Source organism: Sinohyriopsis cumingii, chromosome 2 (genome assembly GCF_028554795.1).
Source record: "Sinohyriopsis cumingii isolate HCF-2022 chromosome 2, ASM2855479v2, whole genome shotgun sequence".
Lineage (NCBI taxonomy): Eukaryota > Metazoa > Mollusca > Bivalvia > Unionida > Unionidae > Sinohyriopsis > Sinohyriopsis cumingii.
The window spans coordinates 120,620,595-120,692,683 of record NC_142962.1 but is presented as its reverse complement, the minus strand read 5'-3'; the positions used below and the strand labels follow the sequence as shown (position 1 = coordinate 120,692,683).

The window sequence follows — 72,089 nt, the reverse complement described above, 5'->3', positions numbered from 1 at the left end:
CTTAAAAACTATTTAGTCTTAATGAAAATTTTCATCAAATTGTAAACAAAATTCAGTTGTAGAATCTTGTAATGTCAGAATCAGGATTGTGTCTGAAACTCAGACCCAAATAAACATGTTTTCAAAAACGGATATTGTTCATGTAGGCCCAGACTCCTACTCTGAGTTATGGAAAACGGTCAGTCACAATAAAAATCAAATGCAAGAAGAAGAAGAAAAAAACAAGATGTATGGGGCGATGTAGGGGTGTTGCAAAACCAATTTTGATAACTAAATTAATTAGATAATCCATTCGGTAAAAAAGAATAAAACAATAAAGCTCATGATCCTTGTTGATCCATTGGTTTAACTATACAGATTGACCTATGAACGAGTATCTCCCCTTTAACGTGTCAATACGACATACATAATGACACAAAAGAAGACATCGATTCTTTTATGGGTTCTTCCCAATTTTAAACAAAATCATGGTTATTCAACGCACATGACCGAAACAACATTAATTGATCTAACAGTAGAAGCGTCTTAATCTACGATGTCTGCAGTGTGGCACTTTATAGTGGTGTCTAGCACTGGGGCATCATGCCGCAAACATGTAACATCACGTTAAATTCCAGTCACATAATCCTGACACCAGGTCAACCAGTCCTGGCACTAACCTCTTAATGCTGAGCGCCAAACGAGGCAGCTGCAAGTACCATTTTTAATAGTATTTGGTATTACTCGGTCTGGTTCAACCCCGCGACTTCCCGCATCTTAGGCGGACGCTTTATCCACTTAGGCCACCGGAAATGCTACTACTACTACTATTACTAATAATAATAACTACAACTATTATTGTCGTCGACCTCTTCTTCCTCCTACTTAATTATAGTGTAAGGAATAAGCATGATGTGTTGCAAGAATAATCTAAGCCAACACATGATTCTTGTAGAAACGTGAGTGATGCATATTTTCAATGCATTTACTACTCTTGCTTGGAATGATAAATTACGCAAATAGATTATCATTTCAAACCTTAATCAACAAATATGCAGTTTATACTTACTAGATTATTACGTATGGGAATAAAATATGTTTAAACTGTTACGTGTTTAGGCTTGAATAAACAGTAACACAGAAAGAGTGAAAACAACAAGATTTTTAAAATTTAACAAATAATTTATTTTCCTGGAAAATACTGTAAAATTAAAAAAGGAGAAGAACGTAGGATTTCAAGAATCAAATCCAAAAATAATCTAAGAATAATCCACGAATTAATTTGCAAAAGTCATAGTAATAAATATTCTAATAATTTCAAGTTCGAACCTTGATGGTAAATCCAAGATGGATGACTATGACGTATGCTGTAGCCAGTACTGTGCTTATACACAGTTCTTTGAAGAAATACAAATAATGGCACTCCGGTGATGGAAATCCAGATTAAATTTGTATGCAATATCATTCCAAAATTTCTGTGTGAGCACCCCTCAAAATATTTCCAGAGAATAAAGAATTAATCCTTTTGAAATCCAAATGATCTGAAGATAATTAACTCAAAATCTGGCAACAACAAAGAAAACAACTTGATATCAAGTGTAAAAGCCCGAAAACTGAGAAATCTCTCTCTACACATCTCTGTTAAAACTAACAAATGTGTAGTTATGGAAGAACCAGAATTGCGAAATCAAAAGGGGGGTCACGTGATCATGTTTATATCACGTACACAGAATATGGCGTTGATTAGACCAATAATTTTCTCTAAAAATAAAAAAATAAAAAAAGTTGTTTACATCCTAAACCATGTAGGCCCATCATGACCTCGGAAACAACCAATCATTTTAAAATAAAATAGAACTTTGTTTACTAATTTTGAATCAAGGTCAGAATTTAGATCAACAACTGGTGTTTATAAACTAACAGTCAAGGTCAAACAATTTTCTGAAAAAGTAGCATCTCTAGTGAATAAATTTACATTATAATATAATAAAATATTTAAAACTGACTAACAAATAAATTAAAAATAAACATGAATTAAATCAGATATACGTAACAAAACCATGATAACTTTCGTTTTTGATTTCCTTTTTCTCTTACTGTGTATCTTTGGCTGAAACGTTAAGGGCTATTTCGGCCTGAAGCGGTTATAATACAGAAATGTGTGTGTGTGTGTGTGTGTGTGTGATTTTGGATTTTTAACGTAGCTTTATTTAAAAAAACCAGTCATATCGCTACCATGTCTGCAGTGTGACAGCTTATAGTGATGTCTAGCGTTGGGGCATCATGCTGCAGACATGTAGCATGATGTCCCACCCAGTCACATTATCCTGACACCAGGCCGACCAATCTTAACACTAACATCTTAATGCTGAGCGCCATGCGAGGCAGCTGTTAGAAGGCAGTTGTTAGTACCCTTTTTATAAGTCTTTGTTATGACTCGGCCGGTGATCGAACCCACGACCTCCCGCATCCGAGGCGGAGGCTCTTACCACTAGACCACCGGAACGATTCATATAGAAGTACAGACAGACAAGAGTAACATTTTTTAAGTTAAAATCTGAAGCAAGATTCAGAATCATTATCCTTTTTCACCATCTTGGTATCGATAATAAAAACCATGATACCGAATCACATGAATCATACTAGCCTGGGTGACTGGATGTCAACTGTATGCATGCACTTCGATATTTTGATTGAGACGTTAATTGTTCGAACCATTTCGACTGGAACCAGTGGCGTCACTCGGGTTGGTGTCACCCAGTGCGGTAGCTCATGGTGTCACCCCCATGGTCCTCCTTCCGTAACAGACCATACAGAATCTTTAGTAATGTCATTTTGGTGTCACCCCCTCTGATGGTGTCACCCGGTGCAGTCCGCACCCCCCGCATCCCCCTAGCGACGCCACTGCTGTGCCTGCTAGTCATGTATTTAACTATGATCGGTTATCCGCTTATGAAATCCGACTAGACCGAGCAGTGTGTGCTCTGTAAAATTTGCAGTTTTTCATTTTGGTGTCACCCCTCTGAGATGGTGTCACCCGGTGTGGTCCGCACCCCCCTCCCCCCAGCGACGCCACTGACTGGAACTCTAGATGCGGAGAAGTTAAATCTAATGTTGTGCCAGTGTCATTCTTTTTCTACAGTAAGAACACGAGGAGAACAATGAAACCGTATCCCATTTCATACTATGGTAGACGCAACGATAACCCAAAAGGTTCAAAGTCATCTTGTGGATTATCTAACTGATAAGAGCGGCCTTTGTGTTGCATGTGGCAAACAAATGGCCTTCGATAACTATCAACCGATCACTAATTACTGTTGAACCCACTCGGCTGTAAAATATGTACATTGCTAACAAGATAGACAAATAATTGTATAGTTCCTCTCGTACTGTTGGCTTTCTCAGATCTCTCTAAGGTGAAATATTATCATATTTAAAAAAATAATTGCGATATTTCGACCAAGTTCGTCAACTTTTTCCACAGGTACTCGTGGGTAATGTTAGTAAGAGTTGGATCAGACTAGGTCTGCGTAGTTAAAAGGATATGTGAAGATATATGCTCTTATTAAGTTAATTTCATTAATGTAACTTTCTACTTCAGATAACTGAACAAGTTCCATCATTGTATCGATATTGGCCTTGATTGCATCTCTCTCTCTCTCTCTCTCTCTCTCTCTCTCTCTCACACACACACACACACACACACACACACACACACACACTACTGCTTTGTGGGACGCATGTAAACGGTTGATTTGTGTACTACTACTTCATGGTTTGTATTAACCATTGTTTACTTGAAAAAGATTGCGTAAACCATATACATGGGTATCCATCCACAGTCATTCATTTTAAATTAAACAACTGATCCTATTGCTATTTATTTTCCTATCACATATTATTTCCTCGAATAATAATTTTGCATACTTGTTTTCTTTACTTACCTTTAATATACACCAACATTTAACAATATTTTTCAATCATTTTTATTAACTTTTTCAATGGTATTAATTTTATCCAAATCCCAAATCTCAGATTCGTACAAGATAATAAGTAACACAGTACAATCAAACATTTTCAGTTGACACTGATTTGGTAAAAGATACAGCTTTTGATACCGTTTGCTTCATTGCTTTGATATTTTTCAGTTTTGTTCAGAAAACCTCCAAGACAAATTTCCGATTTGAATACTGAATGAAAATGATCTGCTAATTATACCCTACTTAAAAAAATCAGCCCACACATTTTCCGATCCTCGAATCGCCTCGATTCGGAAACCATACGGTTGCAAAGACAACGCCCAACGCATTAATCTTGCATTGGCGACCTTTGTTTTGTTCAAGTATAAAAGCGGCTGATGGTCCGTTTGTAAGGTAAATTCCCTCCCGAAAAGGTACATATGGAATTTTCATATCCCCCATGCTAAGGCAAGGCACTGCTTCTCAATCACGGAGTAGTTTTGCTCCCTAGAGAGCAATTTCCTTCTTGGATGAGCAATGGGCAATCTCATCCCCTCTTGCTCCTGTAGCAAAACAGCCCCAAGACTCGTATCGGATGCACCAGGCCTCAGCACAAAGCTTTGCTTAGTTCTGGCAGCTTTAAGATTGGTGCACTTACCAGTTTATGTTTTAAAGTCTAAATGCTTTTTCCTGACACACACCCCAGGGAACTTTATTCGGTTGCCCTTTTCTAGTCAAGTCTGTTAATGGGCTGGCAATAACCGAAAAATTGGGGACACGTTTCCTGTAAAACCCAATCGAACCAAGGAAAGATCTTACTTGTTTTTTAGTTTCTGGTCTAGGCGCATCTCTGATTGCTCCTATTTTATCTGGGTGAAGTTTCAACTGGTCTAGTGCACTTACGAGATGTCCCAAACATTCTAGGCTAAAATACCCTATACTACATTTGGTGGGCTTAGCTGTAAGATTTTCAGCGTGAAGTCTATCGAACAGATCCCGTAATACATTAAAGTGTTCACCCCATGTATATGCATAAACAAAGATATCATCTACGAAACTGTCGACGTTTTCCATACCGTTTAACAGTTTGCGCATGAGACGAACGCACGACGCACCGGCGTTGACTAAACCGAAAGGCATAACTTTAAATTGATAAAGACCTTTGGGAGTCGCGAATGCCGTTAACTCGCGAGCATTATCAGCGATTGGTATCTGCCAATATCCATTGGTAAGGTCTAATTTGGAAATGTATTTCTGACCTGCCAACTTTGAAAATAAACTTTCCTTGCCTGACACTGGTTCTTCGTCGAACACGGTGATTTTGTCCAAATGCCGAAAGTCAATGCAAAAACGGTTCGTCCCGTCTTTCTTTCTGACTAACACAACGGGGGACGAGTACGGGGAACTGGAAGGTTCGATCAATTCCTGGTCAAACATTTTCCCCACTTCTTCGTTGATTGTCTCCCGCGCTTTAAAGGGTATTGGATATCCTTTAATTCTGATCGGCTCAGAGGTATTCAACTTGATCTCGTGTTGAATCAATCCAGTTCGGCCCGGTTTGTCCGTAAACACGTCAGGATATTGGGACAAAACCTCCAAGATCTGTGTACGCTGACCCTCGGATAAATCCGGGCATACGTTGATCTGGTCAATACCTTCTTTGCCTACGTCAATGGGGTATTCAGGGGGCATTTCTGTACTGGAGACGAATTCCGATTCGTCACGCGACCTATTCTCTATTACCTCTACACATACTACATTTAAGACCCCTTTATCAATTGTTTGCCTAGGTCTTTCTACGTAGAGTTCAAGCATATTGGCGTGAAATATCTTGGACTTACCCTCCACGTCAATGATATAGTCCATTTCGCCTTTCACCTGTTTGACTTCGTATGGCCTTTTCCATTGGACTAGCAGCTTGTTTTTATTCGTTGGGAGAAGCACCACACTTGATTGCCTACATCAAACTTTTTACTCCGCGTTCCTCGGTTGTACTACTTCGCGTACTTACGACTAGATTTCGTGAGTTAGTCTTGCGCCATTCAACATGTACTCTCTAATCTTTCGCGCAAATCTACTTCGTATTGGTAAGTGACCATAACTTCTTCATCCGCGACCTCGTCTAACCATATTTGGCGTAGAATACGCATGGGACCACGAACTGTCCTACTGTACAATAGTTCAGACGGGGAGAAGCCTTAGCTTTCACGAAGAACCTCACGATACGCGAACCGAATTGCATTCAGATACCTATCCCAATCCTTAAGTCTTTCCGCACACATCCGTCGCAACATTTACTCCAACGTCCCGTTGAATTTCTCGACCAACCCATTGCAGATAGGGTGGTAGGGTGTTGTGCACAATTGTTTAAGGGACAACAGCATATTAATTTCAGCCATGATATCTGAGGTGAATTGCGCTCCACAATCCGTAAGAACCTCTTCGGGCACTCCGACCCTGCTGAACATGTCTACGAGCGCTTCGGCTACACGTTCGGTTTCAATCGATGTCGAAGCTATGGCTTCGGGTATCTAATAGCGTAATCTACCAGCTTCAAGATTTATCGGTTTTTCCGATCTGTATGTGGAAAATAGGTCCTACAATGTCAATGGCCACTATTTAAAACGGAGTATCTATCAAGGGCATCTGACCTAATGGTACTCTAGCTACCCTGCCATTATAGACAGTCTTCTGGCAAGCATCTCACGAGCGACAAAACCGCGTTACGTCTCTATTGACACCATACGAATAAAATTCTCTTTATACCCTATCTGTTGTTTTCTTCATACCTAAATGACCCGCCATACTCGACTCGTACGCGACCTTGAGTACATTCGACATGAATTTCTGGGGGACCACTAGTAGAGTATTCCCTCTACATTAAACCTTTTCGAGTAAGGAGTTTACAGGAACCCCCGTTCTTACACTTCCTCACGATATCCGATAATGATTTCTCTGCGGTTGAACGTAGAGACGCGTCACGTTCTTGCTCATTCTGAAATTCTTCGAGTGAGATATCAGCAATGGCTTCCGGTACTTTTAATTTACGTAAAGGTTTGTTATCTTCCTTTATCTGAGCCCTGGTTTGCACTCCTTCGATGATCGGGAATCTGAAGTCAGACATGGTTGGGACCCTAGATCCTTGTACATTGCCAATCGTAAGTTCATAGATCGGGTTGGCTCTGCACAAAGCTTCCACGGTTCCGGTCAAGAAAGGTGTTTCGATAACTATCCTTGCGACAGAAACGTGGTCGATTGTTTGTTCTAGTAGTATACACGGTGATTTAAACCCAAGCAATCGTTATCCGTTTCACGACTACAGTAGTGAACCCTGTTTCTCGTAAAACAGTCACTTCTTGTCCGTTGACAGTGCCATTTGCTGTCGGTGCCCGTGCCTCAGAGAAAATACACGTGCCGATCGATTGGATCGCATCGCGACCGATCTCTGCACGCAACACTGGCTCGTACACCGCTTCCCGCTTAGCTTGCTGAGAAACATCGAGTTTACTATCTACTGACCGTCTGCCTTCAATGGCTACCGCGACTTTCTGGACTGGTCCCTTCCGCTTAGGACAATATGGGGAGACATGACCACACTCCTAGCAAGTGAAACATTGTTTGTCCTTATGCCTTCCCTGGTTATCCTTACCAGGTTTTCCCGGTTCCATGGGTTCTGGTCCTTGACCTGATTCCCACCTTTGTTGTCTCGCAAGATGACGTTCTGTGATCCTCCCCGAGCTTCAGCGAATAAATCCGCCTGTGTGGCCATGTCATATATATTCGTGAAGGACTTTTCCCTCAAGAACAAACATAACCCCTTGCCACAAGTTGTCAGTAGTTGGTCTCGAAGCAAGAAATCGATAAGACCCTCAAATATCTTAACGACTTTACCACATTCCACCCATCGCTGCAAGTAATTATAGGTCCTACTGACGAACTGGGTGAATGTCTCGCCTCACTCGGGTATGCTATACTTAAACTTCTTGCGAAACCCTTGCTTGGTTAGCTCGTATTTCTTCAGAAGTAGATCTTTCAACGCAAGGTAATTCAGCGAATCGGCCGCGGATAAACGCGAATACACGTCTAACGCTTTACCTTTTAACAACGCGCTAAGATGAAGCGACCAATCTTCTTTCTTCCATTTTTGTACCGTGGCGTACCTTTCGAACCTGTTCAGATAACTATCCATGTTATCTTTATCGTCTTCAAATGGGGGTAATTTTGGACCTCTCAGTTTAACATCATGATCCCCCTCCATTTTAGTTTGTAATGGCTCAGAATTTCTTTGATACTCCCTCTCCCTATTTCTATCTTCCATCTCTAAACCTTCTAACCCTTACTTGTTTTTTCCCTTTCTATCTTCCGATCTTCTGCTTCTTTAAGCAGTTCTATCTTATCCCTCTCTGCTTGTTTTTCTAACTCTATCTTCTCCCTCTCGGCCTGTTTCCCTAATTAAATCTTCCCCTTTTCTAATTCTATCTTCTCCCTCTCTGCTTCACTTTCCCATTCTATCCTTTCCTTTTGGGCCTGTTTTTCTAATTCTATCTTCTCCCTCCCGGCCTGCTTTTCTAATTCTATCAACTCCTTCTTGGATTCCCTTTCTATCTCTAGTTTGTCCCTTTCTATTTCCCTCTCCTTTAACCTTTGGTCCCTTTCCATTGCCTGTTATTCACGAACGAAATTTATAAGGGACTCCCCCTCATAGACAAACTGTTTACCCAGTTCTACAAGTTCTTTCATTGATGATATTTCAAAAGTTTGGCGTGACCAACTTAAAGTGCAGTATTATCCAAAATGTGTAATTACGATTTCAACAAACCGTACTTTCCTACTCGAAAGGCAACAAAAACATGAAATGTATACCAAAAAATAAAGTAATGTTATGTGTCTACTTGAGTGACCATAGAATGGCCAGACATACATACAGCCAGAGAGAAATATAATAAGGCGAAATAAATAAGACCCATGCCGTAAATTAAATTTTACGATTTATTAAAAGAATAAACGGATTTCATGCAATTCAATTTATAGTCTTTATTAGATAATACGTATCCAGATTATTTCAAAATTAACCACGAAACTTTCACATGTTGGAAGACATTATGAAGACAGGTGTAAACAAAAGCAAACTGTTGAATGGCAAGGATGATCGTTTTAATGAAAGCGGATCATGGAGTAATTGCTAAATTTGTTTTTTAATAATAATAATAATAATAATAATAATAATAATAATACTGGGATTAGACGATGTCGGCAGTGTATATCTAAATAGTACAGAATCTGTTCGCATGCAGCAATACATCACACATTTTACAACATTGTCAAACGGATAGCACCAGATTCAGGACGAAAGAAAAAAATAAGGCCAAAATATATAAAGTAGACCCCAAGCAAGTTTACAAATAAAGACCAATAACATTGTTTAGCTGTAAATAAAGAAATTTTACTTATATCCTTATATCCTCGTACATTGTTCCTAAATATATATAACTGTGCTTGTTGTGTGTAAGATGTTTGAACTTCAATATCGGTTTTGTAACCGAATTAATTGTGTGTGTGTGTCTATATATATATATATATATATATATATATATATATATATATATATATATATATATATATATATATATATATATATATATATATATATATATATATATAATTTATGCCTACTATTATCAAGCATTCTTCTATAGAAATCCAGGGTTATAACTTTCCATTCTGTTTGGTGTATATTTATAATTCTCTATAATTATATATACCTTGATTTCTTTCATAGGAATCCGGAATGACTGTAAATACATGAGAATTAATTACTAGGTCGTCATGCGAGTGTGCCTGCTACACACGAGTGCATATAACACCGCCTGAGTAACATCATTTTCTGGTGATGTGTGCTTAGTCCTGAGGGAGTATGTTCTAGTGGGTGCAGGCAAGGCGATGGGTGCCGTTTACCCGCGGTCGTGGGTTCGAATCTCCGTAGAGTATGAATTAAAAATTCTCTAACCTGTATGACAGTATTATTTGTGTTAAAATATTAATTCTGCCTACTATTAAAATATTAATTCTGCCTACTATTATCAAGCATTCTTGTATAGAAATCCAGGGATAGCACTTTCCGTTCTGTCTGGTGTATATTTCTCTCTCTCTCTCTCTCTCTCTCTCTCTCTCTCTCTCTCTATATATATATATATATATATATATATATATATATATATATATATATATATATATATATATATATATATATATATATATGAACCGCAGCTGCGCTAAATCCGAATCAGTACGCAGGGCGATATTTTGCTTTGGTGTTGAAGATCTAACAATGGTAAGCAAAAAGCCCCGGTAATGAGGCTTGAATAATTAAAGGTCAACTGTTAAACGAAAACGTGATTGAAACTATATAGCAAACATTACATTGTAGCAGATGAAAGGAAGGAAGGACAGTACAAAAGCAAATTTTAAAACTCTAGCTTATCTCAACAAGAAGGTCAAACTATACTCTAAAATAAACATATCAGGGATCCAGTTTAATACACATACAAAATAAGCGTTTGCTAACGTAAATTGCGTTTGAATTCACCCATTGTATAATGATAATGGAGACTACTTTATAATAATGTATAATGCATCTTAAAAACGTTTTTGGGTTGACAAAGAAGCTCTCTAGGTAATAAATTCATTTTATGAGATTTAGTTATAATTGTGCACACATATTAATAATATATCTGTAATTTTGTGTAAACTAGATCTGAATGATAGTTTTTCCTCCAGGACCTATTTCACAAGTATATCGATTTTGACTTTTTTCTTTCTTTACATGTATATTAATTTTGGCAACACGTATGAGTTCCAAGCTGAACTTTAGAACCATGCTGAAGGTCAAAAAGGTAAAGTACAATGTGATGCATTAGTAGAAAATCTGATTAAAAGCCAATAACGAAATCACATTTTTTTTTTTTAAAATGTATGTACTTTTTTACTGGTATATTTTGCTGTTTCATAATTTCCTCTGATTCTTGTCTGAATACAATTGCAAATATTAAATCGCAAACTACTCCTCTCTTTAATTCGGGAAGATTGGGCTTTGTAAAACACATTATATTTTGGAAATAAATCTACAGACGCGTAAGACAAGAGAATAAATTAACGTTCAGAAAGAGCTGAGATGTTCTAGTGCAGCATAGCAACATTGAAATGGTTTTAACTGTAGTATTTTTATCTTTTCAAATGATGCTGGTATTGTGTTTCAAAATTCATATAAAGTTTTCTGTTGTGTTGGACTTGTTTAGCTTTTGTTGCCATTTGCTAAAATTAAAATCAAAACCAACCAAAACAACAACAACAAACTTAAGCCAAAATGAATAGATTTTCAGTATAGTTATATCTGGAAACATTCATAAGACTATGAAATCAAGAGTTGATTTTGTTTTAAATGTATAAAATAATTTTTTTATATTTAATATTTTTGTACTATTCTATTTATGCATTATTAATACGCAGCCGGAATCTTTCAATTTAAATGTACGAACATACTCATTTTTCAGCTGAATAAAACTAAAAAAATAGCTTGTTTCATTTACATATAAAGTAGACTTTATGCAGATTTGAAGGTTTATTCAAAGGCCGTGATTTTTCAAATAGGTTGGAAAAAATTCCTTTCTAAACTTCTCTTTTTTAAGGTATATCATTTCAAATGTACCTTTAAAAGGCATTCTTTATAATTGTCAGAATACATACATTTAAAATTAAAATAGCTTATTTATACTAAATTTTTAAGGCTCTTTGAGAAAAAATGGTGCACTTAGAGGGGGAAAAAAGCCTGGGAAATAATATTGTTTCTGTTAGCACAAAAGGTAGCCCGTGTTTTATTTACCTTCAATCTTTAACCCAGTTGCCATCTTCTGTCCCTCCCTCTGTGTCTTCTGTTTCTCTGACACAATATTAAACATGAATAATTTACACTGACACATACTGTAGTGAGTTGACTCAGTTCCCAGGTTCTCTGTCAGATCGATGAGCCAGGAGGCTACGCATAGTACATGTTCAATACACAACCCACTATCGATCAAGGAACAATACCTATTAACGTCACGCCCGCTTATTCCCTATATGTTTTTAACACACATATCTAATAATTTTACATGCAGTAGACAGGGTTGGTATATCAACATGGCAGTGGTAAGTGATTTTTTTTTCCATCTACATCTATGTATTTTTATTACGTATATATGCGATCTTTTTTTAAATAAAACATACAAATAAATTACACTTCTTGCATTAAAGATTGCATTTTAGTCATTGATTTGGATCGAAGAGATTTGAAAAGGGATAATTGGGGATGGTGTGGGAAATATTTTGATGCATCTAGCATTAGATAATTTACACAAAGAAATCTTAGATAGACAAACAGACAGACAGACAGATAGATAGATAGATAGATAGATGCATGGAATAGAGTCTATCTCAATGGTTCCACATATTATTTAGTGCAATAACGTAAGGTAAAAGTCTAAACAGAAGAGAAAAAAATAAAATAAAATGACATTGGGTTATAGTCAAAGATAACACCGTCTGTGGAATTTCAGAAATAATATCAGATCCTAAAAGATTAGTCCAGATGTTTCTCTTTGTCGTATTTCCTCATTAGGCTAGCTTATGTTTGAATCGCTCTAAATTAATATTTACTTCAGTTTGTACGAACGTTTTATGCATATGTCTTGTTTTGGCCTTGCTGTCGTATGTATGATGCCCTCCATTCTGAAGTGTAAACTTCTTTCAGTTTCAGGTACATATACTTTTTCCAGTTCAAACAATACCAAGCAAACGTTGTCTATCAAATGAAATATGTTGCCTAATTTTACGATTTCAGCCTGTTTTCAAACTTTTTACAATGTCTGAATAAATTATTGAATCATAGAACCTGAAATCATTAGGTTCACACTTAAAACCACCAACCTTTTCCATCCTTGACAGCTGGATTTCACTATGTCCTCATGGTTCTTACTGTGTTTATAAGATGTAACCAAAGCGCATGTTTTAAAAACTTCAGTAAAGTTTTGTTGCGAATCACACACGTCTGACTAGCATCCTTTGAATGTCTACTGACACGAACAAGAAACGGTATTATACGTTTCTTTAATTGTAAAACATTCTGTCTTAACCTGATGTCAGTATAACGGCGTGCCTAAATAGTCTAGTGCGCCGGCCTAGTGACAGTTGATGTTGTTACTGTAGGGTTTAACGCAATTTTTTCAGCACAAGATAGGCTCATGGTGGCCAGTATTAACACACATACACACACACACACACTTATGCATGTGACAAAAATGTAGTCAGTGTGACGGAATGTACGAATGACACTCCATGTTCAATTCATTTAAAACATCTTTGCATCCCAGTAAATAAATATCATCACAAAGATGACGACGTGATGAAATATGCCATTTGCACATTAGTTACATTACTGAAAATAATGAACTCACGTTATCTCGCGAAATCTCAAAATTCCAAACGAGGTGCTCCGTGCATGGAGAAGAACATTACCTATCATTGCTGTTAATGTTAAAATCAGACAGACTTCAGTTTTAGCCCTGTTGCATAGTAACTTGTATACCGAAATGAAAAACTGGGATGAGAAAAGAAGCATAAACAAATGATAGTTTCTGATTTTCTTAAGTTAGTCAATCCGTAAAATCATAAACTTTAACAAATATTTTGGTAATTTATGTTTCTACTATAAATTCTTAATTACAAATTTTCCTAAATGTAAAAAATGTCATTTCGCAATGCGAAATGGAAATCTCGGCATGGCATAGGAAATAGAATATCGGCATACGTAATGAATTATAAGAATACGAAATGGAATATCTGCATAGGAAATGGAATCTCAGCAGATCAAACAAAAACGGAAACACAGCTGTGTACCAACTGAGGTCGAAAGACTGAACATAGTATTTGGCAAGTCAGGCCTGGCTTTGGAGCAAATGATTGTTGTTGTTGTTGTGGGGTTTAACGCCATTTTTCAGCACATGATAGGCTATACATGGCGGCCAGTATTAATGGTGGAGGAAGAACCCGGGAAAACCCCGGAAAGAACCACCGACCCACGAGAAGCTACTGGCAAGCTTTCTCACATACCCACATTGGCTGAATCCGAGACTCGAACCGCCGCAGACAGAGGTGAGATGGCAGTGATCCGTAACGAAGAGCGCTTTAGACCACTCGGCCACTCGGGGCACAAATGAAGATGGATGATTATTTTATATTAAATGACAATAGTTAAGTGTACTTTGAAGCTAAGTGTCTTGTTTCGAGATCATGAATGTCTGTTGAAGAATAGTTTCATTATTGAAGGTTAGTGTAGATGAATAATTTCTTGTGGATTGTGTCAGATCGTTCCATCAGTCAATAAGTTTTTGGTATATATGATTTTTTTAACAAAGAGTTTCTGCATTGATATTGAATGATACTGTTCGAGTTTCTCCGATTATAAGGCACCTTGTCTCGCGATCGAGGTGGGAGTAAATAAATTATACAACCTAGAGACCGGTTCTTGATAATTTTAGAAACAAATGCAGAGATTTCTTTAATGTTTCGTCTTTTTATCAGATTAGGCCATCCAGTTTCAAAATAAAGTGCTTCTCTTTAAGCAAATGTTTGAAGTCCAGAAATTATTAGTTTGATTAAAAGTAACAATGAACAATTCAGTTAAATTGGAAACATCACTATTTCACTCAAAATTTTTTTCAACGCCAATCTCTACTCCCTTGTCAATATAGAAAATACACACATCAGTGAAAGCATCCAGTGATCACAATGGCAACTCTTCAGACACGCATCTTGCGAAATGAGTTTTTTTTTTTTTTTTAAAGGCACACAATTGTATTGTAATATGTATTATATCAATTTAGCGAGGAAGATAGAGCAGTATAAATACGGCTAGTTACATCTCGACCCATTGTCCCAGCTGCATTGACAAAAAGAAAAGCAAATGATTGTTTTTATTTTTTATTAAATGATATCCTATTCTAGCGTTTAATTATAAGTTTCCGCTTTTCATTCAATACTTACTTTACTAATATAATCTCATAACCTTTTTAAGTAGCATCATCTTAATAAGATACTGTTACAAGCTTCATTATTTTTTAAGATTTCTCATTTATACATTATACGGTATTTAATCTTCATTTTGTACAACATACTGTATTTAAACTTCCTCGTTTTGTACAACATATTGTATTTAAACTTCACCATTTTTGACAATATAATGTACTTAAGCTTCCTCGTTTTGTACAACATACTGAATTTATGCTTCATTGTTTTTGTACTACATACTTTATTCAAGAGTCAACATTCTGTATAACATATCGTATTAAAACTTCATAATTTATACAAAATACTGTATTTAAGCTTCATCATTAGTACATACTGCATTTAAACTTCATCATTGGTACCACATACTGCATTTCCGTGTCATTATTTGTACAAGATATTGTATTTAAGTGTCATCATTTGTACAAGATGTTGTATTTATGTGTCATCATTTGTACAAGTTATTGTATCTAAGTGTCATCATTTTTGTACATCTTGTATCTAAGTGTCATCATTTTTGTGTACAATATACTGTATCTAAGTGCCATCATTTTTTGTACAACATACTGTATCTAAGTGTCATCATTTCTGTGTACAATATACTGTATCTACGTGTCATCATTTTTTGTACAACATAATGTATCTAAGTGTCATCTTTTTTGTACAACATACTGTATCTAAGTGTCATTTTTTGTACAACATACTGTATCAAAGTGTCATTTTTTGTACAACATACTGTATCAAAGTGTCATATTTATAATATATTGTATCTAAGTGTCATTTTTTGTACAATACATTGTATCTAAGTGTCATCATTTTTTGTACAACATACTGTATCTAAGTGTCGTCATTTTTATACAACATACTGTATCAAAGTGTCATTTTTTGTACAACATACTGTATCTAAGTGTTATAATTGTACAATATACTGTATCAAAGTGTCATCATTTGTACAAGATACTATACTAAGAAAGCAATTATTATAAGGAACATTTATGACTGCTTAGAAAAGTCGTTAAAACACGAATCACACTAATGTAGAATCATTGAAATTAATAAGATGAGGATGCTGACTAATTTAAAATCAGATTAAATAGCATAACACGTACATGCTATATTTGCTTTCACAGTCAGTTTTTTTAAGAATTAGTTCCGTGCTCGGATGAATGGACGAATGATCCTGTAGATGGAAATTTTATAATTCACGTTTTTTTTTATATCATGTGTTATGAAATATTTCTACACAAAATAATTATATTAACTGCTAAAATCAATTAGGATGCAAATAAAAAGATGGCATAAAGGTATGAAGGACAATATTATAATTAAATCCAAACCGTTGCAGTTTTATACAGCTGACAATCGGTAGCGAATATCTATAGAAATGCAGTATATTCAAGTAGGATTGCTGATTACGTCAATTGCCATTGTTAGGATATTTGTATTAGACGCACCTTTGAAGTCCCCTGAGTTTCACATATTAGTTGGGAGGTGACTATTGTTCCAGACATTAGCGTGTACAGTGATTATATTTCCCCAAATTTGTGTGAGGTGATTATAGTTGCAAACTGAGTGTACTTTGTTTTTGTCACCAATAAAGTTTAAAATTTATGTTGGAGACATATACTCTTGCGTGGCCGTATCTGTTGCTCCTTTGTCTCTGGAACATTTGACAAATTTAACAGTTTGAGAGGACAACTGTCAAACTTAAATTTACTACCACGTTGTAACTGTCTTTACTAACCAGAATCAGATTTAGGAATGCAGCTTATAATTTGGAATTTCTTTGCAATTAGTGATTTAAATAAATCAAGTCTTCTACATTTTTTTAATGGTAGATATGGCTAAATTAATATAAATCTAAAACTGAAATTCCTGAACTTCATAACTGTGGTAGATAATAATAATAATAATAATGAGGACTTTGTATAACGCCTAATATTTAGAAGCTCTAAGCGCTTTACAACATTAGACAACACCTATAAGATAAGAAATATAATGATATTATTACAAAAACAAACAACATGAAGTTAGAAAAACATTAAAAAAATAAAAAACATGCTGAGAATATTTCAGGTAGGAAACATTATTAGGTCTTTAAGTTTGTTCTTGCAGTCGAAATAAGTGAGTTTTTAGAGCCCTCTTGAATGTGATCACTGTGTCTTTGTGTCAAAGTTCAGTGGGCAATTCATTCCACGTTGCTGGGCCTTGGTATGCAAAAGAACGCTGTCCATATGACTTTGTTTTCGTAGTGGGAATAATGAGTATACGATTGTCAGAAGAGGAGCGTAAATATCTTGCTGGTGTGTACACATGGGTGAGGTCAGATAGGTATGTTGGACTAGAGTCCGACAGTGAAATGTAGCACAGAGAATAAATTTTGTGTTTGATGCTGGATCGAATGGATAGCCAGTGTAGGGTACAGAGCAGCGGGGGGGGGGGGGAGGCGGGGTGTGTGTGCTCTGATCGTGGTACTCTAAGTATGATCCGAGCAGCTGTGTTTTGAACTTTTTGAAGTTTCTGGAGTAGATATTGAGATGAACCAGACATAACTGAGTTACAATAGTCCAGTCTTGAAAGTACTAATGAACACACAAGTGTTTTAGTGGCATTAACTGAAAGATATTTGCGAATTGAGCTGATGCGTCTCAGCTCAAGATATGCAGCCTTGCATATGTTCATGACATGTTGGTGCAATGTGAGAGTACTGTCCAGAGTAACACCTAGGTTTGGTACTGATTGTGTGAATTTAATGTTGGTGTTGCTGTTATTTATTGTTTTAGGTAAAGGATGTGAATGAGAAAGTCTTTGTGTTGTGATCAGAATGGCCTCAGTTTTATCATCATTCATCTGCAGATTGTTCCATGTCATCCATGATTTCACATCAGAGATGCACCTCTCTACACCTTGGATGGTAGCATCAACTTCAATTGGGTGGCTAGATTTGCATATTTGGGTGTCATCAGCGTACAGTTGGTGAGACACTGGATGATGATCTATGACACTTGAGAGCGACTGAGTGTACAGAATGAAGAGAACAGGTCCAAGAACAGACCCCTGTGGAACACCACAACATAGATCAACTGGGCTGGAGTGTATTCCATTTGCAGATACAATTTGTGTCCTGTTGACCAAGTAGGACTTGAACCACAGTAAGGCTGCATCATGAATGCCAAATACATGCTGGAGACGGTGAAGTAATATATCATGGTCTATTGTGCAAAATGCTGCAGACAAATCAAGGAGGGTGAGGACTGTAATATTTCAACTATCCAACGCAGAGAGAATGTCATTAATTACGTTTAGAAGAGTAGTTTCAGCACTGTGGCAAGGGCGATATGCAGATTGTACATTGCTAAAAAGACTGTTTGAATTTAGATGAGATTCAAGCTGGGATAGAACAACCTTTTCTAAGATTTTTGAAATGAATATGAGATTAGAAACTGGGCAGTAGTTCTTTAAATCGTTATGGTCTATTGTTGGTTTCTTCAGCAGAGGCTTTACAATGGCAGTTTTGAAAAATGATGGGAATTCTCCAGATGAGAGAGAGGTATTAATAACATCAGTTAGTGAAAGCAATACTGGATCTAAGGATGAAGCAGCAGTGATGTTGGAATTGGATCAAGTTAACATGACTTTGGTGCACTCTTCATCACGATTGTACGTACGAAATCCATAGAGACAGGTTCGAATGCTGCAAATGGTTGCCGCTGAAATTCTGTATCCCAAATGTATGGTGACGACGAGTCAATTGAAATTGTGGTGTCAAGCTTATCTCTAATGGTTTGTACTTTGTCACGAAAGAAATTTGCAAACATGTCCGGAAAGTCGACTGGAGAGAAGGTAGTTGGAAGTGGTGTACATTTGTTCCTTGACATTAGCTTGTTAGTAATCTCCAAGAGCTCTTTGCAGCTTGAACTTTCCATGATCTTAGTAGTGTGGTGGGCTGATTTCGCTGCATGGACTATATTTGCGACATTGTGATCATTACTGTAATTGATTGATTCATTCATTTTTGTTTCTTTTTCGTTCTTTCTTTATGAAGCTGATTGGTCCCATAATTTTCAACTTTATGTAGGACTAATCTTTACGACTGAGGTTATAAATTACTTGGAAAAATTACATTCATAAAATATGTTATTCTTCTAGCGCTGGACTAGCACATGTAAATGGGGTGCTCTTAGACAAAACAAATCGAGTGGCAAAAACAAAAGCAATGGAAAATCTGAGACATACGTCGATACGGTTGTCTGAACGCCAAGAGCCAACAACTGGGATATCAGGAGTATATGAGTTCAATATTAGTCGGTTAAATGTTAGTAATTTGATTCATTATATATCACGTTGATGTGGCTAATTCAAAGTTTTTAATTATTTGTACCATTTATTTTATTAAGCATTGTCGGTTAGTCATTCCGTCACGTATGCGACTGCAATTTTATATACAAATTCAGATGCCATAACTATAAGCATTTTTTCAACCATTTTTCATTAACTTTTCTGTATGTATTAGCATAATTAAAACTATTTTCCTAGGGATCAGTGTCACCATAAAATACTTTAATGTTATAGGATCTCGAATGCGAATGGGTCGGTCGTAATTCTCTCTGTTCTGGCGATAGTTCAATTTGGCACACTTATCAAGCGGTTTACTCAGGTGGCTGATTCAGGCACGCGTCAAAGACAAAGGACAGGTGAATGCCTATCGATAAAGTCACAGAGGTCATTGATTGTGATTCATCATTATATCGATTGATATTGAAGACTTTATGCAGCATCACCGAGCCATGATTCTTGATCTTTTTTTGTGAAGTGTCCCCCACCTTTATGCGATCAAGTGTTGATTTGGGGTGATCCGACCAAATATACCGCCAGCATAAATGAACAGCATATTTATGGAATTTAATCAATACAAAACACGATTTCGAACACTACATACAGGTTCCAAGATCTGCCACATTTCATTTCTAAACAAACATGGATTTTTCTAGGTAACATTTAGTGTTTAATCGACGTAGAAATGGATGAGATGTTGACTTGTTTACGGATTTTTCAGGGCATGAACGTCGACGTATGAAAACGTGTCTTTTTAACCAGTCCGACTTTACAAACATGTCAATCCAATTCTTAAACTCGTGTGAAAAACATCGATCTCCGACTGCTTAAAGGAACTAAAAAAACATTAACCCTAAATACTACTCGCCTCATTAGCTACTTACACCTTTTGCTAAAGTGCTGAAATATGTAGTACATATATTGGGGCACCTACTTTATAAATTCAGAACGTAAAATGAATCTATGGTCAGACTGAAAGAACACTCCTTAACTAAGTATCTTCCGATATCCCTATTTGGATTTTTATGTTTATTTATTTTAATTTTTAATTTTGTTGGTGTTAATTTATTTCCAATATTTAATTATCTTTTTCGTTTTTTATATTCGTTTTCTCTTAAAATTGCTAGAAACAATATACATTTTTTCTTCACACAATATGACTTCAAGCGGCGATAGAAATGTTTGAAGTTTCAGACCTATATACCATTTCACGGTTATTATCTCCCTTTGAAAACATGAGAGGGCGTTTCGGTACAACTGACTTCCGGATATTTCAATGAATAAAGATGGCAGATGTAGATCAAGAAAATGTGACAGAACGCTCACATTCCGCAAGCAAGATCGATATCTCACTATCTGAAAAAAGAATGCTATCAATATTTGATCAATAGTTTTTACATCCTTTTTTTTTCTCACTAACTTGCGCTGTTCCCAGCTTTCAAGTAAATGATTTCTGCCTATTTCAAAACTTCATTATCTTTCCATTGCTACCTCTTGCTCTAGTTTGTATTATTTGATTGTGCGTAAGTGTATCGCTGCGTAAAAAGATTGTTATTGCAATTTATCTCGCTTAAAGAATAATGAAAAATGTTAAAAATTTTTTTACAGCTTTAATCATTGCAATTACTGGAGGTTGAACAACAACGAGAAAAAAATCTAACTTCTCAAGGTTCTTTTATTATTGATTTAGATTGTTGCATTTCTATTAATGTTCATTATATTTTTCATGAAATAGCTTGAGTTATATCTTGGAAGGATATACTAAAAAATGCACAAATGTCACCCACGCTTGAACAGACAGGCGCACGTACGAGTCTCCTTGATGAATATTTTTTTTTAAATCCTTGAACGACTGGAATTTTTTGGAATATACAATTTGGAGAAATATTGATGTTAGACACTATGCGTGTATAGGACATTTGTGGCTCTCACCTATCTGCCTGTATGTCTGTCTATCTGTCTCATTTCATCTGGTGCATGGATATGTATATCCTAGAATGAATGTGTGTTCGCATTCGTATATTACATAAACATACTTCTGGTTAAAAACGAGTATATAACGGTGCTAAGATAGAAAGAGTGACTGATAGATGAGGACAACAAATATGAATATTAGTGAGTATCTATTTATTATTGACTTGAAGAGCGTGTTCTTACAAACAGTTTTTTTTTCAAAAGTCATACTGTCTGCAATTTTACATCCAATCACGTGGATCAATATTGATTTAAAAGTCGAACCAAAGTAATAGGACGGAATCTGTGAAATAATTTAATCTTTTACACTTACATACATTGATGCAAAGAAAGTTAAACATAATTAAACTAATATTAAGAAGGCTGTTCCAGATGAATTTGCTGGTGGCCATCATAAATGTTGTCAATGACCCCAGCAAATATGAAAGTTATTACAACATAAGCAAAGAACAATCATGCTGAAAGTTATTGCATGCACCGTCCAATACTTTATGTTTCAAGTTTTGAGAAAACCAGTAAGGAATGTAAATAATTAAATATTAGACTAAATGAATGCATGACTATATTTGACTGGATATAGCAAGAAAAAAGTATGTATGTGAGGAAATACTTCTTTGATTGTTTAAAGATAGGAGAACCCCTCTCTTCCCATCAAAAAGAAAATCGAAGCAAAAAAAAGTAATTGGGCATGTTAATTAATCTGAATATTGTATGATATTTACACCCAAATATGAATGAATATTCCATCTGAATTAATTATACTCCGTCATCTTTATGGTATCTAATGTAATTATTGCTTTGTCAAGTTCCTCTGAATACATTAATATACTGTGTTCCATTTTTAAAAAAAACAACAAACTTTTCTGGTTTAAAATATTCAGCATTACAGATCAGCTGACGCATCGAGCTCGTGTTATAATTTTCTTATCGAACTCGTGCTATAACTTTCTTATATCGTGTTATAAACGAACTATTAACCTCGAGAAAATAAATGAGAGAGAAGGATGTATCAACGTATGAAAAATGCAAATTGTTCAGATGGTTTCAAAGTTATTTAGCTGAAAATGTGCAATAAATGTTTAAAATCGGAGAACAAATAGAAATGTTCCTACAAATGTATCTGAAAATATGGATAATGAGTCTATATTATATGGTATAATATAAATGAGGACAATTATTATTATTATTATTTTATATCATTTAAGTATCGACAGTAAATGTTGTTTAATTATCCGATATAATGTAAGTATGGACACCGAATCTAATTATCTGATGTCATGTCTATAATTATTCTCCTAGTATGAACAAAAGATGCTCGACATATATAATTTATTCATTGGTTTAACCACAATGATCTGTAGTACAGCTAAGATTCCTTTCTATGTTGACTTTATGTTTCACTAACCAAGTGTAAAACGGTGATAAATTATGAATTATTATATGCTTATCTTTCCTCCGTTAATTTTACATTGTCAGAATCGTTCAGTATTTTACGATATTGCACTCGCACTCAACATACTATTGAACTCACGTGTAGCCAATAGCTGTTGTTGTTGTTGTTGTTGTTGTAGGTTTTAACGCCATTTTTCAACACGCGGTAGGCTATGCATGGCGGCCAGTATTAATGGTGGAGGAAGAACCTGGGAAAACCCTGGAAAGAACCACCGACCCACGAGAAGCTACTGGCAAGCTTTCTCAGTACCCACATTGGCTGAATCCGAGACTCGAACCCACGCAGACAGAGGTGAGATGGCAATGATCCGTAACGGAGAGCGCTTTCGACCACTCGGGCACTCGGGGCCCCTGTACCCAATAGTGCATTAGTAAATACTTTGTAAACAAATCATGTACACGCTCGTAGTAGACGCTTTACGTTTTGGTTGATTAAATGTGTTTCTGAATGAACTAAACGAGATGCTTCGTGGATTGTCACATGCCAGCTGATTTGGCACAGTCGCGTTACCTTTTTTGATACAATGTTCCGGATTTAAGCTAGCCATAGACACCAGACAGGGTCCTTACAAATCACATGCAAGTGACAAGGAATAAACTGTCTTCTTTAGCTGGTAATAAGAATGACAAAAATATACTTACAGTTGTATATCCTGAACTTGTTCAAAATGTACTTTCTTAGTTCTGCAAATCCGAATTACATGAGCCATGTCATGGGTTCTCAAGCTTAAGTACACATTTCGAAACTTTACTGTAATTTCGGCTATATTCCAAGTGCAATTGCATCCTCCTCACTGCACTCAAAATGAAATAAACATTAAATTCCATAGCGTCTTTTTGATACTTGCAATTAAAAGACTTCATATTTTTCCCACATTATGATTTGAAACATTCAATGACAGAACAGAAACACTTGCACACGTCAACACGCTGCTCCCTCGCTGCTTAAATCCGATGTATTTCTTGTAGAATAGACACAGAAGTAGTTAAGGGGGATCTTATAGCGTCAATGGGAATTAGCATTACATACCCCCTTGGGAACATATAGCGTCAAGGGAAATTTAACATGGAGAAAAATCGTGGGAACATATAGCGTCAAGGGAAATTAACATGGAGAAAAATCGTGGGACTGTTGAGCGTCAAGGGGATTTGAACATGGGAATAGGGGACTGTATAGCGTCAAAGGAATTTAAACAGGGTGGGACTGTATAGCGTCAAGGGAAATGGAACATGGGATTTTTTTTTTTTTTTTTTAAAAAATAAAAAAGGGGTAGGCAATTCAAAGACTATCTCTTTTCGAGAAATATGGCTGGCCCTGAAAAGGGCCTTTGGTTTATGTTAATATGCCCTTAACATAAAGGGCATTTGCGACATCTTCTTGTCCTCAAACTTCGTCTTACAGCAGGGCCATACATCAGAGTCCTCTTGAGGCAACCTTGTCTCTCTATATAGACTCTTCTTATCCACAGGCTGCTGCTGGTCCTGTGGACAACGGTCCACTTGGATCGGACATACATGAGCATGTCCGTCCTGAACATCATTGTTGACACAAGGGTTGAAGATTCAACGTCTGTCCACATGTTGAGGCTCCGACAATAGGTGAATCAATGCAGTGAACTGCGCTTATTTATAGGGACAGAAAGGATTGAAACGGATTGAGTTCATTCACCAATCCTAACACGCGTTACAGAATTCAGTCAGCCCGCATCCAATCCGAAGAGAGCAGTCTGTGACGTCACGTAGTCTATATAGATTCGCTAGCGCTTGTGTGCAGTCAATCTATGCGACAGTGATTCAACATGACGGAAACTCAGAAAACGATCCAATGGGGTGCACCAGCAGGGGAGACCGCCCAAGGGAACCCGGACTTACTTTCAGAAGAGGTGAATTGGGATTTTGTCGATTTTCTCTCCTCGCAAGAATTTGTTCCTGAACCTTCGTTACCTTCTTCATTACCGCAAGTGGAGAATTTTAGACAGAGACAGAAAGAAGAATTGGAGAAATTTATACAACGACAAAAGGAAGCGGAACAGGCTTTTCTCCTACAGCAACAGCAACAAGAAGAAGAGGTAAGAAAAAAACAACAGCAAGAAGAAGTAGCAGCAAAGAAACAAGAGGGTGAAAATCAAACGGTCACGGTACTGTTGGACATTTTAGCGGAGTTAAGAAGTCTGAAACAAATGTATCAGACTTCTTTATCACGACCGAAGAGAATACGACCTTCCCGAGCTAAACACGTCAACCCTGTGACTAAGCCTACCGTACCACCCTTAGTGATTTCAACCCAATCATTATCATCATCATCAACATTACGCAGTCCAGAAGTAGGCCTTGGCCGTGGCAAAGGCATAAGGCAGTTAAAGTTGATTGCTTAAACTCACCCCTACATCATAAAGAAAAAAGGCCCTTTTCAGGGCCACCCACATATCTCGAAAAGAAATACAATTTCAATTTGCCAATAACTCAAAAAAAAAAAAATAACCCACCCATTTTACCCTATAGTACGTGTCTTTGTATGAGTGCGTGAGTGTAGCTTCTTATTTTAAAATCAAAACTCAAAGACTCTTACCTTATATCATTCATTTATTCTTTTCTCCATTTTTTACAATCCAATTCACAATTCACATCATAAGACTTTAATTTAAAGTTCATTGACTTCTTCTTTTTCCTTGTTTAGTCTCTCTGTTTTTTGAATTTCTTCACTGTCACACTCTTTTCCTCTTCTTCCTCCTCACTTTCTTCCCTTCTTCTTTTCTTCTCCTGTTTCTTTTTCTTCACCTGTCTGCTTTCTTCCTCTGAAGAATTCCTCTCTTCTTCTGAAGAATCCCTCTCTTCTTCTGAAGAATCCTTCTTTTCTTCTGACTCCTCTTGTTTCTTTTTTGGGCAATCTGGAGACCAATGTCCTTTTTCTTTACACTAATAACAGGTATCTTGACTTTTGTCTTTTTTAGTCCCTGTTTTTGTTCTTTTTTGACGGTCTGGACACTCTGAAGACCAATGCCCTTTCTTCTGACAGATATAGCAAGTATCTTGACTTTTATCTCTAAAGGAAGGAGAGTAGTCCGTAGGCTGGTCTGAAGAGAATTTTCTAATGACCCCTCGCAAAGCTCTGACGAAACGTTCCATCTGGTTAGTCTCTTCCATCGTTGTGCTCGGCTTGAGAGTGAAATGAATAGTGAAAGGACAAGACACACACCCTTTTATATACGCTGGTATGCTATGACTATAAAGTAGCTCATGGTGTTTTGAACTTGAGTCATTTGACTTTTTGCTTTCAAGATGAAACGATCTAATTCATTCGAAAAGAAAGAAGAAGAAAGAAGTAAGAGGCAGAAACGTGATCTATCGCCTCGTACCAGGGCTGAAATCTTGGCACAAATTCATGCCAGTGATTTTGAAGAGGACATGAGTGAACCAGAATCAGAACCCTCTAAACCAAGTTCACCACCCTTAGTTAACCCTGAAAAGTACTATTCCATTCGAGAGACGGAAAAGCGCTCCTCTAGAAAATTTAGAACTACGGCTTACAAATACACAGTGAAGTTTAAAGATTTCAAGGCTGAAGTGCCGTTAGAGAAAGCAGAAGTGTTTATCACCGGAGTGTGGGATTCTTTGCTCACTTCACTCAAGCAACAATGTCAACCCAAAGAAGACGATCGCTTGAGACTTTCCATACAACACGACGGTTTGAAATCCCCTGTTTGGATCGAGTTTAGCACCCCGGCAGAATTGACCGCTTCCAAAGTCATGGACAAGATTCAACACGTGCAACAATCTAATGACCAGTTTGACATCACCGATGGAAAAGCCACATTGGACATGACCCACGTCTCTCCTCCTCAAGGGACCGGACGCAAAAAGATGTTATTGGTGAACGACCTTCGCAGCATTAAGCGTAGCCTTGTCCAAATTCACAACCCTCATGACCAGATGTGTTTAGCCCGTGCCATCGTGGTGGGACGAACCTATGCCAACAAGAACGACACGGTAGAATGGAAAAGAACCTGGAAAACTATTCAACAATCCGACCGAGCCAAACAACGAAACGAAGCAGAACTCCTGTTGCAACAAGCTGGCCTGTCCAAAGACACACCCTGTGGCATTCCTGAGATGCAAAAATTGCAAGATGCCCTAGCTCCACGATACACCTTGAAAGTGCACCCTCAAGAAGTGCGAGGGCCTATGTTGTTTCGAGGGCAAGATTTTAAGGACGGAAAATACATTCATGTTTATCATCACGATGACCATTTCGATACCATTACCAGTATCACTGGATTCCTGGGATACGGTTATTACTGTGAGAAATGTGACCATGGTTATAATAATCGAGAGCAACACAAGCATTGTGGATGGAAATGCTCAGGATGTTTGGCCTCTCAACCCTGTCTGAGCGAAGAACCAGTGCCTTGTTCAACTTGTCTGCGTACGTTTGTCAGCCCTACCTGTTACCAACAACATCTGAAAACGCAAGGTTCACAGAAGAAATGTGCTTGTCAACTCCTGAGATTGTGCCCTACGTGTGAACAAGTCATACGTACCAATAATACCAAGGCACACGTATGTTCAGGAAAGAAAAAATGTCACATTTGTCACCACATCGTGGACTTGGAACACGAATGTTACGTGCAAAAATACCAACCCCCACCAGAGAAAGAGGACGGTCACAAGAAGAAAGGCAATTTCATCTTTTTCGATTTCGAATGCATGCAAGAGACTGGCATTCACATTCCTAATTTCTGCGTGGCTCATCGAGCGTGCGAGAAGTGCATTCAAGAACCTATCTTCAGTCATTGCCCTCACTGCAGCAAGATTCCTGGAGGGCGTGAAAAAATATTTCGGGGACCAAAGACGCTAGACGATTTTGCCCAATGGGTCTTAGACCCCGTCGACAAGACGTGGAGCCAAGAGGACATCGAACTTTACGGAGATTGTCATCGCCATGCCACGGTGATGGCTCACAATTTCTCCGGATACGATGGACAGTTTCTTTTGAGGTACTATGCGGAACAAGGCACCGAACGTCCTAAAGTGACTTTGAACGGAGCCAAAATCATTTTCATGCAAGTGGGACAAGTACAGTTTAAAGATTCGATGAGCTATTTGGCCATGCCTTTGAGTCGAATGCCTAAAACGTTTGGAATGACAGAAATGGCTAAAGGGTACTTTCCACACTTTTTCAATACGGAAGCCAATCAACACGCCGTTCTACCCCATTTGCCCGAGGCTCACTATTACGACCCCGACAACATGCGTACCGAACAACGAGAAGCTTTCTACGCTTGGTACCAGGCTCACGCTTTGGACCCTTTCGACTTTCAGGAAGAAATGTTAAAGTATTGTCGTTCCGACGTGGACATTTTACGGCGTTGCTGTGGAAAATTTCGAGAATTGTTCATGGAACACGGAGGGGTCGATCCTTTGAAAGAAGCTTGCACCATTGCCAAAGCGTGTTCCTTAGTGTATCGACAACGATTCATGCCTGAAAACACCGTGGCTGTCATCAGTCCTCAAACGACCCACTTTGTCAAGCGTCAATACTCGGTCAAAGCCCTACGCTGGTTACATTACTTGTGCGACAAGGAAGACAAGTGGATTCAGCATGCTCGCAACGGAGGGGGTGAAAAGACCATCGGAACGTATTCGGTCGATGGCTGGGACTTAGAAAACCCCAAGATCGTGTACGAGTTTAACGGTTGCTTATTTCACGGATGTCCCGTTTGTTACCCTGACCGTGGCACTAAAAATCAGTTTTTACAACGAACCATGGAAGACTTGTACCAGGACACTTGTCAGCGACGCCTAAAGTTAGAACAGCAAGGATACCAAGTGGTGGAAATGTGGGAACACGAGTACGATCACCGTATGAAAACCGATCCCGAGTTTAAACGCCTCGTGGAAAGTTACCAGTTCATGGACCCGCTGAACCCGAGGGATAGTTTGTACGGAGGAAGGACCAATGCCACCTGTTTGCTGTACCAAGCCGACGAAGAGAAAGGAGAAGAAATCAAATACTTGGACGTGTGTTCGCTGTATCCCTACGTGTGCAAATATTGTCGCTTTCCCGTAGGGCACCCGCAATTGCTGACGGAACACATCGACCTGAAAAACATTCGACAATACGAAGGCTTGATCAAGTGTAAAGTTTTGCCTCCCACGAACCTATACCATCCCGTCTTACCTCACCATTGTCAAGGCAAACTGATGTTTCCCTTGTGCCGTACTTGTGCCGAAACGTGCAACCAAGACTAACCTTGTCAGCACAGCCAGGAAGAACGGGCCTTGATGGGAACCTGGGTCAGCGTAGAATTGTTCAAAGCTCTGGACATGGGATACCAGCTGTTAGAAGTGTACGAAATTTGCCACTTTCCCAAGACACAACAATACCGCAAGGGTGACCCTACTCAGAAAGGCATTTTCGCCGACTACGTGGATGCCTTTTTGAAACTGAAACAAGAAGCCAGCGGCTATCCTTCCTGGTGTCACACTCCCGAAGACCAAATACAATTCAAAGAGAAATACTACGAACAAGAAGGCATCACTTTAGACCACATCGAGAAAAACGAAGGCAGGCGATCGTTTGCCAAAGTGATGTTAAATTGCTTGTGGGGTAAAATGGCACAACGACCGTGTTTACCCAAGACGGAATATTTGACAGAACCTTCCCGCTACTTCCAGATGATTCACGACAAAACCAAATTCATGAAACACGTGGACGTCGTTCGCGAGGATTTGATCTTAGTCAATTACGAAGAAGATCTGGACTTTGTACAAGACGACCCCTTTGGAAATGTCATCATTGCGGCTTACGTGACAGCCCATGCTCGCTTAAAATTGTACGAAGCTTTAGAACTGTTAGAAGAACGCGTCCTGTACTTTGACACGGACAGTTGCATTTACATCCATCACCCGATTCAACATCACCCTGACATCGAAGGAGACCGTTTAGGAGCCTGGACAGACGAGCATCCCGACGACAAGATTCTAAGTTTCGTCAGTGGCGGTCCCAAAAATTACGGCTACGAATACCGGGACAAACAAGGAGAAGTGCACACGACGTGCAAAGTGAAAGGACTGACTCTGAATCATCGTACCAGTCGAGTGGTCAACTTTGGGGTATTGAAAGAAGCCTTGCAATCGGAAGAGGATGGAAACTTTAAAGTGACCACCTATCAACCGAACAAGATTGTACGTTTACCCACTCACCACATCGTCAGTCGACCCTTGGAAAAAGTCTATCAAATCGTGTACCAGAAGCGAGTGCGACTTCCCAATCACTTTACGTTACCGTACGGTCACGTCGGTATTGGTCTGTATATAAAAAGGAACCCTAGACAAGATCGATAGTTCATTGTGACTACCAAGACCGAGCAAACAAGATGAATACTTTGAAAGAGACATCGTTCCAGTTTGGGGATTGTAAAAAAGTTGTATCTTCCTCTAGTGTGACTAATATTGGATGGATAAGACCCAGGCATTGCGACGGAAAATGTCCGGAAGGAAACTGCGATTGTCCATGTGGTTACCATTGTAATTGCGTAACGGAGTTTGCAGACGAGTGCGATTGTGAGCCTTGCGATGGGACCGATGCTGTACCTTGTGACCTGAGCGATGCCGTAAAGCATCATGGGAACTTTGTTCTCACTGCCCCTGTCATGGAAAGTGATGCTGTGCGTGTCAAACCTGTGGGATGCGAAAGCGATGCTGCTCGTCCTCTTGGACATTTTACTGGGTTTCGTTTTAAAGGGGAATGTCGACCTTCACGTTTACCTCCCTACGGATGTCATCCAGCCCTGAGCAAACTCCTGCCCATTTCACTCAACCCTCATCGAAACGAACCTGTGAAAAACGAATATTCGTTTCCTGTGCGTTTGTCGGAATACTGCGACTTTGAAAATCGTCTTCAATCGTTCAAAGGAAAATGGCCTAAGTATCTGGGAGGACCGACCCCTGAAGAATTAGCCAGAGCCGGATTTTTCTACTTGGGCGAAGGAGATAAAGTCAAGTGCTTCAGTTGCAGTGTGTCACTTCACCACTGGGAACCGCAAGATTCGGCCTACGTAGAACATGCTCGATGGTCACCGAATTGTCATTACTTACCTTTAGTGGGACCGAGACATTGAAGTAACTTCTTACCATAATAATCTGTTCATGGATACTTTACAAGAGAACATTCGTGCTTTGCCTGTGGAGTTGAGAGAACGCATTTACCGAGAGCTGGTCAAAATACAAGTGAAACGTAAAGAACAATTGCATCCGATACGTCACCGGTGTTTGAACCACTGGTACCTGAAGGCTATACAAGGACTGATTCAATTGAAAGTGTTCCATCGGACAGACATTGATCAACGATCCTCTAGTTTTCAAAAGGATTGGTTTGTTATGGACGATTCTACCTACATCATTGTAAACGTACTGCATCGAATTCCAGAGGAAGAGTTAACGAATTACCAACATCTTGAACGCAATGTCAACTTAGTGAAAGAGGAAACTTCTGAACGAATTGTAATGTGTAGATTAGTGACTCAACGATTTAAATTCGACACTGAAGTGAAACCATGTTTGTGCAAAGAGTACATTTATTGTGTCAGACCAAAGAGGATTTAGTATGACCTATTCATGGATACTTTACAAGAGAACATTCGTGCTTTGCCTGTGGAGTTGAGAGAACGCATTTACCGAGAGCTGGTCAAAATACAAGTGAAACGTAAAGAACAATTGCATCCGTTACGTCACCAGATCTTTAACCACTGGTACCTGAAGGGTATAAGAGAACTGATTCGTCAGAAATTGTTTCAGTGGTCAGACCTTGTTCAATACTTCCAGGCCCCCGATGATTCACGTGTTGATCATTTTGGTTACTTCGAGATTCACCTAGAGCAACCCATTGAGGAAGACGAGGTAAAGGATTACCAACATATTTTACGTGGAATCTACTTAGCGGAAGAGGAAACTTCTAATCGAACTCTGACGTTTCGGTTACAGTATGCAAGACTTACATTACCCACTGGAAAACGAAGATCACTGGCTAGAAAGTACGTGTATTCTTTTCGAAACAAAGAGACTATAAAAACAGGCAGCTATGCCACGACTTATGTCACATGTCATCCAACAGATTCCGTGGAAGGAACTCAATGACCATATTCAAACCGTGGATCATTACCATCGATTATTGCAAGAACTGTATCCATTCAATTTGGGACGACAAGTGGTGTGTGTCTTAGTGACTTGTTTTCTGGGATTTCGTTTACCAGCCGATTCTTTGTGGACTCTTTACGATCAGTACTTACCACCTCCATGGCCTTAAATGGTCACGAAAAACTCCTTTTGCTCAAAGCCTTGCGTTTTCATCTGGATACTTCTCGACCTCAACAGGAAAAAAAGATTCGTCAACTTTTAGCTACCCAAGACGTGTATGACGATGTGTGTGTAGCTTGTGACTTACATCCCCATTGGACAGATGTCCGTGCCTGGAAAGAATGGGATTTTGAGGCTTGGACCCAAGAAGTGGCCCAGTATGCACGAGAGTTGTTCAAGGAAAAAAGTTACTTTTCAACCCGTGTTAGTGACGGTGCCAGAAGAACCCGTCACCCAAGACAGGACTGTCGTGGACAGACCTGAAAGACCTTTTCGGGAGGACACTTGTGTGACTTTACCCCCTGTTGAACTAGTTAGAACATTACCCAAAACATGTGATTGTTGTACAGACACTTGTGTTTATTCCACGTTCATCGTTATCATGTGCCTCTTATTCTTGTACTTAAGCCTTTGGCTTTTATGTATTTTTGTCTTTCGTATTCATGTTTGATAAAAAACATTCAATAAACGTGTTCTGAAAAAGTATATAAACTCTTGTCTTGTTTGTTTTCGTGTCACAAGTGACATTTCTGACACCATGGCTACCTCTACTGTCTCTGCTCCCTCTTCCTCTACTGTCAAAGTCATCGACGAACACTTAGATCGTGCCAGTTGGGAGGCTTTGTATCTTCGCCATCCCTTTAACATGCTCATTGCTGGACCTAGCGGTTCAGGCAAAACCGAATTCGTCAAACGTTTGATCGAGCATAAACATCATTTGATCGATCGGCCCCTCAACGGATCGTGTGGTGTTACAAAGAGTGGCAATCGGCGTACAGCCTCTTGCGAGAAAGTCAAGGCGATTCCATCGTGTTTGTGGAAGGCATTCCTAAAGAAGACGACGGCATCGTCTCTGACTCCCGTCTAACCCATTTGGTCATTTTCGACGACATGTTAGGAGAAGACGAAGAAGAAATTAAATTGTGGTTCACGCGCAAAGGGCATCACCGTAATGCCAGTGTCGTTTACATCATCCAAAATTTGTTTCAACAAAGTAAAGCCCATCGTACCATCAGTCTCAATGCGCATTACGTGGTCTTGTTTAAAAGCCCTCGAGATAAATCGCAAGTGCAAGTCTTAGCCAAACAGTTAGGAACGCCTTGGCTGACTCAGGCGTACGACGATGCCACTCAAACGCCACACGCCTATTTACTCGTCGATTTGAAACCTACGACTCCTGAGGATTTGCGATTTCGTACCCACTTGTTTCACCACTGGTGCCAAGACGGAGGGCCTGTCCTGTACACGTCTCCGTCCTCGACTTCATTTCACTCCCCATCAAAAAATCTATAAAAACCTCAGACCCTTTTTCGTCTGTCTCACTCTCAGTGCGAACATGACGTCCCTTCAGTCGCATCTTCCCGTCAAATTGATTCGTGCCTTGTATGGCATCAGTCGAGAAAAAGATCCACAAACACGAGCTCGTGTCTTAGAAGCTAGTCTCAAAGAAGTCTTACGATGGTTCACGGTGACGGCACGTCAATTACTCCAAGGAATCATTTAGATTCCTCATCAAACCCAACGCTTTTTCGATCGAAACAAAGTCGCTTTGGTCCAACTGGCCGATCCCCGCATCGACACTCAAACCAAAAAACAAATCATTTTGAAACCTGGAGGGAGCGGTACTCTAGGAGGGGTCATCATTCGCTCACTCTTAAGATGGGATCCTAATGCCCCCAAAGTTATCCCCAAGACAAAAGTCCAACGAAGCCCCAAGAAGAAAAAGAAAAAGACCAGGTCCCCAAGAAGAATAACTTCTCCAGTGGCGGGACCCTCCTCTTACCAGACACCACCCCGAAAAAAGAAAAGAAGCCCCCAGAAAAAGAAACAGAGAAAAAGTCCCCAGAAAAAGAAAAGTCCACAGAAGAAAACTAGTCGCAAGAGAGGCACTTCGGCCAGGACGCAACCTTACACTCGCAAACCACGACCTGCCACAGCAGTGACTGCGTCTCCGGCATCCTCACGTTCATCCACTTCTCCGTTGATGACACCCAGAACTGAAGAGTACTTGGAGACGTTGATCACACCAAGAACATCTCCGTTGATGACCCCCAAAAGAACTTCCCCAGTGGCAGGACCCTCCAATTTAGTGGCAGTGGCTGCTGCTCACAAAGTACCTTCTCCCAAAATCAAAGTCCAAGAAAGATCGGGCATGTTACAAAGTTTACTGGATTTGTCCAAGCAAGAACTGGCTCGATTTAGTCCGTTGCGTACCCCTGCACGACGTGTCATGCCTGTCCTCAAACTGATAAAACGTAAAGACAATCAGTGGCGACGCGTTCCAGTATAAAAAAGGCCTGTGACCAAGTAGGGTATCAGTGTTCTTTTGGTGCTCCTAAAGACTCAAAGATGTCACCCTCCAGAAAACCCCAAGGAAAGAAAAGGAAAGGACTGCCACCACGTTTAGCCAAACATGGGGACCTGTTATCTGTCCTGTCCAAAGCTTCTTCACCCCTACGAAAAAAACTCATTCAAACGGCCTCCAAAGAGGTCATCGATACCGTGTGCGAATGTTGTTTGAACGTTTTGAAAGGCACGATCCCTTTGTCCAAACACCAGAAACAATGCTTAGGCAAACATCGTCACGTTCTTCGCCAAATGGTTCAAAAGAAAATTCCCATTCGTCAAAAAAAGAAGATGTTGGTTCAACGTGGAGGTATTTTACCTCTCTTGTTAGGCCCCATACTGAAAGGAGTCTTGGGAACCATGTTGGGAGGACTGGTGGGAGCAAGATAAAAAGGCCTTCGGAAGTCCCAAGATCTCAGAATTCACCCCTGACAACCCCATGGAAGGACGAAAACTAGCTTTAGTGCCTTACAAACGATGGATGGAATACCATCGGTGGCAAGAACAACGCACCCCGCATTTACCTCCCAATCCCAATTTGAGCGAGATGTCCCAGTTACAACACGAATTCCAGTCCTTGATGGATCGCCAAGATTTGTCCGAAACAGAAAAATCGCAAAAGTACGGTCAACTCTTGCAACGATTGCAACTCTTTCACCAGAAAGCTTTAGACGAAACAGCTCTACCCACTCTGAAAGATTTTAAGACCTTGATGAAAAGTCCAGCACCATCACCAGTACCAGTACCAGTACCACCAGTACCCGTGACCAAGACAGAAAAAGGAAAAGAAGAAGAAGAAGAAGGATTTCAAACTCCACCAGAAAAAGTACGCAAGTTAACAACACCACCTACCTCCAGAATTGGATGGATTAAAAAGATGATGGCCACCCCTTCTTCCTCACAAGAGAAAAAGAAAGTGAAGACAGAAGTGAAACAAGAACCGATATCCCCCGCTCAGACATCCTCCTCATCTTCGACACCTATTGCTGGCCGCACACGCAAAGCATTGCAATCCAAGAAAATACCCCAAGAGAAAAAGAGTAGCCTCTTCCAAGAGTGGGTGCCTTATTAACACACCAATTCACACAAAAAAATGGAAAAAGTCTTAGCCAGCATTTACTACGATCCCTCCCATCCTGCAGGTTACGCAGGAGTTCAAAAATTGTATCGTGCTGCCAAAACGCGACTGAAAAGTCTCCGTTTACCTCAAGTGCAACGATGGTTACAAGAACAAGCTACCTACACTTTACACAAACCCATTCGACGCAAGTTTGCCAGAAGTCGCACCCGAGTGGAAGGCATCGATCATCAATGGCAAGCCGATTTAGCCGATGTCTCTCATTTGGCCAGCTACAATCGTGGCTACAAATATTTGTTTTGTGTCATCGACGTCTTTTCCAAATTTGCCTGGGTCGTGCCCTTGACTTCCAAATCCAGCAGCGAGTTAGTGCGAGCCCTGCAACGGGTGTTGAAACAAAGCGGCCGTCGCCCTCTTCGATGGCAAACGGACAAAGGCACCGAATTTCTGAACCAAGCTTTCCAAAAAGAATTAAAGAAACGTGACATTCATTTTTTTACCACCGAAAATCCCGAAACCAAAGCCAGCATCGTGGAACGTTTTCAACGCACTTTGAAAGAACGCATGTGGAAATATTTTACGCATCACCACACTCTGAAGTACATCGACATCTTACCGCACCTGGTGCAAGCGTACAACCAATCTTACCATCGAAGCATCGGACGTGCCCCGCAAGACGTGACTCCCGACAACGAAGTGCTGGTGTTCGAGCGCCTGTTCGGTACGTCCCCGACGAGGGCTGTCCCCAAGAAAAGTGGAGAGTTGGCCGTAGGAGATTGGGTGCGCATTGGCAAAACCAAACGCACTTTCGACAAAGGTTACTTACCTAACTGGACGACCGAACTGTTTCGCGTCACTGGACGAGTGCATGGCCGTCATCCTGCCGTCTATAAATTGGAAGACATGAACGGAGAAGTACTCAAAGGAACGTTTTATTTGCCCGAGTTACAACGTGTCACCAAAAAAGAAGACGACGTGTACGACATCGAAAGCATTCTCGAACGCAGAACCCGTAAAGTGGGCAAACGACGTGTCAAAGAAGTCAAAGTACGTTGGAAAGGATATCCACCCAGTTTCGATTCTTGGATCGACGCTTCGCAAGTCATCGACTATAAAAAGAAGAAGTGACCATCATGCCCTTTCACACAGCAGACGCAGCTACGTCGACCAGTCCTTCTTCCCCTAGTTCTTCTGTGCAAGATTTACAAAAACAACCCTTGTGGGTGTGGTGTGGAGAACGTGTGCCTAAAACGCAAATCGTCTTTTTCTGCCAAATCTTCGTGGTGTATTGTGTCATCGGGGCAGCCATCGCCAATTTGAGTTTGCAACAAGGAGACAAACAATTGTGGACCATTTTATTGAGCAGTTGCATCGGTTACCTGCTTCCCAATCCCTCCCTGAAATTCTCCTCGAACGGGAACGTTGTGTCCAGTGCCAGTGTCAGTCACCACTCCAATAACAACCACAACCAGAACCCCATTTTGGGCGGAGACACGCCTCTGACGTCCAGTAATATCCCCTCGGACAGCCACAGAACTCTGGAATTATGAGTCACCAAAACCAATTTTACTTAACCTTACCCAGTGACAGTTCCATGGAGGTGTTTCCCAACAACACGTTGTGCTGTTACACGGCCAAATTACCTCAAGCCATCCCCTTAGATCACGAAGCCCATTGGGAAGTGGCTTTAGTAGAAATGATTCACCCGACCCAAGTCCACAATGTCATTGCCCAGCAAAATAAATTCGATGTGGAAGTTCATGACGAGCCATTGCAAGAGTACTTGGATAAGAATGTCAAATATGACAATAAAAGCTATGATGAGAAAACTAAAACGTGGACCTACCACTTCTTCATTTCCCCAGGCTATTATTTCAGTGGTCATCATTTGGTCAGCGCCATAGCCTCCAGGTTTAATGGCGTGTTTGGGAAAGCTTTTGACATTGTCAAGAACAAAAGTGTCACCCTGGAGTACCACAAAGTAGCTCGTCGCTTCTTGATGAAATTTGAGCGAAGTAAAATCGTGTCCATTAAATTTTGTCCTGAATTGTTTGACATGTTGGGCGGTAACACGGAGATGAGGAAGAGCTTAGAACAAAAACAAAAACCCGAATTACCCATCATTTACGACAACGTGACTTTTGGCCAGTATTTTAATAGCCCGGTAGAACTGAACCAAGGACTGAATTTGATCTTTGTGTATTCCGATGTGGTGGAATACAACGTGGTGGGACACACCTCCGTGCCGTTACTGCGTGTCATTCCTTTCAAAGTGGATTCTGCCACGAACGCTGACGAGGAAGGTGGAAACACTTACCACGTCCACCGCGAATTTGTCCATCCTCACTATTTGCCGGTCAGCAAGTCGTATTTGGACACGGTCAACATTACTATAAAAGGAGATTTGGGACAAAATATTCCATTCACCAAAGGAAAAGTCACGGTGAAACTCCATTTTCGAAAACGGTTCTCTCACGACTCGTAAGCAAGTCATGTATCCAGTGTACCAAGGGGTGGCTCGACAGCGAGGACACGGTTTAGGAGACATGTTAAAATCGGCCTTTCGTTCGGTGGCCCCGGTGTTAAAACCGATGGTGACACGAGGATTGCACGCCTTGAAAGATGCGGCACTGACGCAAGGCAAAGAATTTCTCCAAAATGTCATCATCGACAAACAGAACCCTAAAGAAGCCTTCATGAGGGCTGGCAAAAATGTCTTGCTGCAAACGGGTAAAGACATTTTAGGCCAACGAGACACACCTATAAATGCCCTGCACGCTACCGAGTCAGGCATTCAGCAAGGACAAGGCAGAAAGAGACGACGAAGAAGAAAACACCCTTTCACCAGACTTCAAGCGAGAAAGGCCAAGAAAAGAAGAACCGTTCGAGACTTAGACGTTTTCGATTATTGAAACACAAAACAAAATGAGGCACCGAGAGTCTTGCGCTTGTTCCAAGACGGAACTGGATCTGTTTGCCATGCCCCCCACCATGATGACCATGCAAGAATCTCAGTGGGTGGAATTTAATCCCGTCTCCTCACTGATCGATTCCGCTCCCATCGAGTTTGAAATCAAAGGACAGCCCGAAGATTACATCGATCTGAATAGCAGTTACTTGTACTTGAAAGTCCAAGTTCTAGATAAGGATGGTGCTGGAGTAGAAGACACTGAGAATATAGCTCCCGTCAACAATTTCATGCATTCCTTGTTCAGCTCAGTGGACTTGTACTTGAATAACAAACTAGTCAGCAGCAGCATGGATACATACCCTTACCGCGCCTACCTGGAAAATCTCTTGACGTACGGAATAGATGCCAAGGATACTCATCTCAATGCCTGTGTGCTGTGGGAACCTGACGAAGCGGGCAAGTTCGACACATTAGATGGAAGCAATTCCGGCTTTCAGTCAAGAGAAGAGAAAATCTTAGACAAGAGGAGTTTAGAACTGATGGATCGTTTGCATTTGGACATGTGGTTGCAAGAGAAATATTTGCTGAACGGGGTGAATGTTCGCTTGAGACTGAATCGCAACAGTACCGCTTTCCATTTGTTGGCTGATTCTGATAAGACTGGCATTCCTAAAAGCAAAATTTTAGAGGCCAAACTCTACGTACGACGCGTAGAAGTGTTGCCCAAAGTGGGTAACGACATCAGTCAAACGTTGAGCAGAACGACTGCCAAGTATCCCATCCGACGTGTGGAAGTGAAAACGTTCACCATTTCTGCTGGACTACAATCCATAACCGAAGATCATCTGTTCCAAGGACAGTTACCCAAACGTTTGATCCTTGGTATGGTCACGAATTCAGCCTTCAACGGAGCCTTCAATCAAAATCCTTTCAACTTTAAACACTTTTTTGTGAAGAAAGTCGAAGTCAGTCGTGATGGCAAGACCTTGTGTACCCGACCTTTCGAACCTGACTTTAGTGACAAGAACAAAAATTACTTGAGATCGTACTTGTCCCTGTACGAAGCCACCGGTCAGTTAGGAACCAACACCAGTCACGGCATTGAGTATGACGATTATGCAGGAGGCTATGCTTTGTGGGCTTTCGATTTCACTCCAGACCAAGGCAGCGACGAAGGACATTTCCACCCTATAAAATCTGGCCAGATTCGTGTGGAACTTCAGTTTGCAAAGCCACTGGACCAGACAGTGAACGTCATCCTGTATGCAGAATTCGATAATACCATAGAAATCAACAGTTTGAGAGAAGTCATTCTAGATTATTAGAAAGCCATGGAAGACTGTTATCCCTCTTTACCTAGTGGAGAAACTTTGGAGATGGAATGTAAGGAGACCGTGGAAGGAGAAGAATCTCAAGACAAAGACGAAGAAGTTTTGATGAAGTCGAGATGGCCAGAACAAGAAGCCCATTTAGTCTCCTGTTTTGCCAAACACTTGGTCGACAAAATGACGGAATTGATCAAGAAAAATTGCTATGGATGTCAAAACGATCATCCCAGTCAAATTCAACACGATAAATGCCTGATGTTAAGTCAAGAAGAAAAATTGGACGAGTATCTGGACGAAGCTTGGAGTCTCATCTCGAACAAAGACGTGTTGCACCAGTGGTATAAAGACTTGCGTGAACATTCTTGTCCAGCATTAACCACTCAAGAGATCCATCGTATCGAAGCTCTCCTGAATCAGAGTGAGGAAACAGAACGAATAACCGTTTATTCGTCAGACATTTTCAAGCAAAAAGTCAGGATCGAATTGACGACTTATTATTACCTGTGAAGAAGAAAACAAACACAAAACAATGGATACCTGGGAACTTTATTACCTTTTGAACCACAGTTCGTATACGTCTTCTTGGAATCCCGTCGTCTGTGCTAAAGATGAACTCCCTCATCGCAAACCTAAAGACCATCAAGCTTACGTGATCAACACGGACGACAGTCATCTCCCAGGAACCCACTGGGTAGCCGTCTACTTTCCTCAAGAAGGCTGTGTGGAATATTTCGATTCGTACGGATTGCCCCCTTTGGAAGACGATATCATCGACTTTATGAGAAGAAATGCTCAAACCACCCGATTCAATAACGTGAAATTACAAGGCACAGATTCCTTGGTGTGTGGACAATATTGTGTGTATTTTCTGCATCATCGCAGCCTGGGCTATTCCTTAGAACATTTAGTGACTCATTTCGATCCTCGTTCTTCTGCTAGAAATGATGTGAAAGTAGATCGATGGTTTTGTGACCATTATGCTTATCTTTTGTCTCAAGCTAGGAAACGTAGTGTCAATCAATGGCCTAATGATTTCCAACAGTGGAAATCACAATTTCATTCACAACGTTGTCAGCCCTGTTTAAAGTAGATTGTATTTGAAGAAAAAAATTGTTTGATGTTATAGTGTTATATTATTGTTAAAAATGTTGTTGTTTAGTGTTAAGTGATTTTTGAATAAAAAATGTTGTGTTTTGAAAAAATGCCTTTGTCTTTTGTTTAGCTATAAGAATGTTGAATTGATGCTCTTTCATTTCTTACTATCCCTCTCATGACAATCACTGAACGTTGCGAATCGAAAATCGTGTGGGGATGTTTTCCTTCACGTCCGCGCTTTCACTATAATAACCGGGGTTGTTTCCAGTCTAACCATCCATTGTCGACTCATCCTCCTAAGAAGATGTGCTCCAAACTAGCTAAGCTCAACGAAGCCTACGTGAATTTGCATAGGGTCAGACACAGTCTGATACCGAAGCCAGAAGAAATAGAGAATGTGAGAATGTTAAAAATCACTGAAGACCTAATAGAAGAGCTCTTCAGAGAAGAAGTGAACAGGGAAAAAGAAGAATGGACAGAGAAGTACAGACTTCAAAAACAGCAGCAACAGCAACAACAAGAACAGCAGCAGCAGCAGCAGCAGCAACCTGAACCTGACAGAGGCTTTGTCGATTGCCGTATCGACACCAAAGAGTTCTTCTTCTCTTTCCGAAGAAGCAGACCTATTGCCAGAAAGTCTATCCTCAGAGGACATCGCATTCTTAGAAACTAAAAAAGAATGCCATACCAAAAAAAATTAACAGCCCTTTTCAGGGCTATCCCAATACTCTAGAAAAGAAGTAATGATCCATTTGCCAATGTGTGTAGGTAGAGTAGTGTGAAAATAAACACTAACTCTTTCTTAAAAATTTTGAGGGTATGTGTTGGTGTGTTTGTGTTTGTAAGTGATAAAGTAGGTTGGTGTGGATAGTAGATTAAAATGATGTTTGTTTGTTTTTTGGGCTGCTTGAGGTGTATATTTGGGGTTAGATTGGATTGCTTTGAGTATGTGGATAGTCTATTGAAGTGATGGGTAGCATAAAAAAGTGAGCGAGTGTTTCTTTTAGGTCCGCGCGTTGTTGTTGTTTTTTTTGGTCATGATCTAGGTAAGATGAATTTTATGTTTTTAGGGGGATGTTTTCCTTCACGTCCGCGCTTTCAGTATAAATTGAAACTCGTTCGGCAGTCCAGCTACCCTTGTTGATTGATCAACACCAAAAAATGAACACGAGACTTGAGAAACTGTTAGAGCTTCATGTGCATCTGGAATATGCCAGGCGCATATTAAATGAACTGGCCGCGGAAGCCATTGTCGAGGAGGGAAGAATAAGAGAGGAGGAAAGAAGAAACAAAGAAGAGGAGGAGAGAAGATATAAAGAGGAAAGAAGAAAGAAAGAAGAAGAGGAGGAGGAAAAGGAGAGAAGAAAAAATTTCAAAATCCCAGAGAGCGAAAATTGGGATTCTGAAGCGACATATCCTGCCTCTGCTCTCTCCCCCCAAAAGGTAAAAAGTAACTGGGGGATAAGATGCGTATGTGGCGCCAGGCCTGGAAGGTGCCACCATTAACCAGGTGCCCATGAAGTTCCAAACAAAAGAGCCCTTTTCAGGGCTACCCAATACTCTAGAAAAGAAATAACTATCGATTTGCCAATGTGTGTAGGTAGAGTAGTGTGAATATAAACACTAACTCTTTATTAATAGTGGAAGTGTATGTGTTAGTAAGAGCTCAGGTATGTTTGTGTGAATAGTAGATTATGGGTTTCTTAGCAAATGTGAAGAGTATAGTTAGGGTTATATTATATGAAATGAGAAAGTAGGGGGATGTTTTCCTTCAAGTCCGCGCGATGTTTGGTCATCATCTAGGTAAGATCCATTTTATGTTTTAGGGGGATGTTTTCCTTCACGTTCGCGCTTTTCGTATAAAAACCCACAGTATTAGTCGTTCAAACCATTCTGCAAAGAATACAAAGAAGATGGCGTCAAACCAAATGGACAAATTACAAACCTTGCAATACGTTTTAGACAACTTAGGAATAATGGAACAGATGCTATTAAGACTCGTTGAAGACCATTATTCCTATAGTCCCCATCGTGTAAAGATGGAAATTAACAATTTAAGGAAAGCAAAGGACAAGATTAGTGGTGTCATGAAAGAGATCAAGGAGGAGAAGGAGGATGAAGAGGAAAAGATAAGAATAAGAACATGGAACGAAAAAATTGAAAAAGAAGAGGAAAATGAGAAGAGGAAGAAAGAAGAAGAGGAGGAAGAGAAGAAAGAAGAGAAGGAGAAAAAAAAGAAGAGAAAGAGTGTTGGAGATAAAATAAGAACTTGGTGGAGGAAAAGAAGAAATTAGAAGAAGAAGAAGAAAACCCAAAGGCCCTTTTCAGGGCCAGCCATATTTCTCGAAAAGAGATAGTCTTTGAATTGCCTACCCCTTTTTTATTTTTTAAAAAAAATCAAAAAAATCCCATGTTCCATTTCCCTTGACGCTATACAGTCCCACCCTGTTTAAATTCCTTTGACGCTATACAGTCCCCTATTCCCATGTTCAAATCCCCTTGACGCTCAACAGTCCCACGATTTTTCTCCATGTTAATTTCCCTTGACGCTATATGTTCCCACGATTTTTCTCCATGTTAAATTTCCCTTGACGCTATATGTTCCCAAGGGGGTCTGTAATGCTAATTCCCATTGACGCTATAAGATCCCCCTTAACTACTCACAGATAAATCCAGCCAATAATCACGAAATTCCGTTGAATGGACAAAAATACCCAAATGTATTCATTCCATATCAAATGGAAAAGTTGTTACAATGCGCGTTCATTTACAGTATGATTCTAAGTTCAAATTTATCTGGGAGGAGTTATGTGCGCATTAATAATGTTGTTGTGTAATGATGAATCTGCGGCTGTGTATTTAGTGTGGAATACGGCATATATTCAGTTACTTTTTTTTTTGTAGTGTATTTTTGTTTATATAATTACCGGTAATCTTTAGGTAGAATAAGAAAATGAGCATATAATTAAAAGGTTACTGCATTTGTATGGAAAAATATGAACGCGTTTTGTCGGATGGTATACTGCACTTCCAAGGTCGTGCAATATTTCCATCCGAAAAAAAACTCTTTCATATTTTCCCATACAAATGCAGTAGCCTATAGCTATCCGGAACTGAAAATTTTTTGTGGGCATGCACATTGGAGCTAAGGAAGGTAATTTTAAGGGCTACTATCAGTAACTCCTTTGCAACCGTGAAACTCTCTATAGTTGACATACAGGAGATATGGCATGTACAATTAATATTCATCGGTGATGATCATTCGGGCATAATGAAATTAAAATAAATAGGAATATGAGACTTAAATAAAATTCCTGCTTAATTAGACATGATGCCAGAGTGTTTTATTCGTTTTTATCTTGACCATCGATATGTGTCAAATAACATCATAACATTAATCCAAGTGATATATATATATATATATATATATATATATATATATATATATATATATATATATATATATATATATATATATATATATATATATATATTAATTCGGTTTTGTCACGTGCATAGGTACGTGCTCTCGCATATAAGGTTGATGGTTAACCCAGAACTGTCTGGGCTCGTCCCTACCAGACACAGTTGCTTAAAAGTCAATATATGCTAACATTTGAGCAATTGAGAGATTCTAATATGTAAGAAGTACAAGTAAAATATTTGACAAAGACAAAAATAAAGTTGGAACAATGTGGGCACCTACTTTAGAATTATTTGCTCGAGATAAGAAAAATTCGGTTCGGATGTTCATATCTGTAAGCGGATTTCCATTACTTATTCCAACTCTTTGCGGTAATATCGTCTATCATGAAATTTCTGGAAAAGCTTTTCCTGGATCTCGTTAAATGTCATGGTTATGCGAGATATGGACACGTCCATATGCATCGTTCATCTTGTTTGTTGCTTCCCTCAGTTACAAACTGCTTCCTACACTCAACAGGCCGTGTGTCAAGACACATGATTTTACAAGCTGGCAGATATCGCTTAAGCAGCTTGAAGCAGCTGTTCCGTTTTTTTTGTGTATGCCGTTTTTCGTGATATATGTGCTTGTTTTCTTTCTTTGTCTACGTTATTATGTTCATCATGCATTGGCTGTTCAGTTCCTATGTGTTTCTCCATCTCCTTGTTTTGGAAACGAGAACAATTAGACTTTTTCTCAGCTGTCTTGCTCCACTGCTACGACGTCCTTAGTTGCTAAACAAACCGCCATCACGCGATACTCGCCAGTCCAATGGTTTATGCTATGATTGACCCTCATTAATTGCTTTAAATGACCACTCATTGGCTCTCTAAACTACATTGTGCTCTAGACTAAACAAACTGGGACAACATTCATCATTACTTAAATGTAAAAGGAAACGAAAAAGGAAACTTTGTTTCAAAGCTTGCCGGCGTAGAACAGGAAGAATAATTCCAGTTATCTCCCTTTCGCCCTTTCCGGCTAAACAATTTTAAAAATTCGGCCGTTAATTTAGATAACCTAATTCAAATCACTATAAATCGTCAACATTTGTGTCAACTATCCAAGAGATGCCACTGCGTATCGCATTATTCAATGTACAATCAGTAGGACCACCGGAAAATCGCACATAAATAGTTAATTTTATCAACGATCAGAATATCGACGTCTTTTTCCTGATAGGAACATGGCTAAAAACACCAGGCGATGAGGCCAAATGTTCGGAGGTGCAAATGCTGTCATCGCAAAGACTTCCATGATCAAACGTCTTGACCACACCAAAACCTTCATTTTCTACCACACATAGTTTGAATTAGTCCAAACCACACTCACACTGGAACAAAGTTCGGTCCATTTTTTTTTCTGCCTCTGCTGCCCTCATCTTAGTAGAAAAAACAAGCTGACCGAATCTCTCTTTTTGGAGCAGTTTCCGAATCACCTAGAGTATGGAAATTCAATAGGTGGCAACCTGATTATTCTTGAAGATTTCAATTTCACTTTGACTGTCCTGGAAACCCATACACATGAAAACTCAGATTTCATTCATGTTTTCAACCTCAAAGAGTCAGTTAACCAACCCACCCATAAACATGGACACATTTTAGACTGGATTCTTCATAGATTGGATGATAATATTCTACGGCCCTCCCTAGTATCCCACGAACTTGCATCAGATGAGCTCTGCATTATATGCGATCTTGACGTATCAGTCCGCAACCCTCCACCATTGCTACAAAGAGAAACCTCCGTATGATAAATAGAACCAAACTAATGCATGACATCCAAGCAAACCTAACTTGCTTACGTCCTACAGCAGAACAACTCGATAACTGCCTGAGTTCATTGCTTGACAAACAGGTCCCAGCAACCAAGCGCGGGTATCAATTCAAAAATGTTCTCCGTGGTATAGCAGTGTTAGGGACCAGCTTCGCACGGCTAAAAGAGACAGCCGTAAAGATGAGAGGCCTTGGCTTTCCACAAGACTTACTATTCATAAGTAAATCTATGAAGCCGCTAAGAAGAACGCCACAAACATAGTGTATGCAGCGAAATCAGCCCACTACAGTACTAAGATCATGGAAAGTTTCAGCTGCAAATAGCTCGGCGAGATTACTAACAAGATGATGTCAAAGGACAAATTTACATCACTTCCAACTACCTTCTTACCAGTCTACCTTCCGGACCTGTTTGCCAATTTCTTCCGTGACAAAGTACAAACCATTAGAGATAAGCTTGACAACACAATTTTAATTGACTCGACTCGTCATAACCATACAGTTGCGATACAGAACTTCAGAGGCAACCGTTAACAGCACTTGTACCTGTTTCTATGGATTTAGTACGTACAATCGGGATGAAGAGTGCTCCAAAGTCATGTGAACTTGATCATATTCCACCATCACTGCTGCTTGAGTGCTTAGATCTAATATTGCCTTCAGTAACGGATGATTCCCATAATTTTTCAAAACTGCCAGTGTAAAGTCTCTGCTGATTAAACCAACACTTGACCATAACGCTTTAAAGAACTACAGCCAAGTTTCTAATCTCCTATTCATATAAAAACAAATCTTACAAAACGTTTTTCTATCCCAACTTGTATCTCATCTGAATTCAAACATTCTTTTTAGCAATGTACAATCTGCATATCACCCGTGCTATAATACTGAAATTACTCTTCTGAAAGTAGTTAATGACCTTCAATCTGCTTTGGCTAGCGGAAATATTACAGTCCTCACCCTTTTTGATTTGTCTGCAGCATTTTACACAATAGACCATGATATATTACTTCACCGTCTCCAACATGATGCAGCCTTATTGTGGTTCAAGTCGTACTTGGTCAACAAGACACAAATCGTGCCTGCAAATGGAATACACTCCAGCCCAGTTGATCTATGTTGTGGTGTTCCACAGGGGTCTGTTCTTGGACCTGTTGTCTTCATTCTATACACTCAGCCGCTCTCAGGTATTATAGATCGTCATCCAGTGTCTCACCAATTGTACGCTGATGACACCCAAATATATAAATCTAGCCACCCAACTGAAGTTGATACTACCATCCAAGTTGTAGAGCGGTTCAGTTCTAATGTGAAATCATGGATGACATGCGACAAGCTGCAAACAAAAAAAAATGTTGATAAAACTGAGGCCATTCTGATCACAACATAAAGACTGTCTCATACACATCCTTTACATCAAACAATAAATACCAGTAACACCAACATTAAATTCACACAGTCAGTACGAAACCTAGTGGTTACTCTCGACAGTACTCTCACACTGCACGAACATGTCATGAATATATCCAAGGCTGCATATCTTGAGCTGAGATGCATCAGCTTCATTTGTAAATATCTTTCAGTTGATGCCACTAAAACACGTGTATGTTCATCAGTACTTTCAAACTGGACTATTGTAACTCAGTTATGTCTGCTTCGTCTCAATATCCATTCCAGAAGCTTCAAAAACTTCAAAACACAGCTGCTCGAATCATCCTTAGAGTACCACGATCAGAGCACACCTCCCCGTGCTCTGTACCCTGTCCAACGTTCCTATCCGACTTCACCCATGTGTACACACCAGCAAGATACTTATGATCCTCTTCTGACAATTTTATACTCATTATTCCCACTATGAAAACGAAGTCATATAGACAACGTTCTTTTGCATACCAGGGCCCAGCAACGTGGAATGAATTGCCTACTTAACCAAGACACAAAGACACAGTGATCTCATTCAAGAGTGCTATTAAAACTCACCTATTTCGACTGCAAGAACAAACTTAAAGACCTGATAATGTTTCCTGCCTTAAATATTTTCAGCATGTTTAATGTTTTCTAATTTCATGGTGTTTGTTTTTGTAATCATATCATTATATATGTTTTTTATGTTAAAGGTGTTGTCTAATGTTGTAAAGTGCTTAGGGCTTCTAAAGATGATGCGCTATACAAAGTCCTCATTATTATTATTATTATTATTATTATTATTCCAAAACATGGTTTATAAGCTTGTATCGAGACCGTCCTGAAAGAGATAAACACGGAAAGAAAAAAAAAACTTATTAATTGGTTATCTGATTTTTAAGTTTAGGTTTTTAGTTCACGAAAGATTGTCATAAAATCACGCTGTTACTGGCCTCCGTTAACGTCAAAAGTCAGGTCTATTTCGGTGGTCTGTTTGCTAATGTCATCAAAGGTTAATTGGTTTAGAAACATAATCCTTTAATCAGCAGGTAATAAAGTACTTACATATCAAAAACTCTTTTAAAAATAGCAGATGCATTGTCAGCGCTTTATTTTGAGTGTCAAGTCTTACAAAGCACGCAAGATAATACAACAACTAGGATTAAGTTGTTTAGTTTAACATGTGCTTTTTCCGTGAGCCAATTTAAAATTGCCACTTGAATTTGAAACAAGTTACATTAAATTAACAATATCATTTACATCAGTAATTTGTCCTGCATAGCATAGTGGGACAAAAACACTCGCTTATACTCTCTTTGTATGCTATTTTATTATTGATATGAGTAAAACCATATAATTACTTGTTTGCCAAAACAAAGGACAGAGTCCAGGTATTGTCTTCATTTCCCCGATACAAGTTAATGTCGTATACTTCTTTTTGTATTGTTTGTTGTTTAACCTAGTGTAATCAAGCTTCCGTAAATGATGAGATTTTAATTCTGAATGAATGTTTAGAAATAGACCTAATCCTTTGGCTTTATCTCGGTTAATCATGGGATGTTTTAATTTCTCGAATACCTGCATTCTCGTCCCAATTAAAACTTTCCAAGATATTTTGTCTGGAATATTCAATGAGAAATAATTTCGCTCAGAAAATCTTCATTATTTCACTTCGTTTATTTCAGTAACGATATCAGATATATAAAAAAAAGAATTTGTAAAAAAACATTGCCAACGTTGTCTAGATTACAATGTTTGTATTCGTTACATTTACTAATGTTCTTTTCATACGTCCAAAAATTAAGTTTCAGCTTATCTATGCTAGCTTCCGTTAAAATCGTTCACAAGCACAGTTATCAAGGCCGCCCGCAGAAATATTTTTCCGGGGGGGGGGGGGACATCAAACATGTATTGGTCAGCTATTAAGTTTTGCAGATGTAGGGCAAAAATTGTTTAGAGATGAAATCCAGGGGAGGTTTGCAATTACCTCCAAACCCATGCTCATATGTGCAGGAAATCATGCAGATAGTCCTATAAGCGATCTTGTACTCTCTGGGCGAAGTATCGTCGTACTCTCCCCAATATTTCCATTTCCTAATATATAATACTAAACCAGAGTTAAGAACCAAACACAGTATACAGAAATATGGGATAGCCAGACAGACAGAGACAGAAAAGACAGAGATAGAAAGAGATGATCCTTTGTTTTTATCTTATTTGTATCTACATTCGTCCCGTACTGGAGGTTATAGACCCTATGTATAACTTAAGACTGATCACATGATTTTATACTCCGCTGCGAATGTGGAAGGAACAATATAGTGTTACCAGTGTCCATCCAACCGTCCGTCTGTCTATAAGACATTGACAAAGTCATAAAAAATAAGTTGACCCAGAAATGATGTTGTCGTTTCAACATATACGCTAACCCTGCAATACGCATTATACATCGCTCCAATTAATTAAAATTATATACAGTGCATGAACGATTCGTAATACAACTGTATTGTTTGTTATATTTTCAGTTATATTTTGTTTGCAGCTCTGCAGGTCGACAAGGATTAAGTAGGATTCGTAAACAGTAAATATTAGTGTAAATAGACGATCCAGATACCCTCAAACCTAGACGATGAGCTGCCAATGTTGTTTCATAAGTGATCAGAAGGCACATATTTCTACCTCTTTACGTCTCAGAAGAGATTCGCTTGGTCTGGATATTTTGACATTATTTTATTGATATTGATAGAACTATTGTACTGCAGGATCTGTCTATATATGGAGCTAACTTATGGTCATCGCGAATCGCATTAACTCGGTTGAGATTCTGACTCGCATTGCAAGGGTCGCTCGTTCGATACCGGACTAGACTATCCTATGTTTGATTCGTACATGTATCTTTGGGAAAGGTACTTAGCTTCCACTTACTCGGCATGATATAACCAATAATTTGTTAATATGCCGCAAAAGAAAAAACAACTAAAGTCACCTGGTGATAAAATACTTGGACTCGTCTGTCAATAAACAGTGTCCCATCAGCTCTTTGTTTACATGTAGTAAATGATTTATTACCAATAGTTTTCGGTACTATAGCCACATTCTTACAAGGTCAACTAGAAAGCTGGATTTTGTTATTTTATGCCTAAACGAACAAGACGACAAATTTGGAGTCGATTTCTAATCCCCCAAGCTAGAATGTCACTAGAAACAAAATGACAGAAAAGACTTCGTGGAAACAGATCAAACTGGACTTAAGAAATAAAAATTCTCGATATAAGGTCAACAAGCTGTCTAATTGTACCTTATAAAAGCAGTGTCAGTTTTAATTTACAAGGTAGATGTGGAACCAGCTAGTTAGGGAAACAATGATGACGAAAGGAATAAGAAGAGAAAGAGGACGAAGACGAAGAAGATGATTGTACAATTCAATCCATTTTGAAAACATTTTATACCTCAAATGTTCGAGGAGCAACATTTTTACTTTCAGTTTGGGTTTCACAATGGAGATTTGGAATAATGATAGAAACAGGATTGACGATTATTTTGACATGCACTATGAATATATCGTCGAGTTTTCAACTTATAAAAGTCAACTTGAATCTCAATTATATGATGTTCAAATAAATGGGATTTTTGTTTCCATTAGATGAAGAAGTTAATTTAACCATTTGTCGTCATCTCTTTATTCCTGACCGTGCTTCGTTATATACTCGCGTGTACGTAGGGTCCAACTTTAAACTACATGGACCCTCATTTGCCATTACATAATTGCCAGCAGATCAGGATCAGTGTTGTTTTTCTTCTGATTACTCCTAACATAACACATTCACCCAGATTTGCCGGCGCATGATGCAACGGCAGTTCTGGGTCTACGCATTCTGCAAATGAATCTGTCTTATCAGTGAATAGAGAAGGCAATTTAACCTTTGATATTAAACGGAAGACGGTCATGTTTCCTATGTTTATCGATCCTTTCAAGCTAAGTTATAGTTTGAGTTGTGCATGAAAACAATTATATTCATGGTAGAGTGTATTGATCATTGAAAAATTACAGAATATGTATCAATAATCGTGTTTAGAAAAATCGAAAATACCTCTCGGTGACGGTTGCATGAATAATGCCTCAGGTCTGCAGCAATTAAAGCATCAACACCGCTCTGGTTGCCTAGTGGTTAGAGCGTCTGCCCCGGATGTGGGTTCGATCCCCGGCCGAGTCATACCAAAGACTTACAAAAATGGTACTAACAGCTGACTCGCTTGGCGCTCAGCATTAAGAGGTTAGTGTTAGGACTGGTCGGCCTGGTGTCAGGATACTGTGACTGGGTGGGGACATCACGCTACATGTCTGCGGCATGATGCCCCAGTGCTAGACATCACTATAAACTGCCACACTGCCACACTGCAGACATCGTAGCGATATGACTGAAGTTTTAAAAAATTTACGTTAAAGATCCAAATCACACACACACACACATACACAGACACACACACACCCCAAAACCAACACGTGTTAAAGTATAGCTTCTCTTCGATGATTTATTAATGGCACTGTATTTGGAATATAAAGAAATATGAATAAAGTTCAAATACACTGCCACACTGCCACACTGCAGACATCGTAGCAATATGACTGAATTTTTAAAAAATTTACGTTAAAGGTCCAAATCACACACACACACACACACACACACACACATTAAAGCATCAAAACCAACACGTGTTAAAGTATAGCTTCTCTTCGTTGATTTATTAATGGCACTGTATTTGGAATATAAAGAAATATGATTAAAGTTCAAATACAGAGCAAGCAATAGTATAAATGACGACGATGATGATGAAGACAACGAGAGAGACAATGAAATAAATACAACAGCAATAAAAAGAGCATTATAATAATATTAATATTAATAATAATAATATCAATAATAATAATAATAATAATAATCTTATTTCTCTTTTAATAGGATTCACAGAACTTTGAACTGACCGAACAACAAATTGCCGGTAAATCTCTCTCTCTCTCTCTCTCTCTTTCGTGTATAGGTCGGTGATTTGTGTACGTAGGCTCGAAGCAGGTTCCGTCTAGACGTGGTCTTGTAGTTCTGATTGTTTGACTGTCTGTATACTAGTTTCTGGAAGCTTAGTAACTTGATTACGAAAATATCACTTGAGACAAAAAAGAAATTTGGTTGTATCTATATGTCGATAAACGGATTATATATTCACTATATTTTAATTATTTTGGGAATTTCTGGTTTAAAAAAATTAAGAAACCACTAAACATCGGCAACTGATGTGTTGATTATTTCAAAGCCACTAAATTTAGGCAAATGATGTTTTAACCATTTAGAAAGCACTAAGCATATGCAAATGAGATTTTAACTATTTAGAAACCACTAAACCAAAGGCAAATGAGGTTTTAACAATTTAGAACTACTAAGCATATGCAAATGAGGTTTTAACTATTTAACTATTTAGAAACCACTAAACCTAGGCAAATGAGGTTTTAACTATTTATAAACCACTAATCCTAGTCAGATGAGATTTGATATTTTTTTCGAAACCACTAGTCCTAGGCAAATGAGGGTTGACTATTTAGAAACCACTAAACCTAGGCAAATGATGTTTAACTATTTAGAACCACTAAGCATATGCAATTGAGGTTTCAGCTATTTAGAAGCCAGTGAGGTTTAAACTATTTATAAACCGCTAAGAGATGAGGTTTTCACTTTTTAGAAATCACTAAGAAACGAGGTTTTAACTATTTAGAAACTATTAAACCTAGTCAAATGAGGTTTTAACTATTTAAAAAACCGCTAAGAAATGAGGTTTTAACTTTTTAGGAACCACTAAGAAAAGAGGTTTTAAATATTTAGAAATCACTAAACCTAGTCCAATGAAGTTTTAACTATTTAAAAAACCCACTAAGAAACGAGGTTTTAACTATTTAGAAACCATTAAACCTAGTTAAATCAGGTTTTAACTATTTTTAAAAAAAACGCTAAGAAATGAGGTTTTAACTTTTTAGGAACCACTAAGAAAAGAGGTTTTAAATATTTAGAAATCACAAAACCTAGTTAAATGAGATTTCAATTATTTTCGAAACCACTAAACCTAGACAAATGAGGTTTAAACTATTTAGAAAACACTAAGCCTAGGCAGATGAGGCTTAACTATTTATAAACGGCTAAGAAATGAGGTTTTCACTTTTTAGAAATCACTAAGTAACGAGGTTTTAATTATTTAGAAACCACTAAACCTAGTCCAATGAGGTTTTAACTATTTAAAAAACCCGCTAAGAAATGAGGTTTTAACTTTTTAGAAACCACTAATCCTAGTCAAATGAGATTTCAATTAGTTTCGAAACCACTAAATCTAGACAAATGAGGTTTAAACTATTTAGAAACCAATAAACCTAGGCAGATGAGGTTTTAACTATTTAAAAACCACTGAGCCTAGGCAGATGAGGTTTTAACAAATTAGAAACCACTAAACCTAGTCAAATGAGATTTCAATTAGTTTCGAAACCACTAAACCAAGACAAATGAGGTTTAAACTATTTAGAAACCACTAAGCCTTGGCAGATGAGGTTTTAACTATTTAGAAACCACTAAATCTAGGCAAATGAGGCTTTAACTATTTAGAAACCATTAAACCTAGGCAAATGACCTTTAAATTATTCAGAAACCACTAAACCTAGGCAAATGAGCCTTTAACTATTTAGAAACCACTAAACCTAGGCAAATGAGGTTTAACTATTTAGAAACCACTAAACCTAGGCAAATGAGGTTTAACTATTTAGAAACCATTAAACCTAGGCAAATGAGCTTTTAATTATTTAGAAACCACTAAACCTAGGCAAATGAGCTTTTAACTATTTAGAAACCACTAAACCTAGGCCAATGAGGTTTTAACTATTTAGAAACCACTAAATCTAGGCAAATGAGGCTTTAACTATTTAGAAACCACTAAACCTAGGCAAATGAGGTTTAACTATTTAGAAACCACTAAACCTAGGCAAATGAGGTTTTAACTATTTAGAAACCACTAAATCTAGGCAAATGAGGCTTTAACTATTTAGAAATCACTAAACCTAGGCAAATGAGGTTTAACTATTTAGAAACCACTAAACCTAGGCAAATGAGGTTTAACTATTTAGAAACCACTAAACCTAGGCAAATGAGCTTTTAACTATCTAGAAACCACTAAACCTAGGCAAATGAGGTTTAACTATTTAGAAACCACTAAACCTAGGCAAATGAGGTTTAACTATTTAGAAACCACTAAACCTAGGCAAATGAGGTTTAACTATTTAGAAACCACTAAATCTAGGCAAATGAGGCTTTAACTATTTAGAAACCACTAAACCTAGGCAAATGAGGTTTAACTATTTAGAAACCACTAAACCTAGGCAAATGAGGTTTTAACTATTTAGAAACCACTAAATCTAGGCAAATGAGGCTTAAACTATTTAAAAACCACTAAACCTAGGCAAATGAGGTTTAACTATTTATAAACCATTAAACCTAGGCAAATGAGGTTTAACTATTTAGCAACCACTAAACCTAGACAAATGAGCTTTTAACTATTTAGCAACCATTAAACATAGGCAAATGAGTTTCTGACTATTTAGAAACCACTAAATCTAGACAAATGAGCTTTTGACTATTTAAAAACCACTAAACATAGGCAAATGAGTTTTTGACTATTTAGAAACCACTAAACAAAGGCAAATGAGATTTGAATTATTTAGAAACCACTATACATAGGCAAATGAGTTTTTGACTATTTAGAAACCTGTAAACAGAGGCAAATGAGATTTGAATTATTTAGCAACCATTAAACAGAGGCAAATGAGATTTGAATTATTTAGAAACCACTAAACCTAGGCAAATGAAATATTGGCTTATGTAGATGATCTAATTAGATTTTTCTGCTATTTAAATGATTTTTGAAGTTTAGTAGATGTGTGGACTTTCTAAACTCGGACTATTTTATCTACAGTTGGAACATAAGTGTTTTATAATCACAGGCCTAGTTTTTTTTTAAATTGTCTCTGTTTCAAAACAATTTAATTAATGAATGGATTCGCATTAAGATGTTAAAACTGTTCAGCATAAAAACATATTTCAAACGAATGTCCCGCTAAAACAGAAATAAAACAATCAATCGTTAGATTTTTAAGACCTCTGTTGTGTTTGTGTTTATTTTGAAGCGAAAAATTCTTTTATATGAAAATAAATTTGGAAACATAATTGGTATGATACTTTTAAAACAAGATACTGGATGCTTACAAATTAGCAAAGGATAGTATCGAACGAAAAATTTAACTAGTAAGAGCGAGAGAGAGAGAGAGAGAGAGAGAGAGCATTCTTATACTTCGGAAAATATTTATTTTAGTCGTACTCTCATATCCCAAATTATATACATCTCTACAAAGTTACTTTTCATATCAGCCGACGTTATTTTATTTGCATTATTTAAAATTATGCCTTCCCGCTTATAGAACTTAAACAAGCTTTCAGCCTGTTTGACAAAGATGGCGACGGGACTATTTCCACGAAGGAGTTAGGGACGGTGATGCGGTCGCTAGGTCAGAATCCTTCACCAGAACAGCTTGACAACATAATCCTAGAGGTAGACGTTGATGGTAAGTAAATAATGGATCCCGTAAAAGATGTTATAAATTATCTTAACCTTGTTGTTGTTGTTGTAGGGTTTAATGCCATTTTTCAGCACACGATAGGCTATGCATGGCGGCCAGTATTAATGGTGGAGGAAGAACCCCGGAAAATCCCGGGAAGAACCACCGACCCACGAGAAGCTACTAGCAAGCATTCTCACATACCCTCATTGGCCGAATCCTAGACTCGAACCCACGCAGACAGAGGTGAGATGGCAGTGATCCGTAACGGAGAGTGCTTTAGACCACTCGGCCACTCGGGGCCCCGATCTTAACCTTGATATATCATTGTAAATAGATGAGATAAAACAATTCCATTCCTTTATTTATATTTTTGTTAAGGTACTACCGTATGATCTGCAAGTGACAACACATAATTTGAAAATAGAGCGATTGCAACTACATGTGAAGGCACATTGTGTTATCGTGTCACCTCTCCTATATGAAAAACATACACTCTTCAATGATGACTAAACGAGTTAAAAAATAATAAAAATGTGAGTATATAATGCGCACACATGCATTAAAACCGATGCAACTTGCTGCACTAAAGTTTCATGTTAGGTAGCTTTACGTGAAATATAGGTATAAAAATTATTGTTTTGTTTTTTTCATTCAATACAATCTTAAACTTTTAGCATATATCAAATGCCAAGAATATTCTTAAACTTTGTCATATCTCAAATGTCAGAAATAGCCTCCGTATATGTTTTCTTAGCACTGAATGAATATTTTTTTGTTTATACACAAAATTAGAGCTTAACTTAATCAAGCAAACGTCTCTTCTTTACACCAGGAAACGGAACCATCGAGTTTGACGAGTTTTGTGTTATGATGTCCAAAAAGTTGAATGGAACTGACTCTGAATACGACATTTTAGAAGCCTTCAAGGTATTTGACCCAGATGGAAACGGTTACATCACTTCGGATCACTTGCGGCACATCATGACAACTATGGGAGAGAGAATGACAGACGATGAGGTCGAAGAAATGATCGACGATGCAGACGCCGATGGAGACGGTCACATAGAATATGAAGGTTAGCATACTTAAGGAGTTCTAACACTGAAGAAATAAATATTGTCAATTTTTCAACCTTTTTCAAGGACACACAAATTGTTTTTTAATTTTTTCCCGAAAGGCATAATTAATTCCAGAGTTTTGGGAACCACTAAAGAGTATGACTCTAGTCAATATTAGTATACATCGCAGGTCTTAAAACAATTGACAAACACACATTTCGATGTTATTCGTGACGGCAAGTAGTGATTCACAATTAATCAGCTCAGCTCGTGATGACATGCCTTTAAACTTGTTGCGTAACGCGTGTCGTGTAGCTGTAAAACCCACAGTCCCAAAGTATAATAAATGCCGCCAGACTGATAAAGGGTGGGAATGGTAGCATGGGCGCCCCCTCTTCCCCCGTATTTCACCTTTAAAGATGTTTCTGGCCATCATCCTTAAAACTCAATAGCTGACCACTACATGTTTGCCGCCCCACCGGCCCACCTCCGAAAATAAATCTGCGGGAGCCCCTGAATGGGAGGACCCAAATATCGAAAGAAAGATAAGAATATGTAATGGAAGGTTAAAGATCTAATGGTAAAGTTTAAGACATAAAGTGGCGCTTTTATTTTTGACCATCTTTCTCACTGGGCACGAAAAGTGCAAAACAGTGTACTGCTTCCAGCCATACGAGGGAATTCATATTCCATATTGGGCAAGGGGCGGTAATTTGTTTTAAATCAGAAATCACTTCTTTAATATTGGTGTTTCGGGGTATGTTAGACAGCTCTACTATCATTGAAGGAAAGATTTATGGTCGATAACATTAACAATTTGGGAATTTGGGAATGTGTTTTGAAATTCGCAAACATTGTTTTCACAATTTAACAAAAACAAGTTCTGGTTTGAAATGCTTACAAAAGGACTTAGTATTTTAGGATCAAAGAGAACTGGGGGAAAAGATTTGAACATAAAGACGAATAAACAATCTGCCATTGTCATGGCTTTCATTTTGTCCTCCGTGTATAATTCAGTATAAGTGCACATTACTTTACAGAGAATAATTCAGTATAAGTGCACATTATTTTACAGGGAATAATTCAGTATAACGTGCACATTATTTTACGGGGAATAATTCAGTATAAGTCCATATTACTTTACAAGGATTAATTCAGTATAAGTGCACATTACTTTACAGGGAATAAGTCAGTATAACTGCACATTAATTTACAGGGAATAATTCAGTATAATTGCATATTACTTTACATGGAATAATTCAGTATAAGTGCACATTATTTTACAGGGATTAATTCAGCATAAGTGCACATTATTTTACAGGGAATAATTCAGTATAAGTCCATATTACTTTACAGGGATTAATTCAGTATAAGTGCACATTACTTTACAGGGAATAAGTCAGTATAACTGCACATTAATTTACAGGGAATAATTCAGTATAATTGCATATTACTTTACATGGAATAATTCAGTATAAGTGCACATTATTTTACAGGGAATAATTCAGTATAAGTCTACATTATTTTACAGGGAATAATTCAGTGTAAGTTCATATTATTTTACAGGGAATAATTCAGTATAAGTGCACATTATTTTACAGGGAATAATTCAGTATAAGTCTACATTATTTTACAGGGAATAATTCAGTGTAAGTTCATATTATTTTACAGGGAATAATTCAGTATAAGTGCACATTACTTTACAGGGAATAAGTCAGTATAACTGCACATTAATTTACAGGGAATAATTCAGTATAATTGCATATTACTTTACATGGAATAATTCAGTATAAGTGCACATTATTTTACAGGGAATAATTCAGTATAAGTCTACATTATTTTACAGGGAATAATTCAGTGTAAGTTCATATTATTTTACAGGGAATAATTCAGTATAAGTGCACATTATTTTACAGGGAATAATTCAGTATAAGTGCACATTATTTTACAGGGAATAATTCAGTATAACTGCACATTATTTTACAGGGATTAATTCAGTATAAGTGCACATTATTTTACAGGGAATAAGTCAGTATAAGTGCACATTACTTTACAGGGAATAAGTCAGTATAATTGCACATTACTTTACAGGGAATAATTCAGTGTAAGTCCACATTATTTTACAGGGAATAATTCAGTATAAGTGCACATTACTTTACAGGGAATAATTCAGTATAAGTCCACATTATTTTACAGGGAATAATTCAGTATAAGTGCACATTATTTTACAGGGAATAAGTCAGTATAAGTGCACATTACTTTACAGGGAATAAGTCAGTATAATTGCACATTACTTTACAGGGAATAATTCAGTATAATTGCATATTACTTTACATGGAATAATTCAGTATAAGTGCACATTATTTTACAGGGAATAATTCAGTATAAGTCCACATTACTTTACAGGGAATAATTCAGTATAAGTCCACATTATTTTACAGGGAATAATTCAGTATAAGTCCACATTACTTTACAGGGAATAATTCAGTGTCAGTTCATATTATTTTACAGGGAATAATTCAGTATAAGTGCACATTATTTTACAGGGAATAATGGTTAACTCTATTACGTAGTATTATATTCTAATTCCAAACCCAATACAGAATAATTTAATGTTGGTTAAAATTTTTTCTATGAGGGCAAAAGAAAAAAGATGGTATTTAGTGTCACCATTTTGTACATGTACATGTACACATATATACATACATACAATCATACACACGTACCCATACATATGTAGCCACACACACACAAGTACGCACACACACACACGTACATACATACATACATACATACATACATACACATGCCCATGCACATATGTATGTTACTACTAGATTCAACATTCACTTATTACAAGTTTTATACAATAACTATTTTAATAATATTTACATTCTATTATCATTTTCAGTGATTATTTTCTTGTATTATCAATCTCCCAGTAAAACAGATACATATATTAGGAGACAAATATTACTTTTACAATTTACTGAATTAACTTTGCAAGTACTCTACTTTGTAACTCTGTATAATACATAACTACTACATTGTTTCTTTCTAATATATCCAACAACAATATAAATGAGGTCATACCTCCATCACTGCGCACATACATATTTTCCTATGTGGACCTATCTGAACTAAATTAAAATTGTAGTTGTGATTTGAATATATAGCAGGAATCATTCAAAGATATGTTTCTATAGTTGCCATTTGTCATCAGACTTTTTTCATTTACTTTCCAGAATTTGTGAAGATGCTGGCGAACAGATAAGCACAGTCAATCTCTAGTCACTCAGACGTTCAATTTCGCACCCAGTCTACGACAAGCAACGCTGATTCATTCGCCCCATTTTACGTCACGAACGTACACTTATTTTGATTGTTTGTTTTTGCATAGTTCTTTTTCTGGCGGTGGTTCACTGTGTCAGCCAATCTCAACAATTAGGCGAAGTGTGCGAGGAAATAAGAACCGCTTATACAAGAAAAACAACAGAAGAAAATCGCTTCGTCTGGGTCCTATATACATTACAATATTTCGCTCGATTCCGTTGCCGCCATCTTAGAGACACATTTTGTTTCAAGGCACGTTTTTGCCCCTAATATGCAATTCTTATGAAAACAGCACCATTCACCAACGACACTAAAACTGCACCTATTTATCAAGGTCATGTTTAATTGGCTCAGATTATTTGAAACACTCACATCAAATTGTTTCAATTGATCTTAGATTTTAAGCTAATACAGAATAGTCCGAGGTGATCCAAATGTTATTGACGGGGATGGTGCGGTTGGAGTCAAATTTTCATTTGTTTGACTTGAAATCATCTCGCCATGGATCTCTTATGATATCGAAATGTTTGAAATAATCTCCTCTCATTCAGCCATGAATTGTTTTTCTTCATTCTGAAGGAAAATGAAACAAAAAGTGTAAATGAACACTAATGAAAAAAAATGCAACATTTTACAGAATGGATTACATATATCGACATCGCATTTTCGAATGCACAAGCAACATAATCTTACATTTTCCCTAGCTTTTTGATATGTAATATTCCAGTGAGATCTTTTGCTTTATAGTATTCCAGTGAGATGTTCCACTTTATACGTTACTGTAATATTTTTCATACTCATCTCGCGTGTATTTTTGTTTTTAAGGTCGGACAATTTCTCATCAAGATTTCCACTCAGCATAAATAATATTATTTAAAATGGAATACGGATGTGAAAAAAAAGGAATATGGATGTTACATATGTTCTTCTGAGTCATCTCTCTCTCTCTCTCTCTCTCTCTCTCTCTCTCTCTCTCTCTCGTCATATGAATTCGCAAAACAGGTCGCTTTATGTAAATCATGTGACTTGTTAGTTGTTTCGTCATTATTTGTTGTAGTTTCATTCTTTATTAAGATAGTTAAATTGTCTTTTTTCAACCTCCAGATTGGACAATCTGCGTGCTACAAAATGTTAGAATAAAGCTTTGATTTTACTTTTCTTGTTCTGTGACGTGTCAGATATTCCATACAGTGTTGACTCTTTTAAATAAAAAAACCTGGTTTACTCAAATAATGTTAACCGTATGAGTCCAACGTAATTCTTTTTGCAAACAAAAGAAAGACTGATACGCTTTTTTAATTGAAAGAGACCGCTTCTGTGGCTTTTTTGGTTATAGCGTCCGCCTCGGATGAGGGGGGTCGCGGGGTCGAACCCCGGCTGAGTCATACCAAAGACATGAAAATGGTACTAACAGCTACCTCGCTTGGCGCTCAACATTAAGGTGTTAGTGTTAGGACTGGTCGGCCTGGTGTCAGGATAATGTGATTGAGTGGGACATGATGCCATATGTCTGCGGCATGATGTCCCTGTACTAGACATCACTATAAACTTCCACGCTGCAGACATCGAAGCTATATGACTGAAAAGTTGTTAAAATCCAAATCACACACACACACACACACACACACGAGCGCGCGCGCATGCACGCATTTAATTGAAAGATTAAATTCGGTTTATCCTTTTCATCTGATAAATGTAACGTGTGTGCTTCTTTAGTTCATAAATAATATTCAGTTAATAATTTTTCTCGGAGAATACAGAATTTCATGTTTCCATGAGAAAATATGAAACCGACTAATAAAAATGAGTAATGTGGAATGCACCCCTGTAATAGCAAAACAAATCTGAATAAAGAAGGATTTTCTTAAATAACATATATTAAGTACTTATGATTCACTCAAATTATATTTTAATAATTTTTGGGGTTAAAACGGACAGCACCTTCTTGTACAGTATACTACTGTTGCTGACACACTTCTTTTATTTGTTGGTGATACTTCATTTAATGAATCCTATCAAGGTTCATATAATACATTATACGATTTATATATAATCGTTGAATAATCAACACAAGTATCGTCGTAAGGGAATATATGGATCATATATCTAGCGGTGGTTTAATTTTTGTTTCTGATGGAAAATAACCGTCAGAATTACAGACCATCAAAATAGTAAAATAATTTATCAAATAGGAACAGTTTCTCTTCCGTAAATGATATACACGCCTCGAAAATGCCAATTTTCTTCTTTTTTCTTAAATAAAATTATGTTGACTTTTAAAAAGCCGTTAAACTGCAAAGATCATTGCGTTTCACAGCACCGCTTCCAGATATTAAGTCAACATATAACACTGTATTTTGCTTCATTTCCCCCTCACAGAATAGTATGTTAAGGGGAAGGGAGAGACTTGCGTGGAAAAACTAACGCTTTCTTTGATAGAAATCATGGGTTACCTCAAAACAGTTTTGTGTATCAGCAAGGTTTACTTCGTCACCTGATAAAAAAAAAACACACACACAAGAAATGGAAGAAACAGCGCTTTAACTTTGTTTCAACAATGTCTAGTACAAGTATTACTACAATTTTACTATGGCTAACCTCAAAAGAAAGTTAGACGAGTTCACGTGTAGGAGTTATTGAAACAGAGGAGGCAACTCTTACAACCTTAATTGGTTAGAACGTGGCTTTTTCACATAAGGTATCACGGTACCAATTGTTTTTCCATATACCTCAATGCTAATGTTTTGTGAAATAAATATACTTTCTGTCCTACTTGGGCATGCATGTCACACACTGTCATATAGAACAATGCTAGATTGTCAATTTGACAATGACATAACCAGGTACTACATTGCATTTAAGAGAGATAACTCTACTGGAACTAGACAGGGGTAAGAGTTATCTAGTCACAACAAGCACATTTTCAGCCATGTGTACCATATTTTAAAAAAATCATAAAAAATACAAAATATGATCTAGATAGAAATTAACAGAAACTCACATGTTTCCAAGAGGCTCAACTTTTTTTAAAGCCAAACAGAAAGTACAACTCTTACATAATGCACCAATCACAGCTAGTGTTGTTCTTTAATTCTGAATACAATGTTCCATACACCTTAAGCTCCGCCCACCTGGACTTGCGCAATTGATACCGTTATACCATAAAGAGAGATAAAGCTCTTTTAATAAACAAAATGCATGCCTCCTTAGTGTTTATGTGTTATTTGGTACTTGCACTTACTACTGCTCAAAATCGAATCCTTCTCAAATTTCGCAACAGAATTGGACAATGTGTTCTCTTCCATATTTTTTATATCGAGGAATCTAATTCAGTATTTCCATTTTTTTTAAATACAATTTTCTTAAAAATATATTATCAAATTGGATATAAAATGTCGATCAAACTTAATATTCCCCCAAAAACGATCACGAATCTAACTACATTGTCACTTGGATACTTTACTCTCCACCCACCCCCATGCTCCTAATTGTTAACAAATATTGTTTTGTTTTGTTTTGTTTTTTAAATTAAAGAATCCCCCCAAAGAAAAAAAAAACCGACGTACTTAAAATCAAGTAATGTGACCGAATTTTTCCTTGCATAAAGAGTAATCTGAGCCATCTACTCAAGATAAAAGTTACAAATATTAAATAAATAAATAAATAAATAAATAAATAAATAAATAAATAAATAAATAAATAGCAAATACCTATTTGACATTAACGAGTTTACATTCGTATGTAAATGTATATGTATACATATATGTACATCCACGGGCGACCGCAGGATATTTTTGCAAGGGGGGAAGGTCAGTCAGTCACGGCCGGGAGAGTTAGTTGCGTAGTTCCGTGCGTAAACAGTCTGAAAATAAAGCTAAAATACTGATCTTGTGTAATATTTTCAGTTTCGTTTGCATGATTAAACTTGTCGGAACATATATATATATATATATATATATATATATATATATATATATATATATATATATATATATATATATATATATATATATATATATATATATATATATACATGCATACATACATACATATATGCACATATATATATATACATATATATATACATATATATATACATACATATATATTCATACATATATGCACATATATGTATACATATATATACATATATATACACACACACACACACACATACGCTTTACAGTATTGGACAACACCTATAACATAAAAATCTTATATAATGATATTATCACCACAAAAAAAAAAACAATCACCATAAAATGAGAAAACATAAAAAAACATGCCGAAAATATTTAAGGTAGGAAACATTATTAGGTCTTTAAGTTTGTTCTTGCAGTCGAAATAAGTGAGTTTTAAGAGCACTCTTGAATGAAATCACTGTGTTTTTATGTCTAAGTTCAGTGGGCAATTCATTCCACGTTGCTGGGCCCTGGTATACAAAAGAATGTTGTCCGTATGACTTCGTTTTCGTAGTGGGAATAATGAGTATACGATTGTCAGAAGAGGAGCGTAAGTATCTTGCTGGTGTGTACACAAGGGTGAGGTCGGATAACTATGTTGGACTGGTGTCCTCAGTTTCGTTGCACAGAGAACAAATTTGTGTTTGATTCTGGATCAAATGGATAGCCAGTGTAGGGTACAGAGCAGCGGGGAGGTGTGCTCTGATACTCCGTGGTACTCCGAAGTATGATCCGAACAGCTGTTTTTTGAACTTTTTGAAGTTTCTGCAGTAGATATTGAGATGAACCAGACAGAATTGAGTTACAATAGTCCAGTCTTGAAAGTACTAATGAACACACAAGTGTTTTAGTGGTATCAACTAAAAGATATTTGCAAATGGAACTGATGCGTCTCAGCTCAAGATATGCAGCCTTGCATATGTTCATGACATGTTGATGCAGTGAGAGTACTGTCCATAGTGACACCTAGGTTTCGTACTGATTGTGTGAATTTAATGTTGGTGTTGCTGATATTTATTGTTTGATGTAAAGGATGAGACTGAGAAAGTCTTTGTGTTGTGATCAGAATGGCACAACCATATCATCATTTATCTGCAGCGTTTGACATGTCATCCATGATTTCACATCAAACATGCACCTCTCTACACCTTGGATGGTAGCATCAGCTTCAGCTGGGTGATTAGATTTGTATATTTGGGTGTCATCAGCGTACAATTGGTGAGACACTGGATGATGATTTATGACACTTGAGAGCGGCTGAGTGTACAGAATGAAGAGAACAGGTCCAAGAACAGACCCCTGTGAAACACCACAACATAGATTTATTGGGCTGGAGTGCCATTTGCAGTCACAATTTGTGTCCTGTTGACCAAGTAGGACTTGAACCACAATAAGGCTTTATCATGAATGCCAAATACATGTTGGAGACCGTGAAGTAATATATCATGGTCTATTGTGTCAAATGCTGCAGACAAATCAAGGAGTGTGAGGACTGTAATCATTCCGCTATCCAAAGCAGAGAGAATGTCATTAACTACTTTTAGAAGAGTAGTTTCAGTACTGTGGCAAGGGCGACATGCAGATTGTACATTGCTAAAAGACTGTTTGAATTCAGATGAGATATAAGCTGGGATAGAACAACCTTTTCTAAGATTTTTTATATGAATGGGAGATTAGATACTGGGCGGTAGATGGGAATTCTCCGGATGAGAGAGAGAGAGAGGTATTAATAACATCAGTTAGTGAAGGCAGTGCTGGATCTAAGCACTCAAACAACAGTGATGTTTGAATTGGATCAAGTTCACATGACTTTGGTGCACACTTCATCACGACTATAAGTACTAAATCCATAGAGACCGGTTCAAATGCTGCTAATGGTTGCCGCTGAAATTCTGTATCCCAACTGTGTGGTGACGAGGAGTCAAATGAAATTGTGTTATCAAGCTTATCTCTAATGATTTGTACGTTGTCATGGAAGAAATTTGCAAACAGGTCCGGAAGGTGGACTACAGAGAAGGTAGTTGGAAGTGGTGTATATTTGTTCCCTGACATTAGCTTGTTAGTAATCTTGCAGCTGGAACTTTCCATGATCTTAGTACTGTAATGGGATGATTTCGCTGCATGGACTATATTTGTGACCTTCTTCTTATCGGGTTCATAGATTTGCTTATATTTATATATATAATTTCCAGAGGGGTCAGGTGATCCACCTTGATCTATGCTGCAGGCGATCATGTGTACATCAGCTTGTACAATTTGTCGCGTGAAGGGATTTGTACGCGTATGAACGTTTGCAAAGTGTGTTTTCAAGCCCGTTTAACAAAGTAAAGTGGAGATAGTATAACTATTTTAAATTTTGGTTTATATTCGGATCTTGCTATACACATTGTTTTAGTTATTTTTTTCGTAATGTCAAATCATACTTTGTAAATCGCCTGTCGAATTTCTTCTCAAAAATATGTTGCAAATTAAATGTGATGATAGTCCCGATCCTAACAGCCTAATAAAAGTAATCACTCATTAAAATGAAATATTTAGAGTTCTGAACCACAATTACAACGTGTTGAGATGTAAAACTTTTTATTGCGTTCTTATTAGCTATGAGACTGTTTTGGTTTTATAATTTATGTGTATTGATTTTTTAATCTAAACCAACTGCTGTCATCTGTAGAGCTGATATATCGATCTTTACAATTTATCTATACAGATTTATTCGCCCACCATGTAGATACCCATATCACTACCATTATCTATATATCACTACCATTAGCTGTCATATTTATACAGAGATGTGATTTTAAAAATGGGCAATCGTGTCTTTTTCGTGCTATCGAGAAAGAAACATCGGATGTAATTTGCTGTCATTGAGAACAATATTCCGAACTTAATTTGTTCACATGGACATAGAACGCAATTAATTTTTATTATATGTTCTCTACATTTGTTTCTCAGTACTGGCTATTCCGCTGTGTGACAATCAATACAAATAATATGATAATCTAAAATACCTTCAAAGATGACTTTACTGTGAAGTTTTTGTCAAAGGTTGACCTGTTCTTTTCTGAGATGCTGGACTGTCAACAGAAGACAAATTTCACTTCCGGATCATCACCAAGGCCTTATTACTCACTGTGCACTGTCGCGGAAATACACACGGAAAACTGCACCCTGAGCTCATATTCTCAAGAACAAACAATTACCTTTAATTCCCTACCAAAAATGCATAATATAACTCTTCTATCACCACCAAAATGAGAGAGGAAAAAATGTTATAAAAATAGACTAGAACTACATTCGTGAAGTACTAATTGTGACCTGATTCCACATGGAACAATGTATTCGCGGAGGGAGACAACGTCACAATTGGAACAAAATCGGCCGTGACTTTAATCAGAAAAGTTTAGAATTTTGACAATAAGAAAACAGGCACAAATGATGTTAATACCTATTATAACATCATTAGACCCAGAATTTTTTGAAAAGATCCATATGTGATAAAGTATCACGTCATTAAAACGGATTCTTCCAAAAGTTGATGAATTTACATGATTTTGTTTATACAAAAGGTAACTAACTAGCTCCAACTCCACCAGTTCTTGTTCCCCGCCCCCCCCCCCCCCCCATACGCAAGACAATTGGTGTCAACAATCCATGGTGGAAAACATTAACATGTATGAGCTGCGAATAACACTTTTTCAATTGGTTTTTGTTTCTTCAGAGGAATTGTGCTCATAGCACTCTAAAGCCCCCGACAACATATTATAAATAAAGAAACATAGTTCAGGATGCAAGGTATTTGTAAGACAAGCATGCGCAATATTACACTCTCGTTCGTCGATTTTGACAAACATTGTACTTATATTTAGACTCAGGCCTTTATGGTTTCAACACCTGATGTACACACACTTCAAAATTTATGGACAAACTTTTGAGTAGAAAAGCTGTAAAATTTAATCTTACATACTAGTACGTCTTCTTGATTTGGGATCAAATTTGGTTTTTGGTCAGTTCTTGGAAAGTTATTAATGGTATGAGATGTTAGGATTGATATGGTTAACATTAAATAGCCATATAAATATATTGAGGGGGTGGGGCGGATGGGTTGGATATGGTTGTGGGGTAAAACTCATATCGAATGTGAAAAAGAGACTTCAATCTACGCTAAGTTAAATAGATGAAAACTTAATATATTTTAATTTATGATAATTTCTTTTGGTAGAGAGAGAGAGAGAGAATAGCTTCCAGAACCGCTGGAGTAACAGTTAAAAAGTGTCATTGGCATTCACTTTATATGAATTATAGGTAAAGAAATGCGTCTGATTATTGTGATATTGTTCAGTATAACGATTTACGAAAATGTACTGATGTGATGGAATTTATTGATGTGTGTAAAAGAAGTAATTGATACCGTGCTGTATTATGACGTTTGTTTTACCATACTAGAACTTATGGGTATCTTGATGTGAAGGAATGCGTGTCCGAAGTAATTTAATAGCCGTTATCTGATGATAGGCTGTCTGAAGTGTGAGATAAGATGGCTAAGGAAAAAGATTGTACCGTCCTTGTGTTTTCACACGAAGCTTTTTAGGGGACAGAGAACTTCCGGTTCCATTGGGTCCCAAGTCTCCAAGATTTGGAGATGGAATTGAGACTGTAGCCGAGACAGTCGGAGTCGACAATAGTGTAGACGGGGTGGGGTGGAGGAGGAGAAGAAGAAGTCTAGAGAAAGTCGAGGAGGAGAAGGAATTTGGAGGAAGGTCGAAGAGAAAGAGGAGAAGGAATTATGATAAATAGGATAGAGAAATGATACAACAGATATGTAGAAATACAAGGACAGGTGGAAATCAATCTCACATTGCTAATCAAATGATGCAGCAGGCTTATTAAAGGGTCAAGCGGTAGGAGTATAATTTAAAATTTTAAGTCATTTGATTATTGAATTGTTATTAAATTGTTATTCATTGAATTTCAACCTTTCTTGTATATTTAACCATCTAACCGTCGGCATTGCTGACTGGGGGGTCGGAGCTTTACATCTATCTTTCACTAAATTTAACTTCCAACAAAACAGAGCCTGGGTTTGACTTCTATAATAGTTTAAATAAAATATTGGGAGCATCCCACCACAACCAACCATATACTTCGTCACATATATATATATATATATATATATATATATATATATATATATATATATATATATATATATATATATATATATATATATATATATATATATATATATATATATATATATAAAGAAAATATTTATTAGAATTTAGTTCAACTTATAACGTGTTTACGAGCTTAGAAGGTTTTGCAAGCGAACTTATTTAGTTTTTGTGAATTTCCATTAAAATGACTGGAGTTCTGGAAAACGCAGTTGTGACATAGGTCAAGTGAAATATTTATATATAAATTCATTCCTGTTTAATATCAGTCTTTGGGAATCTATAATCAAAATTTATAGTTCTGTTCAGATTTAATTGAGAGGAATTATTTCCTTTAAATATTAGTTGGAATTATAAAGTTCTCATTTTGGACTAAACATTACTTTGGGATTATTGTGACTCATTAAAAGACATTCTGGATTATATCAATATGCTCCATCAAGACAGTCAAGATTATTCGAATTCATTCGGAACATTCTATACTTATGGACTTGTGATATAACATTTAGGATTATTTGGGATTTAATTGACAATACTGTAAGCGTCTTTAAAATTTTCACTAGGGAAATAAATTACTATATTTGTTCGCTTCTTTCCTGTTATATAGTCGTTCTCTCTCTCTCTCTCTCTCTCTCTCTTTTTATATATAATTGTCATATATAAATTGACCGCTTTTCTACAGTTTGATTGGATGTAAAAAGGTCACATGATACTGATAGGTAATTTTTGCACATCGATAAATTGGGTTTCCTGTTTCCAGGTCAATTGTTGTGATGTTTATCTATATCAACGCCTTATACCCTAATAATAACATGAACATCCCCCGCCCACCCACTATTGTGTTTTCAGATCAAAATTTACAATCCGAGATTAAAATCGACCATTATAAGTGAAAAGAATGTAATTGCACAGAGACCTTCCTGCACTCCGAAACTCACCCCTTTTGCTGAAGAATTCATATGACATGTTTTACAAGTCATTATTTGGAAATTACTGTATTTTGCTTTTATTAAAGGTCAGGGTCATAAATGAAGCAATAGATATCACTAAAAATGGACAAAATTTTGCTTTGATCGAAATGCGTAGAAAGTAACGACAACGGATGCTATAACAGGAATAATATCATCAACCATTTTTTATATATTAATACAATGATCATAACATTATATCACTGGTATGACCCGCTATAACACTCTACCCTATACTACTGTATAAAGAATTGACTACTCTTGGCTAGCGAAGATCGGGCTAAGTATTCTGTCGCAGTTAAGAGGCTAATTAAAGAAAACTTCGACGTACGCAAATGTGAATGTTTTGTTGATACATACATACATACATACATACATACAACCCATATATATATATATATATATATATATATATATATATATATATATATATATATATATATATATATATATATATATATATATATATATATATATATATATATATATATATATATATATATATGGGTTGTTCTATCCCAGCTTGTATCTCATCTAAATTCAAACAGTCTTTTTAGCAATGTACAATCTGCATATCACTAACTGATGTTATTAATACCTCTCTCTCTCTCTCATCCGGAGAATTCCCATCTACCGCCCAGTATCTAATCTCCCATTCATATAAAAAATCTTAGAAAAGGTTGTTCTATCCAAGCTTATATCTCATCTGAATTCAAACAGTCTTTTAGCAATGTACAATCTGCATGTCGCCCTTGCCACAGTACTGAAACTACTCTTCTAAAAGTAGCTAATGACATTCTCTCTGCGTTGGATAGCGGAAAGATTACAGTCCTCACCCTCCTTGATTTGTCAGCAGCATTTGACACAATAGACCATGATATATTACTTCACGGTCTCCAGCATGTATTTGGCATTCATGATACAGCCTTACTGTGGTTCAAGTTCTACTTGGTCAACAGGACACAAATTGTATCTGCAAATGGAATACACTCCAGCCCAGTTATCTATGTTGTGGTGTTCCATAGGGGTCTGTTCTTGGACCTGTTCTCTTCATTCTGTACACTCAGCCGCTCTCAAGTGTCATAAATCATCATCCAGTGTCTCACCAATTGTACGCTGATGACACCCAAATATACAAATCTAGCCACCCAACTGAAGTTGATGCTACCATCCAAGGTGTAGAGAGGTGCATCTCTGATGTGAAATCATGGATGACATGGAACAAGCTGCAGATGAATGATGATAAAACTGAGGCCATTCTGATCACAATACAAAGGCTTTCTCATTCACATCCTTTACATCAAACAATAAATATCAGCAACACCAACATTAAATTCACACAATCAATACGAAACCTAGGTGTTACTCTGGACAGTACTCTCACATTGCACCAGCATGTCATG

At 37.7% G+C, this 72,089-nt stretch overlaps 1 protein-coding gene across 1 annotated transcript; it reads left to right on the top strand.

Moving 5' to 3' along the window:
• The first annotated feature begins 11,952 nt into the window (after positions 1–11,952).
• Positions 11,953–61,738, top strand: LOC149805706 (uncharacterized). The gene is made up of 5 exons (XM_089936755.1): positions 11,953–12,122; positions 52,512–52,551; positions 56,054–56,197; positions 57,027–57,269; positions 60,498–61,738. The coding sequence occupies exons 1-5, from the start codon at positions 11,958–11,960 to the stop codon at positions 60,524–60,526; spliced, it is 621 nt and encodes a 206-aa protein (XP_089792881.1). The 5' UTR covers positions 11,953–11,957; the 3' UTR covers positions 60,527–61,738.
• The last annotated feature ends 10,351 nt before the right edge of the window (positions 61,739–72,089 follow it).

Coding starts and splice junctions, on each gene's coding strand:
- LOC149805706 (XM_089936755.1), top strand. CDS start 11,958: ATGAGCCAGGAGGCTACGCATAGTACATGTTCAATACACAACCCACTA. Junction 52,552..56,053: donor GACCGAACAACAAATTGCCG/GTAAATCTCTCT, acceptor TCCCGCTTATAG/AACTTAAACAAGCTTTCAGC. Junction 56,198..57,026: donor CCTAGAGGTAGACGTTGATG/GTAAGTAAATAA, acceptor TCTTTACACCAG/GAAACGGAACCATCGAGTTT.